We start from the raw sequence: 61,340 nt of genomic DNA, 5'->3' as shown, positions 1-61,340 counted from the left end.
CTGATTAAAATTGAAATAAATATTTTATTATTTAACTATTGATATACAATTTTGTATTTATAAAATTGAAATTATTTTATCAAGAATTTTTAAAAGTAATTAAGCATTTTATTTCCCAAATTTTTATGATTTTTTCAGCCAAAATAAAATGTTTATGGATTAATCAAGTTAAATTTGAATTCAAGTATTTTTATTATTTGATCTAGTTAAAAATTAAATTTGTCGGAATGTTAGATAGTATGATTAATCTAATCGATCGGTGTATCTTATTAAAATTATTTATAGGTCGATTGAATTAAATTCAAATGTGATGTTTTCCCAAATCAAATTTGTCGGAATAGTGGATAACATGATTAATTTAATCAATTGACGTATCTTATTAAAATTATTTATGAATCAATCAAATTAAATTAGGGTTTAAATGAATTTTTATTTAATTAATCCAACTCAAATTTAATTCTTCCACAAATTAAAACTAAGATAAATATTTGAATATTCAAATTTTATTTGATAAAATTATTATTTAAAGGATTTTTATTATCAAAATAAAGAACAAAGCTTCGCTTTTTTAAAGCCTTAAAGCTTAAACATAGCATACTGAATATCATCCCTAATTTGAATAAGATTATACTTAGACTGTAAAATGGATGAAGACATGTGATTATATAAAATAAAAGCCTAAACAAAAACATAAACCAAACAAGCAACCAACATTGATTTCAAGCTTTAGCATTTTTTGGTTTCTCATCATCTTTGGCCACATTTTCAAAAGCCCCTGCCGGTGCTGGAGGTGCAAGTGGAGGAGGTGAGACATGGGCCACCTTGGAAGGTGTTGCTTGGTTGAATGTTGAATGATAGAATACGTGACCTGACATGTCACCAAACGACCCAAAAACAAACTTGTTTGGTTTCTCATCATCTTTGGCCACATTTTCAGAAGCCCCTGCCGGGGCTGAAGGTGCAGGTGGACGAGGTGAGACACGGGCCACCTTGGAAGGTGGTGCTTCGTCGAATGTTGAATCATAGAATACGTCAGCTGGCATGTCAGAAAATGACCCAAAAACAATCTGCGAGGGCCTCCTTTGGACACGATTGGGTGTTTCAGAGGAGCTCCTTCGATGACGATTGGGTGTTTCAGACATTTTGAGAGCAATTGAGCAATGAAATTGGAAGAGAAGAGAAAATTAAAAGGCAATGGAGCTTTCTTTTGTCTTCTTGTGCTATGACTCAAACGTTAACAACTAGGTTAGTATTTATAATGAGATTAACATAGAAAAATAAAGGTAAATTTATTATATTAGTCCCCATATTATATAAAAGTTATGAATTTAGCTCTATACTATACTAAAAAATAGGATTTTTTTCATTTTAAGGGGGACAAAGTTAAATTTTACCATACATTAATTTATGATATTATCATTTATATTAGGACTAAATAGACAATTTTTCCTTTGGGGGAGCTAGGGTCAATGGGCCTCTACCTACCCCCATTGATTTGTCCATGTTTTTAATTTTTATATTTTTTCAAAATTTAAAATTTTAGTTCTTACTCAAACTTTACCAGTTAAATTCATTAGTTAAATTATGTTATTTACAAAATCGTACGTGGCAAACATATTATCATATGAATATTTTTCACATAATCTTGCAATTTTCACATAATACTTGTAAAAAAGATCACGTCATCTTTATTAATGGATTTAACGGCTACCAAACGATAAAATACTTCACCGAAAAGCTTTAAAAATAAATATAAGTAATTAAACTTTTTAACTAATAACATCACTTAATATATTGTTAATTTGTAGATTTTCACAGACAAATTACCAAATGTGAAAAACTTTTTCCTTTTAGAGAAATAAATTGTAATTATAAAGATGCCATATATAGTTAATTAGTTTTCTATATTAATTACAATTTATAATATATTTTACTAGAATTTGCCACCAGAAACGTTTTGCATCTTCATCCTTTGTATATGCGGTTTTTTTTGGTTTAAGGGTCCACTAATTTTTGGGTTTAACTAAAATTTTCAAAATTTTTAAAGGGCTTAATGAGAATTTCTGAATTTTGGGGGTCTAATTAAAAGTTTAAATTTTTTTTGAGAAGTCTAATTAAAATTTTCAAAAGTTTTTGAAGGTTTAATAAGAATTTCCAAAAACTTTGAGGGACTTTTAAAAAATTTGAAGAGCTTAATACGATAAGATGGTGTGGCCTACTCTCAATAATAGAAAAAAGCTTTTTTTTTTCCATATAAGATCTCTCTTTATTAATATCTAAAGGTCACTTTGGACTCCATGTTATAAAATCTTACGAGGATTATCGGCAATTTTCCCTCCATCGATCGGAAACTCCATTAGGTACTTTTTGATGCGTCTTACTAGGTTTTTTACCCAATTGAGTTCAAAGGGCCTTATGATGTATTTTGACAATTTAAATACTCAATTGAACGCAAAAAAAAAAAAGAGTAAGGGCTTAATTGTTTTTCTTGAAAAAGTTAAAGGGCTTTTTATACCCTTAAGCCTTAAGAGTATATGATGAATGATGAGTGGAACATGAATGAATAATTTAAGCTTTGGTGAAGTGATTGACTCGAAAATGTGGCATCCTTTGCTCGGGTAAGGGTTGATATAGTTTTATCAAAGTTTGATTTAATAAATTCGTAAGACTTATTTTCGCTTTAATTTTTCTTTGTTATTTGGTATTCATGCATCATTTGTTTTAATTACAACTGTTCAAGTTTATTGAATATGTGTCAGTGTTTAATTGCTTTGAATGGTCACCGAGTCAATTAGGATGACTAAATTTGTAATTGTTTAATTTATTCTAATACTAGTGACAAACTGTGTATCTTGTTTATGTTGCAATTTATGTTTGTGTGGTGTAAATGTGTGATCTAGCTTAAATGAACCCCGTTGAAGTGAGTTTGTTTGTTAATGTTACCGATGAATTGACCCATAGGCGTTGAGTAGCAAGGTTATTTATGGGTTAGGGAAGTAATTTCAAACGAGTTGCCTCTTGTTTACCAATCATATAATGAAATATTGGTTTTAGTCAACAACTAGAACTAATTTATTAAAGGCATTAAAGTTATGTTTGTGTTGATGATCGAATTCATAAATCAAATGGAGATTTAACTTTGGCTTGAGCTTTTTCCTGCCGATTTTTCTAAATTTATTAATTATTGCTTTCCTCAATTTGAGTTTCCAATTTAAATTTATTTTTTAATTTAATTTCAATTTTTACTTTTACAAAAACCCCTTTTTTATTTACATTTTTTTTTGTTTAATGATTAATATTATTATTGACCTTTGTGGATATGACCCTACCTGTGCTATCTATTAATTGATATATTCAAGCAGGTTTTTATTTTTTGTATGTTTCGACAGCCTATCAACTCTTTACCCTAACCACAAGATAAGGGCAAAGACAAATTTAAAGGGGCAAATAGGGATCTTGGTCCCTCAAAAAATGGAAAAGCTACTATGTAACCCCTTAATATACGGCTAAAATGCACTATGGCCCCTCCAAAATAAATATATATAAGTTAAGGCCTTTAAAAAATAATGTAACCATTAATTAGTTTCAAAATTTTTATCTTGATTTACTATAAATATAGTTTTTGTACTCTATTTGGTCATTTTTAGTCCATATATTTTTCAAAAATTGAATTTTCAATCCTCATCGAATTGTAGCAATTAAATTTGTTAAGTTATATTGTGCTATTTCCAAAATCTCAAGTGAAATTAGCTTGTTGTTTCCGCATAATACTCGCAAAAAAATTCATGTCATGGATTAAATGGTTATTGTTTTTGTCCATATTAAAATTTAAAAATTCAGAAACTACAAGAACTAAAATTGATCAAATTAGAGTTATGGACAAAACCCAACACTTACATATAATATAAGGACTGATGTGTGAACTTCACCTTCTTATTAAGTACTATTTAAGTTTAAACATAACAGGGGTCGTTGTGCTATCTTAAAATTTAAAATTTAATCCCTATACTTTAATTTCGAGACATTTGGTCACTCTACTTTTTTTAATTTAAACATCTTGGTCCTTTCACTAACTTAAAATGTAATCAATCAAAAAAAAAAAACAAGACAACAAAGGCTTAAAATGAAAATCATAGCTTCCTTTTTTCAAAGCCTTAAACCTAAACATAACATAAACCAAACAAGCAAACAACACTAGTTTCAAGCTTTAGCATTTTCTCATTTCTCGTCCTCTTTGGCCACATTTTCGGAAGCCCCATTTGGTGTTGGTGTCAGTGTCGGTGTCGGTGTCGATGTCGGTGCCGAAGGTGTAGTCAGAAAAGGTGAGACACATGTCACCTTTGAAGTTCGTTCTTCACCAGATGGTCCAGGCTTGTGAATCTCCATCATATCATAGAATATGAGAATCGGCATGTCATCAAAGGACCCAAAAATAAACTGCGAGAGCCACCTTTGGTTACAATTCGATGTTTGAGACATTTTGAGAACAATTGAATTGAATTGAATAATGAAATTGGAAGAGAACTTAACTTCTTATACTATGACTCAAATGTGAACAACTCCCTTTGTAATAACCTAATTTTCAGTGGTATCGGGAATAGAGATTTGAGATCACTAAATCCGACGGGTGAGTTGAAAATTTAATAAATTAATACCTATGAGTCAAATGTTAATATAAAAGCATTTTTTAATTAGTGAATTTGGTGATTTAAAAGAATTAATTAGGTAAATTGGGTCGAGAATGAGGTATCGAGACCTCGACTTCATAAATCGAGCCATAAATATTTTTAGAAATATTTATGGAGTGTTGGTGAGGTAGTAATAAAATTTAGTCGGAAAATTTTGACGTTTGGGTGGTTAATTAAATAAAAAGGACTAAATTGAAAAGGGTGTAAAAGTTGCTAAAAGGATTAAATAGCTCAATTGTCAAATGAGGAAGGACTTAAAGTGCAAATAAGCCCAAAGGGGATATTTTGGGTGGCAATAGCTGAGAAAAATCAGGAAATGGGTGAAATAAGGGCAAAATTGGAAAATTGCCAAAATTGGCTAAATAAAAATGGGACTAAATTGGAATATCTAGAATTCTCTTCATTTCTCTTCATATTCATCAGCTGAAAAACAGCCATGGAGGAGGGTTCAAGCTGGTTTTCATACTCTAGCTTCATGTAAGTTTAATTCTTGCTTTCTCCTTGAATTTTTTATGTTTTTGGACTTTTACAATTGGATCCAACTTACTATTTCATTAGTTTTTGATTTCATGTCTAATTTTTGAAGCTGTTATGGATGAGTGCTGGAAGTATATGACGATTTGGCATGGAATTAGAGCTTTGAATTGTTTATATTCTGATTATATTGAAATGATTGAACAGAAAGTTAATGTTTGGGACCTACTTGTAAAAGAGTTTGAAGTTAGAGTTTTATGTGGAAATTATGAATTTCAATAGTTATGAAATAACTTATAATGTCTAGAAAAAGTATTAATTGAGAAAATTATCTTAATTGAGGGGTTAATTGAGCAAGGACTGAATTGTATGAATTGTGAAATTTGGGGTAAAATGGAAATCAACATTTTGCACTAATGAAAAATCACCAAAAATTGTAAAAATCGAATTAGAGGATAAATAAAATATGAAATTAAAGCTTATTTAGTCTAGTTTCTTATAAAAGAAATTATGTAAGAAATGGAATTGTAAATCATGAGATACAATAACTTTTGTGAGACAAGGTTAGAATGATTTCGGGTTCCCCTATTCTGAATTTGGAAAATCATCAAAAATTGGATAAAAATAATTAGAGGCTTAAATTTATATGTTTAGGATCCTTAATAAGTCTATTTTCAAGAGAAACAAACGAGGACATCATTCGAATCTTGTACGAGAAGATAATTAATTTTTAGTGAAGAAGGGTCGGAATTGTCAGACAGCAGAACAAGGGAGACTACAATGAATAAACTGTATTAATTGGCCCAACCAAAAATTATGAAATTTTTATGGTAAGAAGAAATATGAGTCTACTTTCTGGGAAAATTTATGGACCTTAATTTAGAGTTCTGTAGCTCAAGATAAAAATAATTTAGTGACTATGACACAGATAGACAGCTTGAATATTCACATAAGTAGATAGTGAAAATTATGGATAATGTTACCTACAAGTGTGTTGTTTATACTAAAGATGTGGATGGAGAGGAGGAGGAGGAAAATATACAAAAATATATGAATGACTCGTGTATAAATTGATCACATGCCCTATTATAATCGATAAGTGTTGGATTAGAAATGATATAATGTTTTATTTGGAATATTTATTATGAAATTATGATTATCGTTATAATACAAAAATTGAACTTGTGAGTTTATATGGCTAAATTTTAGTGATTATTTGTTAATTTTATGAATTTCATGATGTGTTATTTCATATGTATTAATGATAAAATCGTGAATAATGTAAAAGCATGAAAATTGAATAAATGATCAAATTGAGCATTTCGATTCAAATGACAATATGAATTGAAGGAAAAGACCATGGTTGGACCATGGCAACAAGTGATAAGTGATAGCTTCGGCTACACTTATCTGATCAAGGACAAATGAAAGTGATAAGTAATAGCTTCGGCTTCACTTATCTGATCAAGGACAAATGAAAGTGATAAGTAATAGCTTCGGCTACACTTATCTGATCAAGGAAAAATGAAAGTGATAAGTGATAGCTTAGGCTACACTTATCTGATCAATGACAAATGACAAGTGAAAAGTGGTAGCCGCACACCGATCGATGAAAAGTGGTAGCTCGGCCACGATCGATGAAAAGTGGTAGCTCGGCTACCGATCGATGAAAATGGTAGCTCGGCCACGATCGATGAATAGTGGTAGCTTCGGCTACAAGTGACAAGTGACAAGTGATTTCCGTATAATACCATATCTGAGATATGGCATCGGTGTGATATATGCTACTGTATAAGACCATATCTGGGATATGGTATCAGTGAGATATGTGATTCATGTAAGACCATAGCTGGGCTATGGCATCAATATATGAATATGTGTAAGACCATAGCTGGGCTATGGCATCATTATGTGAATATGTGTAAGACCATAGCTAGGCTATGGCATCATTATGTGAAGATGTGTAAGACCATAGTTGAACTATGGCATCGAGAAAACGAAGTACTCAATTCCGTAAGACGTTCACTAATTTGACAAAGTTTGGTAAATGTTACATGGAATTATGTGATACAAGGAAGTACGAGTTGATAAGATACGAGTATTGAACTTGGTTGATAAATGAATTCATTTGTGATTATATAAATGTTCATTTTGAATGTACTGTCCATATTGATAATTTAAATATTTTAATGAATAAAATTCTGATATGGAATAAATTGAACACGAGACAAATAATTATGAAATTAAACTCGGAATTCATGAAAATGACGGTTATTGATATATAGAGACATGAGACATTGATATATGAATATGGAAAATGTTTGATAAATGTGTTTATTCATAATTATAGAATTATATACCTCATGTGTACTATTTGCATAAAGATGATATTTCAAATACTTTGGTTATTTAAGCTTAAATATGAAATAGTATGAAATCAAGATAAGTTGTTATGAAAATATATTTAGATTACAGAGGTATGGCTGATATATGTTGTATGACTACATAACGTGAAATTGTGTATATATATGAGAAATTTAATGAGAATTAAGCCCATACACGTTTCTTGTTATTTATATGAAGTGTACGACTGACAAGGGTGATGAAGTTATAAACAGAGAGTTACACGGGTTGAAAACACGAGCGTGTGACTCTCCAAAGTGTGAAAATTTTCTAAGTGTTGCACAAGTTTCATATGTTTACGGTTTGGTCTCGAACCACACTGAATGTATGTTTTGGGCCCCGTAGACCCATATAAGGGACGTTAAACATATGTATCAAAGTTTTTAATTTAGAAAATTTTATGGCTGATTTTTTTACATGATTGATCATATTAAGTTCGATAATGCCTCATACCCTATTCTAGGCTCAGAATACGGGTAGAGGGTGTTACACCCTTGGTATTTATAATGAGATTAACATAGCAAAATAAAGGTCAAATTACGATATTAGTCCATGTGCTATACATAAGTTGTAGATTTAGTTCTTGTACTTTAATTTGGTCAATTTTTTGTACTTTTTGAAATTTAAATTTTCAATATTGACTCAAACTGTAACAGTTAAATTCCTTAATTAAATTATGTTATTTTCAAAATCAGATATTGTTAAAGTTGTATGACCCAAATTCCCGTTAAAGAAATAATACAGTGGTAAAACTAAGTGACTCACTACACTTCCTCTATTTGACTTTTATTAGAATAAAGTTTTTCAACCTTTAAATAGATATAGTCGAAACTCCTCTTGTATTATTCGATTTTCAACATTAGTGAAATTTTTTCTTATTTGTTCGTGGTTTTTTTTCCAAAAGGGTTTCCACGTAAAAATTGTGTATTTTATTTTTCTTTCTTATTGCTTTGCGATCCTTTTATATTACCATGATCGACGTTCAATTTTACATACATAGCAACATATTATCGTATGTATAATGTTATGTTAACTTCTTATTTCTATATAATACTGTAAAAAATCACATCATATTAATTAATGTATTTAACGACTACGGAGGTGTACACATAGACAAATTACCAAATATGGATTTTATTCCTTTTAGAGTAATAAATTGTAATTATGAATATGCCATATAAAGTTAAAAGTAGTTTTCTACATTAATTGAAGTTTATGATATATTTTACTAGAATTCACTAACATAAAAGTTTTTCATCTTCATGCTTTGCATGTGCGTTTTCATTTGGGTGGGGTTTAAGGGTCCACTAATTTTGGGGATTAACTAAAATTTTCAAAACTTTTAGGGGTTTAATAAAGATTTTCAAAATATAAGAGTCTAATTAAAATTCTAAAAAAACTGAGAGATCTAATTAAAATTTTTAAAAGTTTTAGAAGGTTTAATTAGAATTTCCAAAAACTTTGGGAGGGCTTTCAAAAAAAATTGAAGAGCTTAATAAGATAAAGGGTGTTGTGGTCTACTAAAATCTTACGAGGATTGTCGAGAATTCTACCTCCATCGATCGGAAATTCTTGTTTTTGTCCACTTTTCTAAAAATATTTTAATTTCTTTTATTTTTTTAATATAATTATAATCAGTGTACTCATGTATGTTTCAAATTTTAAAATTTCAATTCGATCAAACAATAGCAATTAAAATCATTAAGTTATATTGTGTTATATTTCCAAAATTTTGTACGAGATCAACTTACTATTTTCACATAATACTCACAAAAAATTTACGTCATTTTAGTTAATGGATACAATGGCTATTGTTCCGATCGATATTGAAATTTCAAAAATCGAAAACTACAAGAACTAAAATTGATCAAATTAGAGCACAATGACAAAATCCACAAATTTACATATATATTACAAGGACTAATACCAAAACTTGACCTTCTTAATTACTATTATTTATGTTTAAACATGCTAGGGGTCACTATGCTATTTTGAAATTTAAAATTTAGTCACTCTATTTTTTAAATTTAAAAATATTGGTTCTTTTTATTGATTTTTGTCAAAATTTACCCTTTTTTTAACCATCAACATTTATAATTTTTTTATCAATTTGGCAGATACTCTTTAAAAATGCATTAAAAAATCTTAAAACAAAAACTTATGAATAAATTTAAAACTATTTAAAATTTATAAAAAATTGCAAAATAAATATAATTACTCATTGAATGGTAATAAGATCTCTTCGAGTTTGAGCTATTCGATCTGTTCAGATTAAATTATATTTGAATAAATAATTTGTAATTTAATTCAAATAAATCATGTATAAAAATATTAGTAATTAGACTTAGTTATAAAATGTATAAAATTATTGGTGTAAAGTGTAAACAAAATTTTTAGATATAAAATCTTTAAATCGTTTTTTAGAAAATAAAACCCATAATATATTAGTGTGAAATATTCACCAAAAAGCCCAGAACTAAAATTTGAGTTTAAAAAGAGTGCTTTATTTCCTTTAGGCCCAACACCAAACAACAGCAACAATAATAATATTTGAAATAAAAATAAGGGTAAATTGCACTTAAGATCTTTAGGCTATTAATAAGTTTACATTTTGACCACTTAACTTCAAAAAATTATAGAGTGGTCTTTAAACTATTCAAAAGTTTTCATTTAATCATCAGTTTGCTAAATCGCTATTGTATGTTATTCTTTCTCACAGTTTGGACCAATTGAAAGCTTTCCTTCACCTTCTCTTCAACTTGGACCTAAGGTATGTTCTTCTACTACTAAATGGCAACTGATCCACGCTAAGAGTGTTCAAATGGTTAGTTCGGTTAATACCCAAACCAAATTACTATTTATCAAATTACCTGAAATATAAAAATCTTTAACTATTAACCAAACCGAAGTTTTTTTTCAAATACATTAACCGAACCAAAATATTTCGGTTAATTCGACCGGTCACTGAATTAACCGAAATTTATATGTTTTTGTCTTTTGGTTAAAATAAGTATAAAACATATAAAAAAATACATTAGTGATGTTCATTTTCTTTTATTTAATAGTTAAAAAAAACTTTAAATGGAGGTGAAAATAACAAATAAGACATTAAAAACACTACATAAGTCTTGAAAGTTAACAACTAAACACTACATACGTCTTGAAAACAACAAATATTTCAGTTAATTGGTTAATTCGGTTAATTATCTAATTTTGAATTGAATTAACCGATAATCAAAATTCCAAAAAATTATCAACTGATCTCCAACCGAACTGAATTCAGCCATCAGTTAAATAACCGAATTAGATCGGTTTGATCGGTTAATTTAGTTTTAATCAAATTGTCAATACCCCTATACTTACCGATCGTCAAATTATCATTTGGAGCTTTCTAGTTAAACTTAAAAAAAAAAATTGATGGTCCAGTGATTTAAATGAAAACTTTCCAATAATTTAATGACTATTTTGTAACTTTTTGAAGCTACGTGACCAATACGTAAATTTATCAATAACTTAGTGACTTTAGGTAGAATTTACCCTAAATGTAATTTTATGGATACGTGTCTTTTAAAGGACACATTATCCAAAGTTGTCTCTCTTCCCACGTCACATCTCGTGTTCTTCCACGTGGTTTCCTTTTACAGGTCACTTTATCTGTGGGTCCCACTATACATCCACTTGTCTTCTAGTTCCTTCCAAAATATCCTAAGCAACAATCTCAACTTTCCTTTAAACTTTTCGGTCTAATTTTGAGTTTAGCCCCTTTACTATGCTAATTTTTAATTTTTCCATTTTATTTTGACATAATTTCTTTTATTTACTTTGTAATGTTGTTAGCAGATTTAAGTCGATAATACTACTAAAATTAAAGTAATAATAGTCGAATCAGTCAGATTATCAATTTAAAAAATAAATAGTAATGTAAATATGCATAACAAAGTTAAAATTTTAAACTATCATCCAACCTATCAAAACTAGTTCATTGAACTTAAAAAGAAAAAAAAATTAAACCGGATTGGATCAGAAAATCAAAAAATTTAATTATTATGGCTAAATTAATTAACAAAAAGAAAATTAAAAACATATCAAAATCGGATAAAATCAATTTTATACTCAATATTTTTTTTATTCTGGTCAATGGTTTTTAATGACTCTACTTATTCTCGATTATATGAAAATGGTTTAACCGTTTGACCAATCGATTTCTAGTTGAACAAATTCAACCGATCGATTCGATTCAATTTTAACTGCACTAATTATTGATATGTAACTTTATTATTAGTTTAAGGTGAAAATGCAAAACTATTTTCAATAAAATAATGTGTATGTATTTCAAAATTTCCTTTTCATCTAATTTAATATTATTCTAAAATTAATCTCTAATGATAATATAATTTTTTTCCTAATATTATTGTGGATACTAAGAAGAAAAAAAAACTAAAACTCTATTTTGTCAAGTAATCAAACTTTGAAAAATAAACCTAAAAATATTTAAAATTCCAATTAAGTATTAATTAATTGACATGTTAAAAGTATGCAAAGTAGGAATAGAGTTGTCCATGAGTCGGGCCCTAAAAAATTCTAGGCCCGATTTATAGGTCTGGGTCCGACCTAAAAAATAGGTCTAAATTTTTGTCCAAACCTGACCCGAATAAAAAATACTAAAACCAGAGCTGAACTCGGCTCGCCCGTACTAAAATTTTTATATAAAAAATTTAAAAATATAATACATTAAAAAACATTAAAAATATTAAAATGAATGTTTCTCAATAATTTAAAATAAATTTTAAAAATATTTATACTTAAATAAGACTAAGATAGGAATTTAACAAGTAAATGCCTTTAAAACAATAACAAAATTAATAACAAAACAAGAACAAGAAAATAGTAACAACACAATAGTTAAATTGTAGCAAAACTGTGGGTAAACAACAGCAAAATAATAATTTTTTTTACAAATTCGGGTTGGGCCGAGACAGGTCCAGACAAAAAAAAAAACTTGCTCGAGACTAGGCTTTTTTTCTAAATGGGTCTTATTTTTTGTCCAAGCCCATTTTGGGCAAGCCTTCAGTCACGGCCAATGGACAAATTTAGTAGGAGCATAGATTCAATTATTTCGTTAAAATAAATTAAGAATGTTATTGCGAGTGACTTAAAGTTGTTAATAATTAAAATTAAATAAAAATTTATGTTTTATTTAAAAGTTGAGGTTATTTAATGATTTATATCGTAAATTACTTAATATATACCATACTTATTGTTGCTAAACGAGAATTACAAGTTTTGGTTTTTTTTTGGTATCTTTAATTCGTTGGCACATATGGGAAAAAATTATAATTTCTTTAATTATTAAAACAAAAAAAAAAAGAATAGGGGTCAAATTGATAAAAATTGTAACAATTAAGGGGTTAAATTTGTAATTGTACCTAACTTTTTTTTTGACAAAGTTAATGAAAAAACTTAAGGAGGTACTGAAAATGAGTAAATTAAAAAGTACAGGGACCAATTTTAAGTAAATAAAAGTATAGGGACTAAATCCGAAGAAATCGATAAGTATAAAGACTATCGTCAGAATTTAACCTTTAAAATAAAATATTAACTACTGAATATATTTGAATTAGATTTATTTTCTCTCTCTATCTTGTTTTTTGTTTCTTGAAAAAGTTAAATCTGGACCGCGAACAAAGCTTTTTTCTCTTCTTGTTTGTTGCCGCCCTTCTCTCTCTGTTTTCGTTTTTCCTTTTTTTTGCCTTTCACATAAACAATCAAAAACCCTAACCCAAATCTTTCGCGCTTTGTTTAATTTTTAATTCGAGCCTTAAATTTTTTTTTTCCTTTTCATCAACTTTCCACGAATCTCAGATCCACGAGATTTAAATCTGGCTTTTTCAATCGTCCTGCATGGTTTATTCTTCGATTTGTTATAGGTTTCTATGTGATTTGGATCCAATTTCTGCAAATTTTCGTTGATTTTTTTTGGCTTTGTATAGGTAGTTATTATTTTTTCTTTTTTTTTTTTGGTTGAAATTTCTTGGTTGGCAGTGTTATGTTTTAAAATTAAATAACGGTTAAGCGGTTATTTGGATTGAATTGAAATTTTCTTTTTTTTTTTTTTGTTTGTTTGTTTTGCAGTTAGTTTTTTTTCGCTATTCTTGAATTCGAATTTGGATTCGAGTTTTCAGTATACGAGCAGTGAAATCTAAGGTTTGTTTCTTTTTTCGTATTTTCCTCTTATGAATGCTGTAATTATCGGAAATTGGAGAACGAATTCGTTGTTGAATGGAGGAAGAAGCGGTTTGTTTGAGAATCTCAACGGAGGAGATTACGGAGAACGGAAATGGTACGAAACCTGAATTGAAGCGAGACCGTGAATGTCTTGAACCGGAATCTGAACCGGAAGCATCTCCTAACAAGAAACAAGCGAAAGAAGTTTCCACTGAAGATATTCGATCGGAGGTTTCGAACCCAATTGTTTCTCCTAAAGAAAACACGTCTAGTTTCCATGACATAAGCAGTAGGAACCATGCCGGTAGTGGTGAAGTTACCTCTGTTTGTTCCAGGAATTCGAGTTTCGATGAGAGTCTGAGTGATAGTTCTCAAATGTGTGATACTTCGGGGGCTATGTTGAGTTCCCATGTTACATTGGAAATTCCAAAGCATTTGAGTTCATCAGGGATTAGGAAAATTACGTTTAAGTTCAGCAAAAGGAAGGAGGACTATGATAACGAAACTTCGTATTTAGTTGGTGGGGAATGTATGAATATGGAAAATATTTATGGGACTAGTTCAGTCGAATGGAGTAGTCGATATTCTTGTGCTCCCAATTTGGAATTGAAAATGTCTAAGAAGGTTGTTCCTAGTAACTACCCTACAAATGTTAAAAAGTTGTTAGGAACTGGTATTCTTGATGGAGCCCGAGTGAAGTATATTTCAATCTCGACGGAGGTAAATTGGTTTTTCTCCATCTAACTAAGGTTAATTTCCTTTTTGTTAGCTTTGACTTGTTTTTTGACGTTATTACAATTTTTCCTCATGGTTGTTAGAGAGTACTGGATGGAGTTATTCATGCGGGGGGCTATTTGTGTGGATGCTCATTTTGTAAATTCTCCAAAGTAAGTGATACAATTGTTCTAATTATTACTGTCAAATTTTCTGAAAGTGCTTAGTTCATAGGATGTATTGTTTTAGCTGAATGGTTTGTCTGGGGTGTGAATAGGTAGTAAGTGCCTATGAGTTTGAGCAGCATGCTGGTGCCAAAACTAGGCATCCTAATAATCACATATACTTGGAGAATGGGAAGCCAATATATAGTATTATTCAAGAACTCAAGACTGCTCCACTCAGCATTCTGGATGAAGTTATAAAAGATGTAGCTGGTACATCTATAAATGAGGAGTCCTTTCAGGATTGGAAAGGTACTAATTTCCATTTTCACGCTTTGATTGGATTTATCTTGGTTGTCTGTAGTCCTATACCATCTGTTATTGGGTCCTTTTGAGTTTGTGAATGGATTTATTTATTTATTTTCTTTGAAACTAAGAGAAACAAAAAGATAGGAATTCAGTTAGGGGACTGCCATTTTGCTAGATGTTGCTTCCCTTGTTATAGGCAAATGTATTTGGAGTCTCAGGCTTCCAAATCTTGGGATAGGTTGCTATGTGAAAGTAGTAGCTTATACAATACATCCAATTCTTGTGAGTATTACTTGGAAATCTAGTGTAATAATAGAAATTAACTGAAAACGGGGAAGAATGAATTACAAAGGGAAATTGATGTAACTGCCATAGCAACCTATCCCTAGATTTGGAAGCCAACTCAAGTGGCACATGCAAGAGTAAATAAAACAATGCAGACTTTTCACCCAAAAAAAAAAAAACAAAAAAAAAACAATGCAGACTCTTCTGCTCTCTAACTTGCAGTTGTGCAATAAGAATACTTGATTCTTTTTCCTTATTGCAATTTTTTTGTGTTGCAAGGCAGGTTGAATTTTAAGTGTTAGGCATCAAATGCACTATTCTGGGTATATTAGTGGCCATACTGCCAGCCTTCTTAGAGAAAAGGGACACCTGGTTTTATGTCTGCCAGTATAGAGCCACATTTAACTGTTACTATTGTTAATGTTTTAACATGCTGTTATGTTCTGCAGCTAGTCTTCAGCAAAGTAACAGAAATGTTCAAGCAGAGAAGATATATAACATGAAACCTCCTAGTTTGCCTAATTCTCTAAGGTAAATATCAAGTTCTGGTGATTCCGATTTCTGTGGTCTTGCATGTTTCAACTTCTAAATTCTTTCTTTTGTTTCCTTATCTGATAGACCATCTCATTGAATTATCTCGGTTTTGAATTTGGATAAGGATTCGACCCTGTTGGTTTTATCTGGGTGCTTAGTGGAATTGAATCTAGCATGTGTATGTCATGTTTCAGTTTAGCTATGACTTGTGTTGTTGTTGGTTTTTATTTTCTATTTTTTTAATTTCTGACTTCACTAATGCTCTACCTTTAGCAGGCTTAACTCAGTCATGAAGCGAAAGAAAACTGCTGATGGTGGTATGAAGAAAAGGTATTGTATGGCCTATTGTGCTCCCGCTCTTTGCAAATCTTAGATCTGCCTGATTTAACCTTGAATTTCTTTTAACTGTTGGCAGGGATAATGATTTACACAGGTTACTTTTTATGCCAAATGGACTTCCAGATGGAGCAGAATTGACCTACTTCATCAAAGGGCAGGTGCAATATTTTATGGGAGATAATATGGTTTATTTGCAATAATTTATGCCTATTCGTGTTACTAACCAAAATTCTTAATGTGTTTTTCAGAAGTTACTTGAGGGCTACAAGCAGGGAAATGGTATAGTATGTTGCTGTTGTGAGAGAGAGGTGAGGTTCTAATTATCAATTTGATGCTGGATTACCTCTCTCGTTCATGACTTTTGTTTAATGTTTTTTCTTTTTTTTTTTTGGTGTGAGCAGCTTAGTCCTTCACAGTTTGAAGCACATGCCGGGATGGCGGCCAGAAGACAACCGTAAGTGTTCTTTACAGAATTTGATCTTTCTCTACAATGTTACAAGTCAATTCTTTGATAAGTTTCTTTCTTTACACAGGTATCGCCACATCTATACTTCTAACGGATTGACGCTTCATGATATAGCATTGTCATTAGCAAATGGGCAGTGTGTTACAACTGGTTCCAGTGATGATACATGTGCAGTATGTGGAAATGCTGGAGATCTGCTTCTTTGTCGTGAATGCTCTCAGGCTTTTCATCCATGTCTGTATTTTCTTCTATTTTGAACTGTTTCTTTTTGGTATATGTTTTTGTTTAGAGAGGTACTTCATTCACTGTTAGTATTGTAAACATTTAATATAGTGGTCAGCATCAAATGATTCATGTGATAAATTCATCTACTACACTTACATGTGGGTCAGCATTTGGAGCTCTAATTGCATTTGTGCTTTCATGCCAAATGATTATAATGACTAGCTTTATACAAATTATTTTCAAAAATAAATGGTGGATGTACACTCTTGTTATCAATGTACATCATCTTAGTTGTAAAAATAAATTGGTACCGTTAGTCTTGCTAAATTTTCTTTTTGGTGGAAGATTTCCTTTCATCATTAACACTATTGAATGTTCTTTTTGCAGCTTGTTTGAATCTAGAGCACCTTCCTGAAGGTGAATGGCGTTGTCTAAATTGTGCAGATGAACACGGTTCTAGTAGGAAAGCTGTTGCTGGAGAAGCTTCAAGCACAGCAAGACCAATTGTGATACGATTGACAAGAGTTGTCAAATCACCAGAGTTTGAAATTGGTGGTTGTGTTGTTTGCAGGTTGGTACCAATATTTTTTAAATGAGCTTGAATGTGTGACTAAATCCCTCTATGCCTCCATCAATATAAGTCAATAGTTTCTTGATGGTTTCTTATTTTATTTTTGGATATTTTTTGTTGGTTCTGATTTTTATTTATTATTTCCCCATTTTATTTGTGTATTTCTTATATGTTCACTGCTTTTAGATTTTAGCCTTTGTGTGTTACTAAAATTTTGTTATGAGATAGTGATTATTTTTTTGTCAGGGGTCATGACTTTAGTGGCTCTACATTTGATGATCGAACGGTTATTCTCTGTGACCAGGTATGTGCTGTTTCCTCATCCAGCTTCAATCCAAGCCAGCAATATTTTTTTTGGTATAATATGTATATATTTTTGTAGTGTGAGAAGGAGTTCCATGTTGGTTGCCTGAGGGAAAGTGGACTGTGTGATTTGAAAGTAAGTTTGAAATGAATGTTCTGGCAGGTTAGTTGTTAACATATACATGCTATTCAAGTGTTTACCTTTTCTTTTCCTTCCACCCTACAGGAAATTCCCGAGGATAAATGGTTCTGTTGCGATGACTGCAACAGGATTCATGTGGCTCTCCAGAGTTATGTTTCCAATGGGGTGCAGATAATTCCTACTGTATTTGCAAATATAATTAGAAGAAAGTATTTAGAAAAAGGATTACTTATTGATGGAGCCACAGATTGTGTTCAATGGCGAATACTGAGCGGAAAAAGCCGTTATTCTGAACATCTGCCTTTACTTTCAAGTGCAGCTGCAATATTTCGAGTAAGTTTTTCCTGATATAAAACTAATGTTTTTTAGTGCGTTGACCTAGTTGCTCAAGATATTTATACCTTTTTGTTGATCTTTTTGTTGGTTTAACCAAGCTTTTTCAGTTGTACTGTGTGTTTGTTGGGAACAATCTATGTTGACCCAACTTTTTCAAATTGTAATTTGAAGATAAGCTCAGTGCCATTAGTGGCTATGACTTTTGAACAATATATAGAACTTGGAGTGAATACAGATGAACTTACAGACATTTACGGGATGGCTGCTATCTGCATATACTTCCATTTGTGTTCAGCTTACGGTTTTTTATTAAAGCAGTTGAAAATTTCTTAAGCATACAATCATGACAAGAAACTCATCTATACAAACTTTTAGAATTGCAAAAATAGAACAATTTTGTAACTGAATTTGATTAGTCTCGAAGTATTTGTTTTTTCTATGGGATTTTTTGTGAATTTACCTACTAGCTGCCTTTAGATTGTTGATTATCCTGCAGATATTTTATTACTTAATCTGTATGTAAGAATTGCCTGTTTGCTCAGATTATTTGCACTTCCTTTTTTATAGGAATGTTTTGATCCCATTGTTGCAAAATCGGGTCGTGATTTGATTCCCGTCATGGTCTATGGGTATGTATTCATTCTTACACCATTTTTTTCTTTTTTGTCTTGAAAAAAATGTTCTCAGGAGTATATGTTATATTCGTGGTTAATACGATATCTTGATTTTAAACTTTGTAGGAGAAATATATCAGGACAAGAGTTTGGTGGAATGTATTGCGTGGTTTTGATTGTGAGGTACATTACTCTCTCTTGCTTTCATTATATTCTTTAGCGTGGGGTTGTGAGGTGTTATTATCTTGTTGATTACTTTATTATCTATGAATTTATACATGGTGCATATGTGCAGGTCCGTCGTCGTATCAGCTGGCCTTCTTAGAATATTTGGTCGGGAGGTTGCTGAGCTCCCTATTGTAGCTACAAGTAGAAAACATCAAGGAAAAGTAAGAATATGCAATTGCTGTCAAGTTTATTCCTTTTTGCATTTCTTTTTCGTCTTAAAATGCTTTAAGATAGATCCCTAACTTAACTACACTGTCACAGTTTGTCGGTTTTGTTCTTAAGTCTTCCAATCTAGTCAAAACATGACTATGCTAATGTCGGACCAAGCTAACTAATTGTTATTTTCATCTTTTTATAGGGATATTTCCAGGCATTATTTGCTTGTATTGAGAATTTACTAAGTTCCCTGAATGTCGAAAACCTGGTGCTCCCGGCAGCTGACGAAGCTTTGTCGATTTGGACGAAGAAATTTGGTTTTACAAAGATGAGTGAGCAGCAAGTAAGTGCTGTCTAAATCTTTTACCTTTACAAAAAAGACTTAAATAAACTTTCCAACTCTAACATGAACACCGAAACTCAACTCACCTCGATTTGACCATAAAGTTAATAACCTGAATCCAACCCAAAATTAACCTCAAACTCGAAACAATGTAAACCTAAAATAGTCCGGATATGAACTTGAAAATGAGAAGTAACAACCTGGGTTGAACTCGAGTTGATCTAATGTAAAAACCAAACCGACCTGTCCCATTGATGAACATGCCGAAACCTAAACCTAAAACAGTTTGGATTTGAAATGACCCAAACTTGAAAATGAGTAGTAACTTGAGATAACCCAGACTTCATAATGCTATGATTTCAGAAATCTGTACCTTGGACCTGAAATGATCTGAACTTGGAACCAAACAGAATCGATTAATACCCAAGTGGCCTAATTTAAAACCAACCCAACCCGTTCAGTTAACAACATGATGGACATGTCTATTTTGATCTGTTTATACCGAATATCAAATCACTAAGAGAATTAAGCCATTGTGAACTTTATTTGATGTTCAGTTATCCAAGTACCAAAAGGAGCTTCAACTGACGATCTTCAAAGGAACATTGATGTTGGAGAAGAAGGTAGAGCCGATACCGGAAAAATGCCGATCATCTCCTTCCGGATAACTTTTAATCGAAATACCAGGATCTGGCATTAACATCGGTTCTAATATGTGTTGTTGGTCTTAACGTTTTACTTTTTTGCTTCTTTTTTGTTGCATCCACCATAAATGGTTTTGTTTTTTTTGTACAAAACTAGAACTATATACTGAATGAAGAAGGATGTAAAGACATTATAAAGCAAAAGTGACTGAATCAAACTCGCCTTGCATGCTGGCCCTTTTTTTAATGCATGCATTGCAATTTTGCATCCAACGAGTTAAAAGAAAATTCGATAATATTTTTCTTCAATTTAATTGAATGATTAATGGATTTTTTTTAGTTGTTTTTAAAATATATATACTCTTTTGATTATTCATAAATAAACAAAATTGAAAACTTGTTTTAACATAAAATAAGGTTGAAAATTCGTGAATAAAAAATTAGTTTTTTTAATTTTGCAAAGAATTATTGGATTTTTGAATTTTTATTAATTTATCCTTTTTTAATGTAGTTCGACCTTCTATCTTAATTGAATTCAAGTATTTATTTTTAATATATTTGATATTTATATAAAATGATTAATATTTTAGACATTAATAATTTTATTGAATTAATTAAATGAATAGATGTCGAAATTACATAATCTCTATGATCCAATTTATGGTATCTAAATTTTAGTATATTTTTTATTTCACAAATATCTCAAAAAATTGACATGTGTTTTTTTTTAAATATTTTGTTATACCTTTTATATTTCTTTGCCAACTCCTCAACCCTATTTGTGGAGTTTAAAATTTGATTATCAAAGTACGAATAATTTCTCATAAACTAGATTACTAATATTGTTATTATTGTAACATAAACTAGAAAATAATTAAAATAAATGGATATATGTATTTTTAAAATATTTGTAATTATATAATATTAAATTTCACACTTAAAATTGAATTAAATCAAAATTCATGTATAAATTTAAAAATTTATCAAATTGCAAGCTTTGAATCTAGTGAATAATGGATTTGATTCTACTTGGGATTTTATCTTTTTGTTTTTGGTTTAAGACATTTCGATATTCAGTAGATTTAATTACATTTGAAGTCAATTAAGTTAAAACCATTAAACTAAAGGCAAAAATATTATTTTCTTCCTCCACAAAATCGACGGATTTTGACCTGATCCAACCAGATAGGGTTGTGTTTTTTTTTCTTTTCAAAATTGGGGTTCGGACGAGGCGTGTTAGCTTAAGAGAATAGCCAAAATAAGATTTAGTGTAAAACCATCCCGTCTTGCTCCGAAATATTTACAAAATTACCTTTATATATATATATTTAATATTAATTAAATTAAAAAAATCCTTAGACTTTATCATAACTAATATCATTTTATCGAGAAAGGATTGTATGAAACAATGACACCGCGTCATCTGTATCCCTTTCCAATAGTTTTATGCCACATCAGTATTTTTATTCAAAATTTCAGGATTTTATCCTAAATTTTAGTATTTTAATTTAGATTTGATTTTTTTCAGGATAAGAGTACTGATGTGACATAAAACTATTGAAAAGAGATACAGATGACATGGCGTCACTATTTCATATAATCAATTCCACATTTTATCACCTTTACTTCTATTTCATACTTGTTTATTTTCCTCTCTCATTTTAATTTATTCTTTTAAGTCTTCCTCTCATTTTCATTTTTTATTTTTTTCTTCTACGGTATAATATTTTTTTACTTAATTTTCCTAAGCTTAATTAATCACAATTTCAAATAAAAAAGCTTGAACTTAGATCGAATCAAATGAGAGTCGAGTATATAATTAATTTTTGGATTCGGGTTTGAGTGAATTAAATTTTTTTAACTTGAAATCGGGTCATGACAGTAGAATATCGGGTCGAGCTAGGGGTTGGTAAAAATTCACCCCGGCCCATCCCCATTAAAGTCAAAAAACATATATATCATAAACATGGGTAATTGACTCCATCAATGGCTGGGATGTTACACCGACCTGCACTTCATAGTCGCGCATGCAGCGAATCAATACATTAAACATGTAAAAGGGTTTTAGTTCAGACCCTTCGTTTCAACTGTTAAAAACCCTTAAACCCTAATAGAGCCCCGTTCCTTAATTTTCCGACTCTTTTGGCTCTGTTCCGATGGCTTTTATTTCCCGAGCCCGCCGCATCTTCACCGGACCCTTCCCTCCATGTTCTTACTTGGCTTCGATTCGTCTCAGTTCGACTCTCACTTCCCCCAAGCTTTTCATTAGCGGTATTATCTCATTTCCTTCCTCGTATCATTCTTTAAATTTCTCCATAAAAGTGATTAATTTTCATATTCATTTCCATTTCTTCTATTTTTTTTAAATTGATAATTTTATAAATTGGATCGTTGAATGAAATAAGGAATTTAGTTGTAAAATGGAAGCCAACTTATAAAATTAAAGAAATAGTGATTTATCCAAATTAAATGCTTTAATAAGATGCTAATCGAAAGCAGGGCCTAATTAAAGCTTTAAAGGCATCAACTTTATTACTACTAGCCCTATTGCCTTTTTTTATACCTATTGTAAGCGAACAAAGGATTGAATTAGTATCTATGGCGTTGTGCCATTGTGCCTATTTCAAACAAGGGGTTCTGGTTTTTTGGCATCTTCTATGGCGGGTATGGTAGTTGTGAGGAGTCCCTTTGCAATACAATAGCTGGTTCAGGGTCTTTAGTCCTAAATGAGAACCTAGCATTCATTGAAATAGCAGCTAGGATTAGTTGGATTGAGATCATGCCTCATGATAAATAACTCAGAGTTAACTCGTATTGGATTAGTTGAACTGTGTCTCATGGAATCGTGATAAATGACTAGTGGTACCATGAAGTTTAATGCTATTATCCACCATGATTGATTGGCATTAAAATGAAAAATTTTAGGACTAAGGGAAAGGATTTTGAGCATTGTATTTGCCAATATCTAGGAATTAATTCGGATTGGATTAGTTGAGCCAGATATAAATAACTTGTACTTTGAAATTCAGGGCAGTTATCTGCTACGATAGATTGGCATTAAAATGACAAATTTTAGGACATAGGCAAAAGGCTTTGAGCACTGGCTTAAAATAGTTTTCTTTCATGCTATGAGCTATATCCTTTCTTTTTGATTGATTTATGCTAGGGTTTCGAAGGAAAAAAATTTCGAGTATATCATTTTGAACCTAGTCAGAACTTTGAGTTATATGAAGAATGCATAGCTTAGAATAGCTTTTTTTCATGCTATAAGCTATCCTGTCTTTTTGTTTGGTTGATTTAAAATTATCCAAGGGTTTCAAAGGAAAACCTAGTTAGAATTTTGGGTTATATGAAGAATGAATAGCTTAGAATAGCTTTCTTTCATGCTATAAACTATCTTGTCTTTTTGTTTGATTGATTTAAAGTTATCCAAGGGTTTCGAAGGAAAAAATATTCGAGTATATCATGTTGAACCTAGTCAGAATTTTGGGTTATATGAAGAATGAATAGCACTCATAAAAAGAGTGGCAGGAAAAGAAAAACGCATGTTCTGATAAGATGCATATTCTTTCATAACTTGTCAAAAATGAAGGGTTTGTAATATTAAGCATAAAGGCAAAGGTCCCTTTTTGTCCTTTTTTTATTTACCTTTTCACTTAACCCAAGATCATGTCTAGGTTCAACCACCCTGTCTTGTTCTTTGAGACCTAGGGTGATAAAGTAGAAGCGTACAACGTGGTATAAGTAACTAGAGCGAGTGCTTATTATATGAAACAAGAACTAAGAGAGGTGTATGCCAGGTGCCCACTAGAGTTCCCTCCGGCACTTCAGTTTATTTGTCAAAACTTCTTTGCTGTTTACTGAAGTGTTTGGGGGAACTCCGGTTGCCATCTGAGATGGTAATATTACGAATAGGGAGAACATTATGATTTTCCTTGTAACGATTCCGTTAATCATAGCCTGCTGAAACGTTTTCAGATCATTTTATCACCTCTTATCCTGGTGTATCAAACAGGTCTCTCAAGGGAAACAACAGATGAACAGTTCCAAGAGGCATTTTACCCATTTGGCCAGATTGTCGAAGGTTTAATTTAACAGTTTCTCATTTTTCTTTGACCTTTTGAGTTATGCTTCAGCTTTCATCATGATATATTATCTTTAAAATATGTCTCAGCCAAAGTCGTGAGAGATAGAGCCACCGGAAGGTCAAAAGGGTTCGGTTTTGTTACATATACATCCATTGAAGAAGCTGAGAAGGCTAGAGAAGAAATGAATGCCAAGTTCTTGCATGGATGGGTTATTTTTGTAGACCCTGCCAAACCAAGGGAATACAGACCTCCTCCACAGAGACCGGAATCGGGGCCATCTGAATCTGGTTTCCGAACGAACAAAACTGTCGGATGGTGCGGGTATAATTCAACTTAAAATAGATGGAGCTATTGTTGGGTTTATTCAAAAAGCTTTTTAGTTATTCATATAACACAATTTTTGCAGACGATAGTCAGCTGAATCTATGATTCATTGTATTTTGTTTAAGCTTAATTAATACTTTCAACCATGACAATCATTTCATAACTCCAAATGCAATAATAATATTTGCCATTACAATCTTTTCATAATTCCAAAATTCCAAAATCCATAATTCAGAAAGCATATAGTAAAAGTACCGTTGAGGTTTTTGTGCTGGGAAAAATATGGTACTTTGTCTCTTTTTACTTAAAAATAATGGATAAATTAGTACCTATATGTTATATCAAAGAGTAAACTAATCATTTCTATTGAAATTTATATTTATTTGTTGTTAAAATTTAAATTAATAAAATAATTAGACAATTATAAGTGATATGTCATATATATATCATTTAGGCAAAGTGTCATTGTCCACCATGAATCTGAAAAGGGTTTCTTCTTTTGTTGCGGATGTTTTTTGTTACTGGGTTCTTAGGGTTTTTTTTTTATGTGGTTACTGTAAGGGAAAGTGATGTTGGTAATGGGTTAGCTAGTGGGCTATGTGGTGGTTGATTTTAGCATTGGCTGAGATTTTTAGTACATGGAGCTGGTTTAGGTTAGAGGTGACAAAATGAGTTGATGGTAGTGTAAGGTGGAGGGCAATGTTGGAGGATAAAGATTGAGGGAGATGAGAGCTGGAAGAATGAGGAGGAAATTATATGCATATGTGGGGAAAAAATATGACGTGCTAGGTAGGATTTTCGTCAACACCTATAAGATATAGTGATCAAAATGAAAACATTTGTTATTGGGTTGTTAGGGTTTTTTATTATTTGGTCACTGTTATGACGAGTGATGATGGTAATGGCTGACCCAAGTGAGTTATGTGGTGGCTGATCTGGTGTAGGTGGTGGTCAATTTTAGCAATAGGGGTTGAGGATGGTTGTGGATGATAGGAGCATTGGCTGAGATTTTTGGTATGTAGAGCTGGTTCGGGTTATAGGTGACAATGAGTTTATGGTAGCTTAAAGTGGAGGGTTGTGTTGAAGGATAAAGATCGGGAAAGATGAGGACTGAAAGAATGAGGAGGAAATTATATGCATATGTGGGAGAAAAATATGGCGTGCTAGGATTTTCGTCAACACTTATAACCTAAAGTGATCAAAATGAAAACATTTGCTAACACTAGTATCCTTTTTGCAAACTTTTTTTTGGTAGTCAAAATAAGAATGTATGAAAATTGATTGATCAACTATATAGTTTAACCTATTTTAAATTTTTATTACTTAAATAAAAAAATTATTAATACATTAGGGTAATTATTTGATAATTTCGCTAAAATTAATGATGAAAATAAAAATTTAAATTATTAATACATTATGGTAATTATTAAATTTTAGTGATGAAAAGAGAAATATATTAATAGTTGAGTGATTATTTATAAAATTTATTTAAAAAAACAATTATTTATTACTACATCTAACCCTTTCCATCAAGTTGATTGGATCGTTCCATTTCACGAGGATTGCCAAAGAGGTTACTTATCCACCGTCCTTTAAACAACCTATCAAACGGCTCAAAATCTCCAAATCCATAAGCCAAATGTCGCCCATTTTTCTCACTTCGCATATAAATTGAACTAATTTTCCAACACGAAATCACAAACATTTTCTCGAGAAAATTTCACTGCGAGATTCATATCGGGTTTCAACTCTTTTCCTCCAATTTGCACTTGAAGTGATGGATACCGGATCAAAGGTGAAGAAAGGAGCCGGAGGAAGGAAAGGCGGCGGTCCAAAGAAGAAACCGGTTTCTCGTTCAGTGAAAGCCGGATTACAGTTTCCCGTCGGTCGAATTGGCCGGTACTTGAAGAAAGGGCGATACTCTCAACGTGTGGGAACGGGTGCTCCAGTTTACCTTGCTGCTGTTCTTGAATACCTAGCTGCTGAGGTAATTTCGTTTCTTCCCAAGCGATGAATTAGGTTAAAATGTGCTTATAGTCCCTATACTTGTATAGGGACTATATATATATTAACCGTTGAATTATCCCCATTGAAGTTGGGGATTTGATTGGTTGAAACTTAAAAGTGTAGATACACCCTTATGTATGTTTCTAAAATTGGGTTTTTTCTTTTTATTTCTTCAAAGGTTCTTGAGTTAGCTGGCAATGCTGCAAGAGACAACAAGAAGAATAGGATCATTCCAAGGCATGTTCTATTGGCAGTGAGGAACGATGAAGAACTTGGGAAGCTTTTAGCTGGTGTGACCATTGCTCATGGTGGTGTTTTGCCCAATATTAACCCAGTTCTTTTACCAAAGAAAAACGAAAAGGTGGCGACCAAGGAGCCTAAATCGCCATCCAAGGCTACCAAGAAGTCTCCTAAGAAGGCTTAGTTTCATTTATTTGATTATGTATTTAGTTTCCTCTGTGTAGGAAAATGTTAATGTTGGTAATGTAGGAATTTAGGGCCATTGTATTTCTGAAATCTAATTTCCCAGTGTTGTTTGGAATAGGTTTGTTTGAAATGAATGAATGGAATTCAGATTATATGGCTTTGTTATAGGGGTAATTCGTCCCTTGCAATAGTTGCAGTATCCTTCTTCCTCGTTGATTATTGGCAGTGATAAAGGTCCATATGGCATTAATGTCCCTTCCTTCAAACATCATCTTCTTCACGCACTTAACATCTAACCATCACATTCCTTTGAACTGATTTGACACTCCCTTAAACTGATTTATGCTGTGAACAGTTTAGGGTTGATTTGTTTTGACAAATCCTTTATCAATGCCTTGAGAATAACAAACTCCGAGCATCCATAGTTTTTCAAGTGCTGGTTGTTTAAGTGGTTTGGTCAGAATATCAGTAATTTGTTCATTGCTCTTGCAGAACTGCAACTCTATCTTCTCTTCCTCGCATGGATCCCTCAAAAAATGAAAACAGACATCAATATGTTTGCTTTCTCTCATGCATCACTGGATTTCTTAACAGCTTGATGCTTTACATATTATCACAGTTTATGATTGTTCAGCTCTAAGTATTTTGAACATATTTCTAAGCCACAATGCTTGACTCGTACTTGAAGTTGATGCCACAAATTCAACCTTGGTTGTGGAAAGTGTAACTATTTGCTGTTTCTTTGACAACCATGATATTGCACCTGAATTAAACTTGAACACATAACTGGAAGTGTTCTTACGATCATCAATGGCCCCTGCATAATTACCTATTAGTATACCCAACAAAATTAACATCAATATCCTTTTTGTAAAACACAACATGATCAATTGTGCCCTTCACATATCTCAAAACTCTTTTAGCTGCAATGAGATGCATTCAATCGGGTTATCTATGTATCTGCTAATTAAACTCATAGCATGCATGATGTCAAGCTTGGTAGATATCAAATACATGAGGCTACCAACTATTTGCTTAAAATAAGTGTTGTCTATTTCTCTTCCTTCATCATTTTTGTGCAGCATCAAACTAGGTTTAGTTGGTGTAGCAAATGACTTGCAATATGTTATTTTGAACCTTGCAAGAATCTCATTTCTTTTGATAAATAAAATTATAAGGGCAATTTGAATGACTTCTAATCCCAAAAAATATCACATTAATCCTAGATTGGTCATTTCAAACTCATTAGACATCTCAACATTATTACCGGTAAATATAAATTCATCAACATAAAGACAAACAATAAGCATTTTACCTCCATCAGACTTGACATGGAGGGTATGCTCAAAAGGACATTTCTCAAATCCCAACTTTGCAAAATGAGCATCTATGCGACTGTACTAGGCCCTTGGTGCTTGCTTTAGTCCATAGAGAGTTTTCTTTAGTTGATAAACCTTCTTTTCTAACCCTTTCTTCTCGTAACCAGGTGGTTCATCAACAAATACTTCATCTTGTAAGTTGCCATGGACTTAACATCTAATTGAAGAATCGGCCATGAGTGTTGTGCTGCAATCGAATTCACTTGTCTCCAGCCTTACAATTGGGGCAAAAACTTCCTTATAATCAATCTCGTGCTCTTGCTTACAGCCTTTTGCTACCAACTAAGTCTTGTGTTTGTCAATTTCACATTCCTCATTCAACTTCGTCTTGAAAATCCATTTGACATCGATGCTTTTTTGTCCTTCAGGCAGATCTGTCAACTCCCAAGTTTGATTTTTTTCAATGGACTCAGTTTCTATATCCATTGTCTCTTTCCATTTCTTCTCTTTCACAGCCTCATAAAAAGTGATTAGATCACTATCAACATATAATGCAAAATAAACACCATCATCTGTAATAATATCTTCAAATTCATCCATGCTGGCCTTTTCCTTGATCTTTATCCATGCTGGTTGTTGATCTTGAATTTCACTAGCCTCTAACAGTTGAGACATCATCATCCAATAATAAACTTGGAACTGAATTGCCATCAACCCAATCCCATCTAGCGTCTTCATCAAAAATAACGTCTCTGTTGATTATCACTTTCTTCGTTGAGGGATTAAACAACTTGTAAGCTTTTGAAATTCCACTAACTCCAAGAAATACAAATTTCTGACTGTTGGCATCAAGTTCATTCTTCTTTCATTAGATATAAGTGCATATGCAATACATCCAAATATCTTAAAATGATCAACAACGGGTTTCTTGCTATATGTGCATATGCAATGCATCAAAACATCTTAAAATGATCAACAACGAGTTTCTTGCCGCTCCATGCCTCTTGAGGCGTCATGTGTTTCATTGCCAATATTGGACTTCTGTTTAAAACATGAATTGACCACATCACTGTTTCAGGCCATAATTTTTTTGGAACTCTTTGTTGCGAGCAAGCTCCTAACCATATTGAGAATGATTCTGTTCTTTCACATATACCATTTTGTTGTGGTGAATATGGAGCAGTCAATTGTCTCTTTATATCATTTGATTCACAATATGCAAGAAAATCATTAAAGCAAAATTCTCCTCCACGGTCTATTCTAAGTGTTTTGATTTTCTTATCAACTTGATTTTCAACAAGAGCTTTAAAACTCTTGAAATCATCAAATGCTTTAGATTTTTCCTACAAAAAGTACACCAAAGTTTTCTTGAGTTCTTTCCTCTTTTTCACCTGAGAAAGCATCCTTATGCTGCTTTTCAACAATACATTCTTCACAGGGCTTTGATGGAGGAATAATTACAAGAAGACCAATAACCATTTGCTTTTGTTGAGTCCTTAGGCCATTAAAGTTCAAATGACCATATCTGTAGTGTCACTTCCATGGTGAATCATCTACTTTAGCTAGCAGACAATCATGAAGTTCTTTAATCTTCAAAGGAAATAACATGTTTGCACTCATTTTAACAACAACAATGGACCCTTTTTTTAAATCATACACCTTACATTCTCCATTGAAAATTGTGATATTGTATCCTTTATCTTGTACTTGACGAGCACTCAAAAGATTAGTTTTCAAATTAGGAACATAAAAAACATTTGAAATTGTTTCAATAAAATCATTCATGGTTCTGATCTGAATATCACCTTTTCCCATCACCTAAATAGTTGACTTATCCCCATAATTCACGATTGTATGAAAACTTTCATCTAATTTAGTAAAAAAAGACTTACAACCGGTCATGTGATTGTTGCAGCCTGTATCAACATTCCAAGTTTGTTGATCAAACTCCTCTATTGCGTCAAAGGCCATCAAAAGTGTCTCCTCCTCCTCGAGTTCGGCAAAGTTGGACTTTTCTTCCTTTTCTTTTGGTAGCTTTGTATAGCATTCATTCTTTTAGTGATCATAATTCCTACATCTATAACATTCAATCTTAAATTTGTCAAAATAACCTCTTCCTTTTTATTCGGAATCTTCTGTTTTAGAAGCATGAGTGGAATTATAAGATCTGTTGTCTTTATTCCCACGACCACGTCCTCCTCTTCCACGACCACTTCCTTTTGTACTTGAGGATTCGGTGTAGGCTTTGAGAGATTGACTTTGGGCTCACAACAAATTAAAGAGCTTTGTAGCGCATCATCAATGGACAAATGACTAACATTTTTAGATTCTCCAATGGAACAAAAAACATAACTCCATTTTGGAGTTAGTGACCTCAGTATCTTCAACACAATTTTAGCATCTTCCATGTCTACACCATGAAAGCGCATCTTGTTTGCAAGCCCATTGTTCTTCTAATGAAATCTGTGACAGATTCTCTTGTCAATGATTGAAGCAATACTTGCTTAACCCTATTTGATCCTGAAAACTACTTTTTCATTGAATCCCAAATCTGCTAGGAAATATCCTTTTGGAGAATTGTCTCTAAAAGTGAATGATCAGTTGTTTGAAATAATTAATTTTTTGCTTTTAAATCTTAGAGTTTTCATCTGCCAAAGCCTTAGCTTGTGCTTCAGTAGACATTTCTCTTGTTGTTGATCTAGCTACACCATTCTCCACAATGTGTAACCTTTACTTCATTCAGGTTAAGTGTCGTTCTCCATCATGAACCTTAAAGGGGTTTCTTCTTCTCTTGTGTTTCTTCTTCTCACTCCTTATTCTTCTTCTTCTTCTCTCTGTCTCTCTTATTGATTAGAAATTAGGTATTTTTTATGTGGATGTTGTTTACTGTTTTTGGGTTGTTGGGGGGGGGGGTTTATTTGGTTACTGTTACGACAAGTGATGGTGGTAATGGGGTTAGGCAGTGGTTGATGTGGTATAGATGGTGGTCGGTTTTAGCATTGGATGATAGTAACGATGGCTGAAATTTTTTGTGCGTGAAGCTGGTTTGAGTTAGAGGTGGCAAAATGAGTTGATGGTAGTGTAAGGTGGAAGGCTGTGTTCGAAGATGAAGATAGGGGGGATATGAGGACTGGAATCAGAGGTGGAAATTATATACATATGTGGAAAACAAAAAGATACGGCATTGTAGGTAGGATTTTTGTCGACCTTTATAACCTAGAGTGAGTAAAATGAAAATATTTGCTAACAATTGTGCCCTTTTTGCAAAAAAATTAAATTTCGGGGCTTAAAATGAAAACATATGAATATTGAGTTATAAGTTGTGTAGTGTACTATTTTAAACTTGTTAGAAAAATATTTTTATTAATACATTAGGGTAAGTATTGGTATACGGACGGTGGTAATTATTTGGTAATTTCGATAATGTTAATAAAAAATTAAACTTAAGTGATCAAAACGGAAATCAATTAATAGTTGAGGGACTATATATATAAAATTTACCCAAAATAATTACTTATTAATAGATATAACACTTTCTAACAAGTTGATTGGATCGTTCCATTTCACGAGGATCGCCAAACAAGATTATTATCCGCCGTCGATTAAACAACCAATCAAGCGGCTCAAAATTTCCAAATCCGTTAGCCAAATGTCTCCCATTTTTCTCACCTCGCATATAAATAGAACCAAATTTTCCGATAAGAAATCACAAACATTTTCTCGAGAAAATTTTACTGCGAAGTTTCCTTTCCTTTTTCGATTTTTTCCTCCAATTTGTATTTGAAGTGATGGATGCAGGATCAAAGGTGAAGAAAGGAGCCGGAGGAAGGAAAGGCGGCGGTCCAAAGAAGAAGCCGGTTTCTCGTTCGGTGAAAGCCGGATTACAGTTTCCCGTTGGTCGGATTGGCCGATACTTGAAGAAAGGCCGATACTCTCAACGTGTGGGAACCGGTGCTCCGGTTTACCTTGCTGCTGTTCTTGAATACCTTGCTGCTGAGGTAAATTTACTTTTTCCCAAGCGTTGAATTAGGTTGAAATGTGCTTATAGTTCCTGTACTTTTAAAGAATTATGAATTTAGTCCCTGTACTTGTTTAGGGACTATAGGCATATTTTAACCGTTGAATTATCCCCATTGAATTTGGGGATTTGGTTGATTGAGACCTTAAAGTGTAGATATACCCTTAAATATGTTTTTAAAATTGGGTTTGTTTTCCTTTTTAATTATATAAAGGTTCTTGAGTTAGCTGGTAATGCTGCAAGAGACAACAAGAAGAATAGGATCATTCCAAGGCATGTTCTATTAGCAGTGAGAAACGATGAAGAGCTTGGGAAGCTTTTAGCTGGTGTGACTATTGCTCATGGTGGTGTTTTACCCAATATTAACCCAGTTCTTTTACCAAAGAAAAACGAGAAAGCGGCTGCAAAAGAGCCTAAGTCGCCATCTAAGGCTACAAAGTCTCCAAAGAAATCACCTAAGAAGGCTTAGTTGTTTGTCTGTTATAGGGTTTGTTTTGATTTATCTGTTAATGTATGTAGGTTCCTTTTGTGTACTTTGGTTGTAGGAAAATGTTGGTAATGTTGTTTAGAATATGTTTTGTTTGAAATGAATGAACTGAAATTCAGATTATATGGGTTTGTGCTTATTTTTATCAAATTGATTATCGTCAGTGATAACATTCCTTCAATCGATCTTCCCGTACTGAAAATCTAACAATCATCTTCCCGGGTCTATAGCATCGCAACTGCGTGCGGAGGTTTTGCCCTTCTGTTCTTCCTTTCCGGTTATCTTCTTGTTATTGTTCTTCGTTGACTTCGGTTGCCTTTTGCCACTAACCATGTGGGATACCAATGTTTGCAAAGGATCGTATACATCGAGAACTCATGTAGCGTTCAATTTCAATTGTAACCCCTGTTTTTCACGGCTACCTTTTAAGGGTCGATACCTGCTTCAATGGAGTCTTCTGTAAGAACGGATGACAGCACGAAAGGTCTAACTAAAGACTCGAACGAGAGCAAGGTAACTGGTTGGAATCCTTGAGGAATATCTGCTGCAATGCGGTTCTAGGTTGATCGATGAATGAACTTTATTTTCACGGAATTAAGATTATCAATTAATTGATAGAATGTTAACAGTTTTAAGGAATTAAGATTAAATTGATAGAATGTAACGGTTTTAAGGGCTGATACCTGCTTCAATGGAGTTTTCTGTATGAACGGATGACAGCACAAAAGGCCTACTAAAGACTCAGAACGAGAGCAAGGTAACTGGTCGAAATCCTCAAGGAATATCCGCTTCAATCCGGTTCTAAGTTAATGGGTGAATGAAATTATTAACGGAATTAAGATTAAATCGATAGAATGTAAACAGTTAAAGTGTATAGAATTTAAGATTAAATTGATAGAATGGATGAATCAACATTATTTTAATAGAATTAAAATTAAATCGATAGAATGTTAACTGTTAGGGTTGATAAAATTTGTAAGTATTATAGAAAAAGAAATTTTAAACTTAAGTAATCAATTTAGCCCCTTACATCAACTTGATTGGATTGTTCCATTTCACGAGGATTGCCAAATCAGTTGCATATCCACCGTCGATTAAACAACCAATTAAACGGCTCAAAATCTCCAAATCCGTAAGCCAAATGTCTCCCATTTTTCTCTCCTCGCAATAGAACCAAATTTTCCGATAAGAAATCACAAACATTTTCTCGAGAAAATTTTACTGCGAGATTTCAATTCGGATTTGAAGTCGTTTCCTCCAATTTGTACTTGAAGCGATGGATACCGGATCAAAGGTGAAGAAAGGAGCCGGAGGAAGGAAAGGCGGCGGTCCAAAGAAGAAACCGGTTTCTCGTTCAGTGAAAGCCGGATTACAGTTTCCCGTCGGTCGAATTGGCCGGTACTTGAAGAAAGGGCGATACTCTCAACGTGTGGGAACGGGTGCTCCCGTTTACCTTGCTGCTGTTCTTGAATACCTAGCTGCTGAGGTAATTTCGTTTTTTACCAAGCGATGAGTTAGGTTAAAATGTGCTTATTATAGGGACTATAGATATATTTTAACCGTTGAATTATCCCCATTGAAGTTGAGGATTTGGTTGATTGAAACTTAAATTGTAGATACATCATACACCCTTAAGTATGTTTCTAGAATTGGGTTTTTATTTATTTATTTAAAGGTTCTTGAGTTAGCTGGTAATGCTGCAAGAGACAACAAGAAGAATAGGATCATTCCAAGGCATGTTCTATTGGCAGTGAGGAACGATGAAGAGCTTGGGAAGCTATTAGCTGGTGTGACCATTGCTCATGGTGGTGTTTTACCCAACCTTAACCCAATTCTTTTACCAAAGAAAAACGAGAGGGCGGCTGCAAAAGAGCCCAAGTCACCATCCAAGGCTACCAAGAAGTCTCCTAAGAAAGCTTAATTTCATTTATTTGTATATGTATGTAGCTTCCTTCGTGTAGGAAAATGTTAATACTGGTAATGGTACTTTGCCAGTGTTGTTTAGAACAGACTTTGGTCTGAAATGAGTGAAGTGAATTCAGATTATATGGTGTTGTGTTAATGGTATTTGTTGCACCGTTTTATGGTAATAAAGTCTGTTTCGTCTTGTTAGTGTAAAGTCTCTTTGCCCCTTGCAATAGTTGCTTCCCTGAAGCAACTTTCTTCTTCGTTGATTATGGTATTAACATCCCTTCCTTCATCATCTTCTTCACGCACTAAAGGTCTAATAATCCCATTCCGGTACTGAGGTCAGATTGAAATCACGTATTGCCAGAAAGTGCTTCTACCTCATTTGGAATGGCGGTTTATCATTCAATTCGATCATGAACATCTCGTGTTAGGGAAAGAAACATCATTCAATATCCATATTGGGTATAATCAAAACAACTATCATTGAATACCAAAACCTAAAACTCAAGAACATTAAACCATCATTTTGAAAACCCTAAAATCCCAAATCGGATAACCTAATAAGAATCCAATCTCAAAACAAAAAGAAAGATAAATCTAAGAACTAGTGAACTTAGTCACCGCCTTTGTTCCTTCAGAAACGGCATGCTTAGCCAATTCACCAGGCAAAACCAATCGAACGGCGGTTTGGATCTCCCTAGATGTAATCGTCGGCTTCTTATTATACCTAGCCAATCTCGATGCTTCTTGAGCCAATTTCTCAAAGATATCGTTGATGAAACTGTTCATTATCCCCATCGCTTTGCTCGAGATCCCGATATCAGGATGAACCTGTTTCAATACCTTGAAGATGTAAATCTTGTAAGTCTCGACGCTCTTCTTAGCCTTCTTCTTCTTCTTATCTGCGCCGCCTTCTTTTGAGATCTTCTTCTCCGCCTTTGGCCTCTTCTCCGCCGGAGCCTTTTCCGCCGGCTTTTTCTCGGCGGGCTTCTTCTCACCAACCTTTGGAGCCATAGGATATAAAGAATGGGGAAAACGAGGGTTTTTTGAGAACGGAATCAGAAATGAAAGAACTCGAGGAATTGGAGAATGAGTGAATTGAGAGTTTAGGGGGAGATGGATTGTTTACATATAGAGGAGAGGTGGTTTCTGATTGGTTAGTTGAGTTTCACTCGGATCGATGACGTGGAGTCCTTTGAGTTGGTTAGATTTGAGGCGCCGTGCGGAAATAGGTAAGGACAGTTCACCACTGCTAAATTACTTAAAAGTCCCTTACGCTAGTTTTTCGGTTAATTTCTACTATTAGTCCTTGTACTATACATAAAATGTGAATTTAGTCTATATATTTTAATTTGGTATTTTAGTCTATGTGCTTTTTGTATTTTAAATTTCAGTCCTAAGCACATTATATTTGTTGAATTCATTAAATTTTTTGTACTTCCTAAATCATAAGTAACAAATACATATTTTCACATTTATAATGTCATGTCAGCTTCTTAGTTCTTTATATTATCAAAAAAATCAGTTAACAAATTTAATGATTACCATCTGCGTCCAAATTGAAATTCCGAAATTTGAAAAGTACAAGGACAAAGAATAATTGAATAAGAGAGAAAGTGGACTAAAACTACAATATAACATTTAATCAAACGAATTTAACTTCTATATGAATTCCAATTGAAATTTCAATTTATAAAAATATAAAATTAAATTTTAAATTTACACCTAATACAATAAAAATTAGTTTTATTTTATCAAGTAATTTCTTATACTTTTATTCTATTCAATATAAGGTTTGGCATAATACTATAATATAAGGATACCACCAGAACATTACGAAGTATAGAGTCTAATTTAAAATTTAGGCCATACCTGAAGGACATCGCATGTAATAAACCCTGAAAGATAAGAAAAACCGTTTCCGTCCACCTTACGTCCACACAGATCTTAACACCAAAAATTAATCCAACGGTTAGGATTTGATTCCGAGCAACTTATTTCTTCAAACATTACTCTCTTTTCAATATTTCTTTTCTTCTCTTTCTCACAGAAGAACAAAAAAATTCAACGGCCGACCGTTTGTGTCGTACCGGAGACGCTTCACATCTCATTTCACCAGATCTCAACTCTTCCTTCGCCGGTATTGCTTTTCTTTTTCAATTTACCAAAATAAAATTAAAAATACATTTTATTTCCATTATTTTATTTTATTTTTACATTGATTTTTGACGACGATTTTTTTTTCTAGGGTTTATTTGTTCTTCCTTGTTTTTTGGCTGTTTTCAATAAATTTCTTCTATTTTTCCATGGCTGCTCCACCTGCAAGAGCTCGAGCCGATTACGACTATCTCATAAAGCTCCTTTTGATCGGCGACAGCGGTAATTTTTTTTAAAATTTAAAATCTCTTTATATATGAATATTGATTTGAAATGCGATCTAGTAGTTAATCTACATCGTTTTTGAGAAATGTCAGCGCTCTTTGATAGGATTTGATTTTTTTTCGTAATGTAGAAAACCTAGATGTGAAACCGTGGTTTGATTTCAGGATCATTACCTTAGATTAAGCTTCGCTTTAGGTTCATGTATTAACTCAATTGCGTTAAGCGAGATTGATTCGGTAAAAAGAAAGGCCTATTTGTGTTTTTTTATTTTTTATTTTTATGGTGGAACTATGGCAGTGAGCTTTGTTCATCATATATAGGTTGTATCTATTGATTTCTATGTTTTAATATAGCTCATTGCCATGTAAATATCCTCTGTCTCGATTGGGGATTAATGACTGATGATGTATTCATTTACATGAGCTTTCTTGATATTCTGCATTTTCTTTTGAAAAAAATAGGTTCTATTTAGTGTTTTCATGGTGAATATATGCTAGTGAGCATTGTTTGTTATATATTTTAGGTCACATCTATTAATTTCTATGTTTTAACATAGCTCATTGCCATGTGAATATCCTCGGTCTCTATTAGTGTTACTGATGATTAACATCGTGGAGGCATAGAATGTACATTTGCATGAAGGAACTGTTTCTTAATTCATGGGATGTCTGCTGCAAATAGCTGTATACTTGCCTGTAATTAGGAATTAATAGTTGATGTTGTATTAATTTACATGATATCTTTTCTTGATATTCTGCATGTTCTTTTGACTTTGTGTAACAAAAATGTATGTTTACCTTGTTATTGCGTTGTTGGGCAGGTGTGGGTAAGAGTTGCCTTCTTTTGCGTTTTTCGGATGGCTCATTTACTACAAGTTTTATCACAACCATTGGGTAGGTGTTTTCCTAATTGCAGTACAGTGATCTTATTATTATTGATTTTGTTACAAAGGGTATGTGGGTTAATAATGATGTGTTGCTTTGGCAGAATCGACTTTAAGATTAGGACTATAGAGCTTGATGGAAAAAGAATCAAACTCCAAATTTGGGATACTGCTGGGCAAGAGCGGTTTCGGACTATTACAACTGGTTTGTTTTTGGCTCTGAAGGTGTCATTGTTTAGAAATGAATCCAATCAGAATTACTATCAGTTTGGTTTATAATAATTTTGATAGCATGACTTGGGCATTGATTTATCCGAGTTTGTTAATTGTGAGTGTCATTGCATGATGTGAGCTTTTGTTTGCTCTCACTCTGATATTGTCAAATTTAACATCTCTAGTTCATTGTTGCTCTCCTTTCTGTTTCTGTTGCTTTTTCAGTCTGTTTGGAAATTAGGAGTTTGTATGCTTCCACGGTTTGTCTTTAATTCTTTCAAACCTGCATAACGTCTTACACCCGAGTTTTATTACAAAACTTGGAAATAAGATTACAAATTCAATTCTTTCTATTGTCTTCTAGAGTCTTGTCTGGTTGACAGATGAATTAAGTAATGTTTTCTATTTGTGCAGCTTACTACCGTGGAGCCATGGGCATTTTGCTCGTCTATGATGTGACTGATGAGTCATCTTTCAATAGTAATTACTGAACTTTTTAATCGTTTTTATTTTGTATTTTCTTACATATGCTGTTTGATCTTATCTACCTTTGAATTTTTTTAGCCATTTCTACCGTTTCCTGTTAATTTTCCTTGATTTTGAATCTTTTCACTTTCCTGTAATTTGGAAACTTGAAATACCCTTCTTTTCCACTAAATTTTATCCTTTTTTGCTTAGACATTAGAAACTGGATTCGTAATATTGAACAGCATGCTTCGGACAATGTCAACAAAATTCTGGTGGGTAATAAGGCTGATATGGACGAAAGCAAAAGGGTCCGTTTCTCTTTTTCCCTCTTCCATATTTGCACATACGTTTTCCTTTCTTTCAATGCATTTGCAGCTATCCCTCCGTTTTTCGTTTTCCCATAGATATTTTTCAAGTCAAGTTGATTTTGCAACTTCTTTTTCAGGCTGTCCCTACCTCAAAGGGCCAAGCTCTTGCCGATGAATACGGCATCAAGTTCTTTGAAACTGTATGTAATTTTCACTACGGGTCTTTTATTTTATTTTTTCTGATACGATTAGTTGGTCTTTTGTATATGCTCAATCTTGTCATCATGCAGAGTGCAAAAACAAACTTAAACGTTGAGGAGGTTTTCTTTTCAATAGCCAGGGACATTAAACAAAGACTTGCCGATACCGACTCAAAGTCTGAGGTATGGTTTCTTTAAACACGAACATATTAATTATTCAAACTCATTTATCACTGACAATATTTTTTTCCCTTCCAACAGCCACAGACGATCAAAATTAACCAAGGCGACCAAGCAGCAGGAGGTGCAGCGCCCGCTCAAAAATCAGCTTGCTGCGGTTGAACGAACTATTTCGAGGATGGGATGAGATTTGAAGGGTACATTCTCTATTACTGCAGTAGCTGTTTTGGTCTTAAAAAAGAAAAAAAACTAATTTTGTTACAACTTATATATATTGTTTGTGTTTGTATTCACTTCTTTGCTTATCATTATTTTTACAATCTGCTAACTCCTTTGTGTGAAATGTTTGATTATATTAGATTATTTTTATCACCTAAATAACGTGTGTTTGGTAGCAGTAACAGTACCATGGAGGCGTATGTATTAGGAGTAGGATTGCATTGTCTTATTTACTCAAAAAAGAAGAGGCAAATTAGTCCTTGTACGTTAAATTAAATTATCCATTTTTGTTATTAAAAATAGGTCCCTGCATGCCATGTATCATTATCTAGTTATTTTGTTACTTACATTAATTTTTAACGGTACAAATGAATAAAATCTTAAATAGAAAAGATCAATATACTCTTTGAATTAATGCACTAAGATTAATTTGCTTTATCTTTTGAGTAGATGGAACAAAATATAATTTAACTCCCAATATAAGGGTTACTACGGTACTTTTAATCATATGCTAGCCGATTTATATCTTACCATTATGACATGTATACATTTCTTAAAAGGGTACATATACAATCTTGTAATATATAAAGGGATTTTACATGAATACATGATAAAGCAAATTCAATGTGAAGATCAACTTTGGGAGCATTGTTCCCAAGTACAAAGGATTAATTGCATCATATATCTCAAATTATGATTAAGATGAAGATCAACTTTGGGAGCATTGTTCTCAAGTACAAAGGATTTATTGCATCATATATCTCAAATTATGATTAAGATTTTAAATTAGTTTTCAAATTTCGAATTAAAGTCTTTAAGTGTTAGCTCCAAAGTGGAGCGTATCAGAATATATGTTTAATTGTTGTTCTAAAATAAAAAAGGTTAATTTCACAGTATGTTGGAATTTTAAAATATTTTAATTAAATCTTTAGAATATCAATATTTTATATTGAATCATTCTTTTCTATACTATGGATCAAATGTCTGTTAAAGAGTATTGATTCTGATTTTACAAGGTGTTATAAATTTGTGCCTTTATCTAATTAGAAATAATAAGAGATTTAATCACTACTATTATTTATAAAAATCTCTAATTAAGGAAGTCCAAGATTTTCATTTTGTTTAATGTCAATTGTAATTAATGAAAAATTAACGCATTCTCTTCAATTCATAAATAGGAAGATAATACACTTTAGCGTATTTGAATTCACATCCTTCTGTATTGACAATAATGATCATACCAATTGAGTTAAAGACTCAATCAACGATTTATGGCTAAATTTTTTTATTATTGCAAATGATTTTAACAAATAAATAATTTTATGACTTAAAAAAAAACCATTTATTTCTATATGCAAAACCTAGCTTATATTTTCTTAATTAAGTTCTTAAGTGATGAAATAGCTTCTTCTTGTAATTATGAGAAATGGAAATGAACTATTATGTATGTATTTTCATAATCCAAGCCATACACTAGGAATCTAATAGTTATTTTGCAGGTTATATATCAATGTTTCTTAATAGTGCCGAAAAATTAATAAAATAAAAATCGATTCGAGTTGAGTTTAATTCGATTTTTATTATTTATTTTATTTAATTTAAATAAAAATTAATGAATCAATTCAAAACAATAGAATTTAATTTGATTTTTATATTTAATTTAATTTTTAATTGATAATAAAATCGAATCGAATCGAGCAATTGGGTTACATTCTAACTTGATTTTCAACTAATTTTAGGCATTGCTTGAACTAAAATCAAAGCAACTGTACTACAACAACGAAGTACAATCAATAAGAGATGAATTTATAGGTGAAATTGGGATACACCAAGAAATAACCAATGTATTATATCAGCTATTATTTCAAGCCTGCCATGAAAGAGACGAAGCTAAACAGCAATTGAAGCAATCAATGGTGGAAATCTCCGAATTGAAGAAATTACTCAACAAACTGTTACCAACATCCAACTTTTCATCCGAAACCAATTCTTCCGACGACGTTTCATTGACGGCCGATGATTGTACTCGTCGGAAAACGTTGAAAGCTTCATTGGTTGAAAATTCCGGTGGTCGAATTCCCTTCAGAAAATGTTATTCTATCGGAAATGTAATTGATGCCCTTATTGAAGGAAGGCCGTTGCCGGTGAAGGGAGGTTATTTGAAGCTGTTATTGATACTCCGCCATTGTTGGAGACGCTTATGATTATGGGTGAGCTTCCTAATTGGCGAAACTCTCCGCCATTGCCGTTTAATCTTGTTGTTAATGAAATCTCTAATTCCCAAACATTGAACTATAAGAAGTGATGTAAATGAGGGTAGTTTTTGGTGAATAATTTATGAATGGTGTGGTTTTTCTTTATTTATAAAGTTTTTTTTTTAAAAAATCTTACGATTTATTGAATTATTTATGTGGGTATGAAATATTATAAAATGATCACTTAATTATTTAATTTTATCTTTTTTTTAATACCAAACGAAAACATCTAAAAACTCAAGATAGTTGGGTGACTAAAAAAGACAAACTGAATAGTCTAGTAATAAAAAAAGAAAATCACTAATAATTGAATGATTATATTATAATTTTTCATAAATAGGTGACCCTAAAAAAACATAATTAGATGACTATTTATGTAGTTTACCTTTTTTATTTAAGTCATTTGGTAGTTATTTTTTAAAAAAAGTTTGATTAGCGAATTCGAAGCAACTATTAGACGATCAATATGATAGTTCAGTACCTATTGATGAAAAGAAGAACATAACTTATATCTAAGTCAATTTAATAGTTACTATCAAATATCGAAAAAAATTGTTTGAATTTTGATTTGTCAATTCATGACAACCAAAGCTATTTTATATATAAGAAATAAAAGCTGAATTATAGTAGAAAAGAGAAAGAAGAGCTTTTGATTGATACAATTGATGCAAACATAAAAAGTCATGTAAGAACGATTTTAACAGCTCACTGATTTATACGAGAAATTTCGAATAATTCAAAAATAATTCAGTAACAAATTTATAACTTTTGAAGTTAAATGATAAAAATAATATTTTTTTTCAAGCAAACAAGTAGTTTTTATATTTCCCTTTAGTTGACTATACGGGCCTTGATTTAGCTATAAAAAATTGTACATAGAAAACCCACTCCATGTTTCGATTGAATCCAAATTATAGATTCTCTCGAGCCGCTGCTGCAACCATATTCAACAATGAAGCTCATAACCCTCTATTTATCGTCCCAAAAGTCGCCAATACACACTTTTGCTTTTCATCAACCTCGTTTGCGGATGCTTGCAAGTTATTCGACGAAATGTCTGACTTAGATGTAGTCTCAGCCACTTCCATAATAGGAACCTTCTCTAAGCAACACCTTCATAAAGAAGCCATATATTTGTTTACCAGGATGCTTTTCAACAATATTAGACCCACTGAATTCACATTTGGGACTGTGATTCACTCTTCCACTTTGTTAAAAGACCTCAACATTGGCAAACAATTTCATGGCTGTACAATCAAAAGTGGTCAAAATTCTAATGTTTTTGTGGGGAGTGCAAGTTTAGATCTTTATTCAAAGTTAAGTACAATAGAGGAAGCAAGAAAGGTTTTTGAAGATACCCATCAACCAAATGTTGTGTCTTATACAACTTTGATATCTGGGTACATAAAAAATAAGAGATTTGAGGATGCTCTGTGGTTGTTTGAAGAAATGCCTGAGAGAAATGTTGTGACTTGGAATGCTATGATTTCTGGGTTTAGTCAAACTGGTTATAATGAAGAAGCTGTAAATATTTTCATTGAGATGTTAAGAGAAAGGGTAATGCCTAATGAATCTACTTTCTCCGGTGTTATTATAGCAGCTGCTAATATAGGTGCTATTGGTAAAGGCAGAAGCTTGCATGGTTATGTTTTTAAGTGTTTAGGTGATAAGCTTAATGTGTTTATTGGCAATGCTCTTATTAGTTTTTATGCTAAATGTGGAAACATGGAAGATAGTCTCTTGGTTTTCGATAAACTTCGAGGACGGAATGTTGTTTCTTGGAATGCTTTAGTATGTGGTTATGCTCAAAACGGAAGAGGAATCGAAGCTATCGAGTTATTTGAACAGATGATTGTAAGTGGTTTAAAGCCTAATGATGTTACAATTCTTGGTATATTATGGGCTTGTAGTCATGCCGGTCTTGTTACTGAGGGCTATTCATATTTCAATAAGGTAAGACATAAAGAACCTAACTTGCTTAAACCAGAGCATTATGCTTGTATGGTGGATATGCTTGCTCGGTCTGGGCGGTTCAAGGAAGCTGAAGAGTTTATTCACCGGTTGCCTTTTGAACCAGGTATTGGTTTTTGGAAAGCACTACTCGGTGGCTGTCAGATTCACTCGAATGTGAAACTCGGGGAATTTGCAGCAAGAAAAATCATGGCATTGGACCCGGAGGATGTTTCGTCATATATAATGCTGTCTAATGCGTATGCTGCCGCGGGCAGATGGGAAATTGCATCGACGGTGAGGAAAGAGATAAAAGAGAAACAAATGAAGAGAATTCCGGGTTGTAGTTGGATCGAAATAAGAAACGAAGTTCATGTTTTCCTCAATAAGGATTGCAAACATTGCCAGATAGATGATATCTATAGAGTCTTGAAGATTTGTATACAGCATTCATTGGACTGTGAAGCTCTAAGCATTTTAATGGAGTTTTCCATCTAATTGGTGCCATTTGGACACTAACATATATTGAGAACGATCGATGGGATAAACTAGACTTGGGAGATTCAGCAGAATATGAGATCAAGTACTGAATTATTCGAACCTTTGGTAATTCGGTTTCAAATTCGGTGTTGCTGCTAACATCAAAACAAACATTCGATAGCCCCTGCAGGCAGTCTCGAAGAAGAATATTACCGAAGTGAACAACAAACCTGACAGCACCAATGTATTAGAAAACGAAACTAACTTCAGTTTGAAGATGAAAATTTTTGCTATTTCCATGGTGTGCATGGTGGATTTGTATTCATACTTCAGTTCATCTGCCTTGTTCTATTAAGCTTTCCTTTGCTTGTTCCCAGCTACAAGCATACATACATACATACATACACACACACCTACGTACAAGTGTGTGAAGTGTTTACAGAGTAGGTGTTAAAACAGTTGCACATGATGGTACTATTTGCGGGTCTTATACAGAAGCATTTGCATCTGTTCTTTTGCTTTTGAGACAAAAATCTGTGACATGTCAGACTTATCTGATCATACGACAAATTTCTGAAACTGGCCCTGTCTTGTACAAATCTTTCCTCTCCTATCCGATCATACGACAAATTTCTGAAACTGGCCTTGTCTTGTACAAATCTTTCCTCTCCTTGCTCATTTTATGTTGTTATTTATGCTATTCAAATTCAGGGTTAATTTTAATTTTATTCGAGATCACACTCACCCACTCTTAATCCAGATTATTCAAATCCCTTTTAGTTTGAGCTAGGCCTATTCAAGTGACTACCAGCCTACACAATAGGCCAGACTCGATTCATAAATAGGTCTAGCATGGCCCTACATGACTTTAATAGTTTTGGGTGTTGTTTTTTTAACCAATAATTTTGAATGACTAACAAGAACACGACATTGAACCACACAATAATCTAAACTTTGCCTACCTTTAGTGTCAATGCAATCTAGTTTCCATTCCCTTTTTTTAAAAAATCTTAAAATCCAATGCTGAATCTATATAAAGAAAAGGGTAAAATGCTTTAAAACCAAGAAAACAAAAATTGAAAGTGACAAAGTAACTTGAAATAAGATGGGAAGTCAATCATGTAATGCCACAACAACACGGTAAAAATTAATGATTGGGACAGAACATACATGTTTTTTGGCTTGTATTTGACTTGTGTATCATTGTCTTATATCCACAACTTTCCATTCGTAGCTTATACCTTCAAAGACTGGTCTATTTTTCTTCAGCTTGTTAGGTCAGTCTCCAATTTCAACCAAAAAAAGGCCAAGTTCCATGTACACAAATTAATTAAATTGAATATAATATCAGGTATAATGATAAATTTAGCCTGTTTAGTTCTTTAGTTTTGGACCTAAATTTGATCAATTAACGAGTTAAATCACTGTTCTTAACGATGTTGACGCGAAGTTCCACATGTATTCCATGATAACATGAAACCATGTCTTGTATATCATGTCAATAAATAATTTAAAAATTAAAAAAAAAAAAACTAATACTAAGTATACATAGATTGTCATGTTTAAAATTTTAGCATTTTAGTTAGTATTTCCGTTAAAAAACAACAATTCAACTCTTTTTGAGAAGTTGATGATAAAATTCAATTTTTTTTTTGAATCGTTGAATATTAATGGCTAAATTTGTCATAATGCATAATTTGACTACTTTTCAAGTGTTGTAAGGCTAAGTTGATATAATCAAAGATTAGGGTTCTTAATATCAAGGTTGATAGGCCAATGAATGTGTGGCATTTGTCTTCTTGATTAAGCTAATTTTGTCTTTGCAAAAGGTTAGTAGACAATTATAGGTATTCAAAAGCCTTAATTATTGTTGATTATTACTTGATTACCCTTCCAAATCCAATGCTCTTCAGTCAAACCCTTTCTCTTTTATCTTTATCTTTATCTTTAATTTTTCCTCTTTTTTTTCCCATCTTTAACAAGCAAAATTGTTGAAGCTTCTCTTAGATCATTTCCATGGCTATCAATGACGCTATAACATAATCAAACAAATAACCAAATTCACCTTGGCAGGAAGAAAAGACATGCACATTATGATCATTACAAGACAGTTAAAAAAACAAAACAGAACAAAAACCAGACAACAAAATGTTGGAAAAAAAAAATCATACATTAGAATTCATGGGAACTTTGTTGTTTTGTGAGTGGTGGGGGGCTCTTAAAGCAAAACCTTCTTTGATTCATATGTTTTTACTACACCTATCCATAGCCAAGCATCTCAGTCTACCTGAAAAGTAAGAGAATTTGATTAAAGGTATAAGCTTGAAAAATGAGTTTAGACAAAAATAATACTAGTTTAAAACGGGTCAGGTCTCAAGTAAAGTTTTTTTGCCTGAGCTTGACCTGGCCCAAATATACAAAAAAAGAAAATTGCTTTTTATGTTTACTGTTTTGTTACTATTTTCTTGTTGTTTTTTTCATTATTTTGTACAATTTCACTATTATGTGACTATTTTGTTATTATTATTTGGATATTGTATAACTATTATTTTATTGTTAATTTTGTTATTATTTTTAAGACATTTAAGTAGAGTTTTTCTAATTTATTTTTAATTTGATGGGAAAATATTTATTTTAATATTTTTAGTATTTTTAATGTATTATATTTTAAATAAAATTATATAAAATATTAATACGGCCAGGCAGAGCAGAGCCTGTGTTTTAACATTTTTATCCGGACCGAGCTTGGACAAAATGTTATACCCATTTTTCAGGCCAGACTTGGCACATATACCACCTCTAATTTCTACGAAGGAAATAAAAAGGATTAATGTCAAATTTAGTATCTAAGTTTATCTTCAATGTTTAATTTGATACTTAAACCGAAACATCATCATGTGAACCAAAGAATGTTTGGCATGTGTGCTTTAGTAAAAAAAAAAACATAACTACTTAATCGAGACAACCAAAAAAATTTAGATACTTAACTGATTAAAATCAAACTCACGTACCAAATAATAAATTAATCCAAAAAAATCAACCTTTGGATCCCTTAATAAATCAAAAGTGTTTCTAGAAGGAAAGAAAAATCATTGTGATGGAATGAGAAAAGGAAAAGGCAAAAAAGAGTGTAATTTGGCTGCCTTTTATTACAAAAAAAAAAAACTTTATTATATAGATTGGGGACAACAATAATTTTTTCTTGTTATGCTGTTCTTTTTTGCTTTAGCTCTTTCTTTTTTTTTTTTCCTTTTCTTTTTACACTAAAATAAAGGTTTTTCTCAGCTAATCATGCCTTGATGAAATATACCAAAAAGATGAAAATATTATTGTTATTTTATATTTTTTTCTGAAAATATGTAGGAGTCCAGTATTGTTTTTATTTTATCATTAATTTTATTATAAGTTCTTATCATATCTTATCTTTTTTATACAATGCATAGAACTACCCATAATCCCTTCCGGAACTTTAAATAGGAGGATAATGCACTTCAGTGCATTCGAACCTATATATTCCTGCACTAGTAACAATGTTGATGTAAGTTGAGCTAAGACTCAATCGACAGACATCTAATATTGTTAAATTCATCATCATTCCAAACAAATTTAGAAAGAACTGAACAAAACCCACAGATTGTAATTGTGAATGATGAAACTCGAATCCAAGTATTTAATGTTCGAAGCTCCAACAACTTTTGCCAGTTATATCAAGACCTCATTGATAGGGTTTATAATATTTTTAAATATCAGAGTAAAGAAAAACGAGGCAAACAAATATCGGAATTGCTCCATGCTCCTATTTTAAACCAAAAAAAAAATAATAAAAGAAACTCTTCTCTATCTGTTTTCAATTATTCATAAAAAATCTTTCGATTAAAACCGTTGACTTCGAATTTTATCATTTTATGTCTAACTATTACAATAACGTAATATAATTAAATGTTGTTTTTTTTCTATTATTAATATTAATATTATTTTGTAGCATTGCTTCAATTACAATCTTGAAATTAATAATTGATGAAGCTGATTTGATTGGGTTTTGACATGCCCTAAGAGGGTTTCTTCTGATCCGAAAATCATGCAAATTGATCAACTTTGATTATCAATATAGTTTATGTCAAAACCCAAATCATCAAATATTTTCAATAGATCAAAATGTTTTTTTTAAATTAAAAATTACATCTATTTTTACTGTTAAAAATTAATATGGCTGACGGATCCGTTTACTTTTTAATCTAATATAAATAAACTAATCTACTCATTTTCTAGAAGAGGGGCAAAATACAACTCAACTCTTAATATAAGGACTTCCATAATACTTTTACCGTATATCTATGAATATAATCTCATAAAATTTGTACACTTATTTCGGTACTCAATATATAATTATGATAAAAATTAATACATACATAATATAGAATACATTAGATACGTCAGTATTACTCGAAACTTAAAAATCTAATCCAATCAACTTGATTCAATTATTAACAAAAAAAAAAAAAAGAATTTAAACGGCTTGAACTTGAAATTAGTCCAATTTCAAATTACACAAACTAAACCCAAAATTATCCAAAAATAATAAAAATTATTAAAAAATGAATTTATCCCAACCTGACTGCCTAATTGAATGGTGTGTCTCTATATTTTGAATTTGTGTACGTACATATATATGTATAGAAATTTGGGTCTATTTGGTCCTTCATTTTGTCCATAGTATATTACTACTATTAAAGGCACAAATCCCATTGACAATGTATTGTCCCCAAAACACATAAATCTTCAAAGGCTTGAGTCAATTTCTGAACCTACCAAGACACAACATAACCCCAAAGATTTCCCCTATGAATCCCCAAGCTACCTAGCTACTAGCCGGTCCGGTCCGGTCCGATCTAGTCCGGTCCCCTACCTATTAATGTTTTATTTATATATTTTCATAATTAAATTTAAATATTTTTTATTATTTTTAACAATAAAACAAGTCATTTTAAATATAAAAATCATAAATTTGATCAAAATACAGAAATTAACGATATATTTTAATCAATTTTAAACTAAACTTTTAAAATTACATCTCCATTCACTTTTCAAAAGAAAAGGCTATAAACTAGCACTTACTATTAGTGTATTAGTACTCAAAATTAAAAGATTCCCATAAACTTTGTTTGGCACAAGTCACTATCTTCATTGTCTAAAATTTTATTAAATTCATTTTAATCTTTATATACACTGGCGGAGTTAGGGGCAGGTAGGGTACTCGATTGTCCTAAAATAAAAAAATTTTCATTTAAATTCTTTATAATTTATAAAATTTTAAATTAGTAATGGTAAATTTGTATTTTGACTTTTCTAAAAATGATAAAATTTTAATTTAATTTTTAATAATTATAAAGATATAGACTATTTAAATGGTGAAATTGCACATTTACTATTATAAAAATATACAATTTAATTCCGACTCCTTAAAATAAAATTTTTAGCTCCGCCACTGTTTGTATAGACTACAAGATGAGTAATTTACCAATTTAATCCCACCATTCCATATTGTTTCACTAACAAACGCAAGGTTAAATTAAAATTTTAGTATAAACTATAAAAATGGTCACTTAATTATTAATTTTTTTCATTTTAGTCACTAAATTTTTTGAAATGAAATAATTTAGTTGCTTTCCCGTTAATTGTCATTAGATGAGTGATGGTAAGCTATGTGGACTTTTTTTTATTAGTCTAATAACAAATTTAGCCCTTTAATGTTTACACATTCGATTGCTTTAATCTTAACTGTAAATAATTCAACAAATTTAGCATTTATAATTTACAAAATTCATCATTTTAATTCAAATTTTAAATAATTTAATAAATTTTTGCCTTCAACATTTACAAAATTATTAATATAATTTTAATTCTAAAAATTTTTAAAAAAATCATCCTAGTGATAGAAAAACTCAAAATTCAGTCTTTTCAGCATGTAAAAAAAAAAAATCATACCACACCAAATGTCAACAAATGTGAGTAATTCCCAAGGTTGAGAAGTCAATTTTCTCAAGAAAAGAAAGATTCTTTTGATTATATATGAATAAAATATTAAAATCATCACTAAATTTCAATACATTTCATTTCATCAGACCTAAAACTGGATAAATTTTAGTTTATTCTCTTTAGAAATTATGAAATTGTAAGTATATTATAATGATAAAATTATATTTTAATTTTTAAAATTTATAATTTAATCTTAAGAGTAATGGAGAATTTAAAATTTTTTAAGAAGAGTCAAAATTAAATTAAATTTTTTAAAGGTTAAAATATAATTTTATTATGTATTAAATTATTATATTATTTTTAAAAAATTTATTTTTATTTTGGAACCAAAGTGTTATTCAACAATATATTAATTTATAAATTAAATATTTCTCAATGAGTTGCATAACAAATTTTTCATTTTTAGGGAAGCTAAGGATCTGTCTGCTGCCTTAAATTCGCTCGTCCATAAGGGCAACCATATTTGTGATGTGTGAGTATAATGATTTGCTCCTGTCAACGGTTAGTGAGTCAATTGTAAATGTCTTGAAAAAGAACACTTGGATATAATGTGGTTAGCTTTTTAAATGTATATGAATTGACTAAAAAAAAAATTATACACATTAGCTCAAAACTAATATTTAAGGTCAAAACCGACAATTAAATCAATAAAAAACTTAATCGAAACAATATTTTTATCTAAAATTAAATTAAAACGTATAAAAGTTTAAATGTCAATTAAAATTACCGATTGAATCTTAATTCAATTAAAATAAACATTATTGTCAATATAAGAAGATGTGGGTTCGAGTACTTAAAAAGAGCTATAAGTCAAAAAGAACATATATTAATATATATAATTAAAAAGTGTTGCTAAAATATCATTATCCGTGAAGCTTTTAAATTACACAAGTAAAGTCAAAGAGTTGGTGAGTGTTTTATAAAAATATAGTAAAATATTTAAAAAATAAACACGTGACAGTTTTTCAAAACTGTTTATGAAATAAAATAAATATACTGTAAATATACCGAATACTAACCCAAACATTAATTATTAACCCTTAGAGATTTAATTTGGCTTGCAAGAAATGACAAACTTATTTTCAAATCAATTAATTTACCTTAATAATGTTGCCTAAAGTCATGTTTACTTGCAAATAAGGTGATTTGGAGTGATAATTAAGCCTCTAATAATGTTAGTAAATAGTATTTTTTTTAATTTTAAAAATTGTCATTGTTTGGACTTGATTTTGCCTTAAAATTATTGATTTACCTAATGCATATCTCATTCACTATAAATTAATCTATTATTAAATTAGTTAGTTGCAATTAAATTATAATTATTAATTATCAAATGTTATAGCCATTTCCAATTTTTTTCTTATCTCAAATGTTGTTTAACCTCTTAAGCAAAAGCAAATAAAGAAATTAATAAATACAGTTTTGTTTTTGTACCTAAAAATTATAAATTTTTGTCAATTAAGTTTTAATTCGACTGACATGAGTATTGTTGTCAATGCAGGAAAATGTGAGTTCGAGTGTACTGAAATGCATTATCCTCCTGTTCATGGGTTGAGGAGAGACTATGAGTAGTTTTAGACATTGTGTTAAAATGAAGCAGATATGGTTAAAACTTATAATGAGATTAATAAAAGAAAAATATTTTGATAAAATAATAGTTAAAATTAAAATGAAAATTTCATATTATACCATAAATAATTTATGTTGGAAAATAAAAATAAAAAAATAAATTTTAACTCCCAAAAATCTTTAAAAAACTTTTTAAATTTAATTTTCTCGTATAAAAAACTTCAATTAAATCGAGTTAAAAGTACTTTTGAGCAACTAAAATTCATAAATGGATCGATCCCTTTACCTAATGACTTTTTTGACACTATTATAAAAGCACAAGTTTTATACTTTTACAATTTTTTTTTACCTTAGATTATAATATGATATAATTTGATAGTGTCACGTTCAATGTTTTAATAATTGGACCAGTGGTTGAATAGATCAAACCATCAATTCTCGATTCAATCAGTTTAATTGATTCAATCGTCAAACCAATACTAATTAAATAAGTATTAAAAATTCATAAAAATATATATTTTTTAAAATATAAAATTTTATTAAATTAGTTCAACCTAATCAACTATCGATTTTTGTCTCGATATTTTATTTTTACCAATTTCAATAAGTTTTCGAGTCAAATTGATTTAACCCTTTGTTAAAATTGTTATATCGATCAATTCTAGAACAGTAACATTATCAAATATTGACAGAATCTAAATTTAAGTATCAAAATTGATCTAATTTTCAAGTTCAAAGACAAAAATAAACCGTAAAATACAGATACGAACATAGACCTAATTATAAAATTCAAAGACTAAAAATTATATTATTATTATTATTTTAGTTAAGATAGAAAATAATTTATCCATCAAAGAGAAAAAAAAGACACGTAGACAAATTAGTTAAGGTAGGGACAAGACAAGGGCATGGGGATCTCCACTTGCCCGCGCAGGGTCACCCCCCCCCCCCTTGCCTTAACCCCTCTCTCTCTCTCTCTCTCTCTGTCTCTGTTTCTCTTTCAGCATTTGAATGTTCAAAAGAGAAAAAAAAAAAAAGCTTTCAACTTTCTTCAACGGACCCTTCTTTATTGCCGCCGTTCTCACGCTCTCCGTTTTCACCTCTCTGCTAACATTTCTTTCCACTTACCCTTTTTTCTAAAAACAATCAAAATTTTTCTTCTACTTTCTTTCAAAATTCGTGATTCGTGATTTTCCCTCTAAATTTCCGTTTTAGATTTCTGGTTTTTTTTTCTGGGTTTAGAGTTAAATGAGTGAAAAATGGAGCCATTTGGGCATCGAAGGCCTAAGATTTCGAGCTTCTCTGATGATCTAAACTTCACTCATTTTCAACTTTCTTCAACAAGAGGTTCGCTTTTCTCTTTTTTAATTTTTTAAATTTATTTTGAAGTGATATTTTTGCTTGGTTTTGGGGAATCCGAGGCAAAAGAAAGTTTTTTTCTTCTTCTTTTTCTTTTTAAAAATTTTCGTTCCTTTATTATATCAAAGTTTTTTTCTTCTTCTTTTTCTTTTTTAAAATTTTCGTTCCTTTATTATATCAAGATTCCATTTTTTTTCCTCTTTTATTCTGGTGAATTTAGTAAGTTCAAAAATTTTCTGGGTCTTAATCCTACTTTCCTGCATTTTCTTAGTTACCAAACACAACATTTTCCCGCATTTGTTCTTGTTTTTTCTTCTTTAGTTTCTCACCAGTTAAATGTTAAAGCTTTCAATAATGCTATATATTTTTTTTGCTGACACTTATCCTTGAAAATTTATCTTAATTATTTTAATCATTTCTCTATCTAGCATGCATTTTTTACTATATGATTTCATGGCTTTTAAAAGCTTAGCTTCTAAAATAGTTTTAAAGCCTTAACCTTTTCTTTACTCATGGAACAGCTTATCCTAATACTTTTATAGGAATTTTTCTTTCTCAGGAAACAAACAGGTTCAAAAACAGAGAAAATTTCCAAATTTGACATCTGATTCTGCTACCTCCATTAGTAATAGTAAAGACCAAGATCAGGTGATGATTTTTTTACTATATGATTAGAATTAATACTCATTTTAGCTTTAGATACTATTGAATAGTCATGTGAATGCCAATTATGTTTATGTTTTTTTATAGTTAATGTTTGAGTTGGGTTTGAGATCTTCAAAACAATCAAGTGGGATCCCGATGAAGAAGTTGTTAGCACGAGAAATGTCGAAAGAAATCGAATCTCGAAGACGGTCTTCGAGCGTTATAGCTAGATTGATGGGGCTTGATGGATTACCACCTGAACAAAAACGAGCTGAGGGTGCCGGATTTTATAACCGGCGATCTTCTAGGAGAAACTTGAAAGAGGAACCGGAGTTTAAAGATGTTTTTGAAGTATCGAAAATGGAGAGGAGCGGCGGTGGTTATTCTTCGCTGGGGACTGTAAACTCAAAGCTATCTGATGCTGAGGTTGCTTTTATTCAACAGAAGTTTATGGAGGCTAAACGGTTTTCGACCGATGAAAAGCTTCGGGATTCTGAGGAATTTGATGATACACTCGCGGTGTTAAATTCCAACACGGATCTTTTGTTGAAATTCCTCGAGCAACCGGATTCATTATTTGCTAAGCATTTGCATGATCTGCAAGGTGTGCCATCGGAGTCTCATTGTGGTCGAATATCGGTCATGAAGTCATCACGCACTCTAAACAATGACGATGGTCAATCGAAGCACCGTAGTAAATCTCCTCAAGGTCATCACTTGTATGGGAAATACACAGCTCCTAATCGTCCTGAGTCACCTATGTTTCAATTAGACGAAAAAAACGAGCCAACTATTCTACCGACAAGAATTGTTGTATTGAAACCAAATCTCGGGAAATCACGGAATTCTACTAGAAATGCTTCATCACCTTGTTATTCTCATAATTTTCCATCTGAAGGCATCGAACACCTTGAAATTTCAGGTATTGAGAGTAGGGAGACAGAAATATGGCGCAAGAAAAAGGTTCAACAAGATATCGGGTTTTCAAGGCATAATTCTAGGGAATCGAGGGAAATGGCGAAGGAGATTACTCGGCAAATAAAAAATAGCTTTAACGATGGCTCGATGAAAATTTCAACTTCTAAGTTTCGAGGATATGCAGGGGATGAGAGTTCATGTGATGCATCCGGTTCTGAATCTACAAACGATTCCGATGTAACAACATCCTACAGGGATAAACAACATAGGAGGCTATCATCCCGTTCTAGTGAATCATCGGTTAGTAGAGAGGCTAAGAAGCGATTATCTGAGAGGTGGAAATTAACACATGGGTCTCAAGAGGTGCAAATGGTTAGTCGGGGTAGTACACTCGGTGAAATGCTTGCTATCTCTGATAGGGAAACGAGCTCAGCTAATTCGAGTAGCTCGGTTGTTGGAGAAGGATGCAGTGAGATCTGTGATAGTTCTCGGCCAGCAGTGTGGAACGAACCTTTAGGGATTAGCAGTAGGGACGGTTGGAAAGATGGATGTCTCGGTAATCTTTCAAGATCACGATCTGTTCCGGCTTCTTCTACTGACTTTGGAAGTCCTAGAATAGGTACTCGACATGGAAGTCTACGTAGAGACAAGTATGTGATCCCAAAAGCAGTAAAAGGCAATTTTAATCCAAGGGAAACTTCTTTGGTTACCAGTAACCAACGATCCCGTGGTAATAAATCTAGATTTTCGAGTAGTAGTTCCAGTAGTATCAAGGAAAATAGCGACACTTCTCCGGATTTTGTTATCACCCCACATCAATCGTCCGGAGAATCTGCTAGCATTGCGATGGATTCCAGTTCTGTTCTTGAGAACACATTGGAAGTTAATGATCCGAAAAAGCCTTCGGACACGGAATTATCTGCTCCTCCTTCAGTGAATGCTGATGTTTCTAGTGGTGATGTATGTAACTTGGAGCCCAAGGTATTCATTTTTCATTCGAATGATGTTTTAGTTCGTCTGTTTCCAAATACACACATTCTAATACTCGGTTTAATAAATGCAGGAACCATCTGTATCAGAACTAGGATCTCAAGCAGGCTCTAAGGAGGGAGGTCAACCGAGTCCGATTTCAGTCATTGAAGCTCCTTTCGCCGATGATTTATCATCCGGTTCTGAATGCTTTGAAAGCATTAGTGCTGACCTCCATGGTAATTCACAACTCTTGTTCATTCCGTGTCTATCTCGTGTTTACTTGTGATCCTATCTTTTACGTATGTTTTATTAGGCCTTCGTATGCAACTGCAACTATTAAAACTCGAAACTGAGGCATATGAAGAAGGAACGATGCTTCTTTCAAGCGACGATGATGGTGATCGAGTATCTATTCAGTTAGCAACGGCTGAAAAGAATTTGGAGTCTGTATACATAGTTGATGTCTTGGTTGATTCCGGAATCAATGGAGCTGACCTCGATACCTTCTTAGCAACATGGCATTCTCCAGAATGTCCGGTGAATCCAACAGTATTCGAAGAACTCGAGAAAAAATACCATAATCTGAATTCTTGGTCAAGGGCCGAAAGGAGGCTGATGTTCGATAGGATCAATTTGAAGCTACTCGAGATCCATCAACAATATACAGATCAATTCCCATGGATAAAGAAGCCTGTAAGAAAAATTATTCCGAAGTGGAACATACTAGAGCTCGAAGATAGCTTGCACAAATCACTGGTAAGTGAAAACAAGAAACCGGACATGGATACCGAGGTATGTGAATGGTCGAACTTGAGGGACGATATCGATGTAATCGGTAAGGAAATCGAGAGATTGTTGGTTGATGAACTAGTAGGTGAGGCAGTAGTTTGGGTTTAGAAAGTTGAGCTTTATACAAAAGTGATTGAAATATTATCATTTTATGAATGTATAAATAAGTTCTAAATCTTTACACCAGCAAGAATTATCAAGAAGGTATCAATATCTAATATCATTTGGTCCATAAATTTGGTAATTTTTTCAATTTAGTACTGGAATCCTTTTTTCCAGGTTTTGATTCATATGATAATGTGGCACAAAGATTTTCTTATTTTCCCACTATGAAACTACTAGGAATAATGAAACATGTACCAATAAAATGCCGTAAAGTCATTCCTTATATTAGGAGTTAAATTATATTTTGCTTTTTTTACTAAAAAAATAGGTAAATTAGTTTATGTATATTAGATCAAAGAACAAACTGGTCATTCTGTTAAAAATTTGATCAATTTTTACTATTAAAAACTACTTTTTACATATCATTATGAGGTACACATGGCATACCATGTGTCGTTGTTTGGTTATTCCAACATCAGTTTTTAACAGTACAAATAGATAATTTTTTTAATAAAATTGGTCAATTTATTCTTTAAAAGAAAAAATATAATCAGACTCCTAGTACAAAGACATCCATGATACTTTTACGCCCTAGAGTCCTATGGTATCTAGATTATATTCGATATTTATATTTAATACATATTTAACCATAATTTTAGTTATAAGGTAAAAGTACCATGGAAACCATCGTACTAGGAATCAAATTGCATTTTGCTCCCTCCAGTAAAAAAATGAACAAATTAGTTTATATACGTTATATTAAAAAGTAAATTGGTCATTTTATTAAAAAATTTATTCATTTCTATTGTTAAAAATTGGTCTTTGTATGTTGGCATAAAATACACGTGGTATGCCACGTGTAACTCTCTAGTTATGCCATTTGTATTTTTTTAAAAACAATCTCGTTATAAGTTTTGATTATATCTGCTCTTTTTGACGCAATGGTTAAAATTACCCATAACCCCTCTCAACAAAAAATAGGAGGATAATGTATTTTAGCACACACGAATTCACATTCTATTGCATTGGCAATAATGTCTGTACTAATCAAATTAAGACTCAATCGATATAAAATACAATTCTACTCTCAATACTTGTAAAAAAATGTTGAAGTAACAATGCCAAATTCAATGTACAAACTACAATTTCATTGGATTTTCTTCTTCAAAGTAGAAAAAAGGAGTAACATTGCTAATCTTGTCATCAATTCTTGGTTGTAGGAGCAGCAGAAATGTCAGATGTCCAAAATTGAGCAGACTTAACCTTTGAAACACTGGCCAAGACTTGTAATGGTGTCACCTCTCCAACAATTGTCACCTTCTTTGCTTCAAAATCTATGTTAAAGGATGTCACACCTAATCAAATCATTACAACAAAGGGTTTATGTTCTTGGTTAAGGTACCCAGATTATGAAAACCAAACACAAAAATATTAAAATAATTTTCAATTTATTATATTTTATTTTTAATTTTAAAAATTAAATTATTCTAATTTTATACTTAAAATGTAAATTTAATTATTAAATTAAAATTTATTGTAATAATTTTTATTGCATAGCTATGAAGTGAAGTAAATCATACATACCTTTCATTTTGGACAAATGTTTCCTCACTTTTCCTTCACAACCTTTGCAGTGTAATGACACCTTTAGAACCAAAACCTGAAACCATTTTTTTTAATTTAAAAAAGGAAAAAGAAAAGAAAGTTATTTCAATTAATTTAAATTTAAATTTAATATAATTCGATTTGATTATCGATTTGATTTATAATTTAAATCTAAAATAATTTAAATTAAAACTAAATTAAATAAAAATTGTCAAAGATTTAAATCATATGAGATAACCCATCTAAAATAATAAATATATTAGTCTCTATACATTAGATCAAAAATAAATTGATCCTTTCGTGAAAAATTTTATTCATTTGTATTATTAAAATAGACGATAAATATATTAGTCTCTATACATTAGATCAAAAAATAAATTGATCCTTTCGTGAAAAATTTTATTCATTTGTATTATTAAAATAGAAGTGGTGTGCCACGTATATGTCATGTTAATATATAAAGATCAGTTTTTAACAATAAAATAAATATAATTTTTACAAAAGGATCAAGTTAATCTTTAATCTCTAATTTGTCCATTCCTTTAAGTAGAGAAAGCAAAATACAATCTAATTTCTAGTGAAATGAAATACTACGTAGACTTATTTATGAGTCGAGCTACCCTTCCAAGCCTGAAGGCCCATTCGAAATCTAGAAGAGTTTGAACAAAAAATTAGGCATGTTTCAAGCCCAACCCAATCCATTTTAAGTTTATAATACTTTATATTATAAATTTTTTTTAGAACATAAGTAAACATTAAAATAAAAAAATTCAATAAATAAAAAAATAAAATAAAATAAAATATTTTAAAATTTTAAAAAATTAAAATGAGTGAGACTAAAATAAATTTAAGTTAACCTTTTACAAATATAGATAATTTTAGATAAAATTTTAAACTAATATTTCAAGCTGATCCGAACTTAAATAAACATAAAATATATTCCTGTTATACTTATACCGGAAACAAACTCACCACCTGCACCTCTGGACTCCATGCTACTTTACCCTCGAATTATCTTTAATAAAAAAAACGACATAAACCCAAAATGAAGCGATCTAAACCCGAACTAAATGTAAAATGAAGGAGAGGAGGGAAACCTGGTGTACAGAGGGTTTTGAAACAATGGGTTGATCTTGTTTTATAGACAGAATCTTGTTATTACCCGCATCTGCAGCAGCATCTTTAATGTTAGAAGAAATGCTTTTCCTTGTAATAATATCCATTGCCTTCAATGAACTCTTCTTCTTCTTCAAATCATTAGCTGAAACTGAAACTGTATTATTTGAACACCATTTCTCATGGTTCTTAAGCAAATGATAAGGCAAAGGATTGATTGGCGGCGGGTGAGCGGCGCAAGGCAGGGTTTTGGTGAATCTTTTGGCGGTGGTGGGGTTTTGGCCACTGGCGGTGGCTGAGACTTGGTCTATGCTTAAACATATGGCTGTTGAAGCTTGGGATGCACACAATATATTCATTCCTTTCATTTTTCTTTTTTGTTTGGATAGCAATGAAGGATAACTAATGGCTTCGAAATATCTGATAGAAGAGAAAAACAGAGCAATTTCCTAAAGAACAGTTGGTTTTCATGCTTCAAGTTCTTGATTTATTGCAAGAGAGAGGGTGGGGGGAATGTGAATTCCATTCTTTTACTTTATACAAATTGATATGTTAGTCCCTCTATTTTAATTTATTGGAATTTAGTCCTCAAGTTAGTCTAGTTATTGGTAAGACATGAACATGGACTGCTGATTTGCCATTTTGTTATATATAATTTGATAAATTATTTTGCTGATTTCTAGTAAATAAATTGTTGAATTGTCGATTTTCAAAAAATGATACTGTTTAACAATATAATACGATTGAACTAACTTTTCGATTTTCATAAGAGAGTCAAATTTTGACAATTTAAATTAAAGACGCTGATTTCTCAAAAGATGAAATTCATAATTAAATCCTTATTGATACGTATCTATATTGAGATGTGACGTTTCAACCTTAAATCGATGTTTGTTTTATAGTCCATAGATAATACTCTTTTGGGGAATATGACTATCTATTCAAACAATATCATCTTCAATATTTGAACTCGAATGTGTAATATATTTTACCGTTGTACTAACATTTGTCGATATTTATGGTAAGACTTTGATATATTTAACTAATTTCAAAATTCGTGATATGATAGGTTGACTATTAATCTCATTATATATTTTTATCATATTTGTTCTCTTTTTTTTTTATATACAATATTTAAAATTACCTATAATTTTTCCTTAACTCTTAAATAAGAGAATAATGTGTTTCAGCGTACTCGAATTTACGTTCTTCTGTATTGACAACAATGTCCATGTCAATCGAGTTAATACTGAATCAACGATAATGATAGAATAATTAATTAGAGATATAATTAATAATGACAAAAAGGAGTATTGGGGACAGCAAAGCGATGGATCACGAGACATATACATATGGAACAATGCATGGGCTGAGTTAAATAAAACATAAAAAGTTTCATCGTTTTCGATTGAAGACATAACTGTTTGGTGTGTCTGTCAGGTGGAGGATGCCCTCTTCACACCAAATGAGACACTCCCAACGGTTAATTTATCACCACCCAGCTTGCTATTTTTATTGTTAAGGCTTATACTAAGAAGATCATTGTTAATAAATAAAATAATTAATTAAATATTTAGATTCGAGTTTATCATATGATTTGGATTTAATATTATTTATTTAATTAAAGAGATTATTTTGTTTTTGAATAATCTCATCATAGATTCTGATCATATTCTTTTTATACAATACTTAAAACTACCGATAACCTCTCCCCAATCTATACTTATTGACACAATGCTTAGAAATACCTATAGTCCCTCTCTAACCCATAAAACCCATGTCCTCCTACATTATTGAATGGGTAAACTACAAAAATAGTTACTTTAGTTTGTCTCTAATTACATTTTAGTCACTTATGTTTAAAATATTATGTTTTAGTCATTTACGTTATCATTTTGTTTCAAAGTTGTCACTCTACCATTAAGCTCTGTTACCTCCCTAACGG

The 61,340-nt window shown here is 31.7% G+C and overlaps 10 protein-coding genes across 13 annotated transcripts; 8 read left to right on the top strand and 2 right to left on the bottom strand.

Annotated features, from left to right (window-relative positions):
• Positions 1 to 13,179: 13,179 nt before the first annotated feature.
• LOC108467276 (uncharacterized) lies at positions 13,180 to 20,367 on the top strand. Of its 3 annotated transcripts, none has more exons than XM_017767874.2 (19): positions 13,180 to 13,555; positions 13,698 to 14,510; positions 14,609 to 14,677; positions 14,782 to 14,980; positions 15,712 to 15,793; positions 16,073 to 16,126; positions 16,212 to 16,293; positions 16,384 to 16,443; positions 16,537 to 16,589; positions 16,669 to 16,835; positions 17,214 to 17,397; positions 17,644 to 17,701; positions 17,780 to 17,836; positions 17,927 to 18,175; positions 18,746 to 18,807; positions 18,919 to 18,975; positions 19,088 to 19,181; positions 19,379 to 19,519; positions 20,077 to 20,367. In XM_017767874.2, exons 2-19 carry the CDS (start codon positions 13,845 to 13,847, stop codon positions 20,185 to 20,187), a joined length of 2,445 nt encoding a protein of 814 aa, XP_017623363.1. In that variant the 5' UTR covers positions 13,180 to 13,555; positions 13,698 to 13,844; the 3' UTR covers positions 20,188 to 20,367. The 3 variants fall into 3 exon arrangements, with proteins under 3 accessions (XP_017623363.1, XP_017623362.1, XP_052881171.1); XM_017767873.2 differs by having other exon boundaries at positions 16,070 to 16,126; XM_053025211.1 differs by having other exon boundaries at positions 13,186 to 14,510; positions 16,070 to 16,126.
• A 1,855-nt stretch (positions 20,368 to 22,222) lies between these two features.
• On the top strand, positions 22,223 to 24,782 carry LOC108466500 (organelle RRM domain-containing protein 2, mitochondrial). The gene is made up of 3 exons (XM_017766867.2): positions 22,223 to 22,434; positions 24,179 to 24,247; positions 24,338 to 24,782. The coding sequence occupies exons 1-3, from the start codon at positions 22,320 to 22,322 to the stop codon at positions 24,586 to 24,588; spliced, it is 435 nt and encodes a 144-aa protein (XP_017622356.1). The 5' UTR covers positions 22,223 to 22,319; the 3' UTR covers positions 24,589 to 24,782.
• A 1,465-nt stretch (positions 24,783 to 26,247) lies between these two features.
• LOC108462753 (histone H2A-like) lies at positions 26,248 to 27,160 on the top strand. The gene is made up of 2 exons (XM_017762667.2): positions 26,248 to 26,562; positions 26,761 to 27,160. Exons 1-2 carry the CDS (start codon positions 26,353 to 26,355, stop codon positions 27,004 to 27,006), a joined length of 456 nt encoding a protein of 151 aa, XP_017618156.1. The 5' UTR covers positions 26,248 to 26,352; the 3' UTR covers positions 27,007 to 27,160.
• A 4,851-nt stretch (positions 27,161 to 32,011) lies between these two features.
• On the top strand, positions 32,012 to 32,955 carry LOC108462857 (histone H2A-like). The gene is made up of 2 exons (XM_017762768.2): positions 32,012 to 32,325; positions 32,560 to 32,955. Exons 1-2 carry the CDS (start codon positions 32,116 to 32,118, stop codon positions 32,812 to 32,814), a joined length of 465 nt encoding a protein of 154 aa, XP_017618257.1. The 5' UTR covers positions 32,012 to 32,115; the 3' UTR covers positions 32,815 to 32,955.
• Positions 32,956 to 33,889: 934 nt separating this feature from the next.
• LOC108467344 (histone H2A-like) lies at positions 33,890 to 34,951 on the top strand. The gene is made up of 2 exons (XM_017767981.2): positions 33,890 to 34,318; positions 34,508 to 34,951. Exons 1-2 carry the CDS (start codon positions 34,109 to 34,111, stop codon positions 34,751 to 34,753), a joined length of 456 nt encoding a protein of 151 aa, XP_017623470.1. The 5' UTR covers positions 33,890 to 34,108; the 3' UTR covers positions 34,754 to 34,951.
• A 219-nt stretch (positions 34,952 to 35,170) lies between these two features.
• On the bottom strand, positions 35,171 to 35,870 carry LOC108467346 (probable histone H2B.3). Its single transcript, XM_017767982.2, has one exon. The coding sequence runs from the start codon at positions 35,755 to 35,757 to the stop codon at positions 35,341 to 35,343; it is 417 nt and encodes a 138-aa protein (XP_017623471.2). The 5' UTR covers positions 35,758 to 35,870; the 3' UTR covers positions 35,171 to 35,340.
• Positions 35,871 to 36,698: 828 nt separating this feature from the next.
• LOC108467255 (ras-related protein RABE1c-like) lies at positions 36,699 to 39,896 on the top strand. The gene is made up of 9 exons (XM_017767847.2): positions 36,699 to 36,883; positions 36,992 to 37,122; positions 37,946 to 38,018; positions 38,113 to 38,213; positions 38,636 to 38,701; positions 38,900 to 38,997; positions 39,135 to 39,197; positions 39,288 to 39,380; positions 39,459 to 39,896. Exons 2-9 carry the CDS (start codon positions 37,050 to 37,052, stop codon positions 39,537 to 39,539), a joined length of 648 nt encoding a protein of 215 aa, XP_017623336.1. The 5' UTR covers positions 36,699 to 36,883; positions 36,992 to 37,049; the 3' UTR covers positions 39,540 to 39,896.
• A 2,654-nt stretch (positions 39,897 to 42,550) lies between these two features.
• Positions 42,551 to 44,920, top strand: LOC108467254 (pentatricopeptide repeat-containing protein At5g42450, mitochondrial). The gene has a single exon (XM_017767846.2). It carries the CDS (start codon positions 42,743 to 42,745, stop codon positions 44,297 to 44,299), a length of 1,557 nt encoding a protein of 518 aa, XP_017623335.2. The 5' UTR covers positions 42,551 to 42,742; the 3' UTR covers positions 44,300 to 44,920.
• Positions 44,921 to 52,799: 7,879 nt separating this feature from the next.
• LOC108460683 (uncharacterized) lies at positions 52,800 to 56,805 on the top strand. Of its 2 annotated transcripts, none has more exons than XM_017760275.2 (5): positions 52,800 to 53,233; positions 53,805 to 53,893; positions 53,996 to 55,789; positions 55,872 to 56,016; positions 56,094 to 56,805. In XM_017760275.2, the coding sequence occupies exons 1-5, from the start codon at positions 53,146 to 53,148 to the stop codon at positions 56,675 to 56,677; spliced, it is 2,700 nt and encodes an 899-aa protein (XP_017615764.1). In that variant the 5' UTR covers positions 52,800 to 53,145; the 3' UTR covers positions 56,678 to 56,805. The 2 variants fall into 2 exon arrangements, with proteins under 2 accessions (XP_017615764.1, XP_052881170.1); XM_053025210.1 differs by having other exon boundaries at positions 52,823 to 53,233; positions 53,788 to 53,893.
• An 862-nt stretch (positions 56,806 to 57,667) lies between these two features.
• LOC108466708 (protein SODIUM POTASSIUM ROOT DEFECTIVE 2-like) lies at positions 57,668 to 59,901 on the bottom strand. Its single transcript, XM_017767082.2, has 3 exons — positions 59,377 to 59,901; positions 58,259 to 58,334; positions 57,668 to 58,029 (listed from the first exon to the last, which is right to left on the bottom strand). Exons 1-3 carry the CDS (start codon positions 59,761 to 59,763, stop codon positions 57,878 to 57,880), a joined length of 615 nt encoding a protein of 204 aa, XP_017622571.1. The 5' UTR covers positions 59,764 to 59,901; the 3' UTR covers positions 57,668 to 57,877.
• Between the last annotated feature and the right edge of the window lie 1,439 nt (positions 59,902 to 61,340).

The sequence above is a fragment of the Gossypium arboreum genome, chromosome 2, assembly GCF_025698485.1.
Source record: "Gossypium arboreum isolate Shixiya-1 chromosome 2, ASM2569848v2, whole genome shotgun sequence".
Classification (NCBI taxonomy): domain Eukaryota; kingdom Viridiplantae; phylum Streptophyta; class Magnoliopsida; order Malvales; family Malvaceae; genus Gossypium; species Gossypium arboreum.
This window is presented reverse-complemented; position numbering and strand designations above follow the sequence as displayed.

Excerpts from the sequence above, each read along its gene's own strand:
- LOC108467276 (XM_017767873.2), top strand. The coding sequence starts at position 13,845 with ATGGAGGAAGAAGCGGTTTGTTTGAGAATCTCAACGGAGGAGATTACG. Across the intron at positions 16,444-16,536 it reads GTTGCTGTTGTGAGAGAGAG|CTTAGTCCTTCACAGTTTGA; the intron begins GTGAGGTTCTAA and ends TGGTGTGAGCAG. Across the intron at positions 17,702-17,779 it reads CGGTTATTCTCTGTGACCAG|TGTGAGAAGGAGTTCCATGT; the intron begins GTATGTGCTGTT and ends ATATTTTTGTAG.
- LOC108466500 (XM_017766867.2), top strand. The coding sequence starts at position 22,320 with ATGGCTTTTATTTCCCGAGCCCGCCGCATCTTCACCGGACCCTTCCCT. Across the intron at positions 22,435-24,178 it reads CCCCAAGCTTTTCATTAGCG|GTCTCTCAAGGGAAACAACA; the intron begins GTATTATCTCAT and ends TGTATCAAACAG. Across the intron at positions 24,248-24,337 it reads ATTTGGCCAGATTGTCGAAG|CCAAAGTCGTGAGAGATAGA; the intron begins GTTTAATTTAAC and ends AATATGTCTCAG.
- LOC108462753 (XM_017762667.2), top strand. The coding sequence starts at position 26,353 with ATGGATACCGGATCAAAGGTGAAGAAAGGAGCCGGAGGAAGGAAAGGC. Across the intron at positions 26,563-26,760 it reads TTGAATACCTAGCTGCTGAG|GTTCTTGAGTTAGCTGGCAA; the intron begins GTAATTTCGTTT and ends ATTTCTTCAAAG.
- LOC108462857 (XM_017762768.2), top strand. The coding sequence starts at position 32,116 with ATGGATGCAGGATCAAAGGTGAAGAAAGGAGCCGGAGGAAGGAAAGGC. Across the intron at positions 32,326-32,559 it reads TTGAATACCTTGCTGCTGAG|GTTCTTGAGTTAGCTGGTAA; the intron begins GTAAATTTACTT and ends AATTATATAAAG.
- LOC108467344 (XM_017767981.2), top strand. The coding sequence starts at position 34,109 with ATGGATACCGGATCAAAGGTGAAGAAAGGAGCCGGAGGAAGGAAAGGC. Across the intron at positions 34,319-34,507 it reads TTGAATACCTAGCTGCTGAG|GTTCTTGAGTTAGCTGGTAA; the intron begins GTAATTTCGTTT and ends ATTTATTTAAAG.
- LOC108467346 (XM_017767982.2), bottom strand. The coding sequence starts at position 35,757 with ATGGCTCCAAAGGTTGGTGAGAAGAAGCCCGCCGAGAAAAAGCCGGCG.
- LOC108467255 (XM_017767847.2), top strand. The coding sequence starts at position 37,050 with ATGGCTGCTCCACCTGCAAGAGCTCGAGCCGATTACGACTATCTCATA. Across the intron at positions 37,123-37,945 it reads CCTTTTGATCGGCGACAGCG|GTGTGGGTAAGAGTTGCCTT; the intron begins GTAATTTTTTTT and ends GTTGTTGGGCAG. Across the intron at positions 38,214-38,635 it reads GTTTCGGACTATTACAACTG|CTTACTACCGTGGAGCCATG; the intron begins GTTTGTTTTTGG and ends CTATTTGTGCAG.
- LOC108467254 (XM_017767846.2), top strand. The coding sequence starts at position 42,743 with ATGTTTCGATTGAATCCAAATTATAGATTCTCTCGAGCCGCTGCTGCA.
- LOC108460683 (XM_017760275.2), top strand. The coding sequence starts at position 53,146 with ATGGAGCCATTTGGGCATCGAAGGCCTAAGATTTCGAGCTTCTCTGAT. Across the intron at positions 53,894-53,995 it reads ATAGTAAAGACCAAGATCAG|TTAATGTTTGAGTTGGGTTT; the intron begins GTGATGATTTTT and ends GTTTTTTTATAG. Across the intron at positions 56,017-56,093 it reads CATTAGTGCTGACCTCCATG|GCCTTCGTATGCAACTGCAA; the intron begins GTAATTCACAAC and ends ATGTTTTATTAG.
- LOC108466708 (XM_017767082.2), bottom strand. The coding sequence starts at position 59,763 with ATGAAAGGAATGAATATATTGTGTGCATCCCAAGCTTCAACAGCCATA. Across the intron at positions 58,335-59,376 it reads CAAAACCCTCTGTACACCAG|GTTTTGGTTCTAAAGGTGTC; the intron begins GTTTCCCTCCTC and ends AAATGGTTTCAG. Across the intron at positions 58,030-58,258 it reads ACATTTGTCCAAAATGAAAG|GTGTGACATCCTTTAACATA; the intron begins GTATGTATGATT and ends TGATTTGATTAG.